The sequence below is a fragment of the Silene latifolia genome, chromosome Y, assembly GCF_048544455.1.
Source record: "Silene latifolia isolate original U9 population chromosome Y, ASM4854445v1, whole genome shotgun sequence".
Classification (NCBI taxonomy): Eukaryota; Viridiplantae; Streptophyta; class Magnoliopsida; order Caryophyllales; family Caryophyllaceae; genus Silene; species Silene latifolia.
Genome location: NC_133538.1, coordinates 66,464,133 through 66,536,221, shown reverse-complemented (window position 1 = coordinate 66,536,221; position 72,089 = coordinate 66,464,133). Strand labels below are relative to the sequence as shown.

Below are 72,089 nucleotides of genomic sequence, written 5' to 3'. Positions count from 1 at the left end.
TGTTACTCTTATGTTGTCACGGTTTTCTAATTTTCTCACAATGTTACTTTTTTTTTCTACCACGTGTTACTCAGATGTTATTCTGCTGCTATTCCGGTGTTATTCTGGTGTGATTGTGTTGTTACTCCGGTGTTATTGTGATATTATTCTGGTGTTATTGTACTGTTACTCCGGCGTTATTCCGGTGTTATTGTAGTGTTATTAATGTGTTACTGTAGCGTTATTGTAGTGTTATTGTGGTGTTATTGTCAGATTAGCTTCGTCATTTTTATTTTACATTCAATGATTTGTGAATTATTGATTCTAGAAAAAGGATTCGGTTGTAATTTGACATGTGAAATATGAGATCCATACATGTATCCGGCATTTTACTCACAACATCAACTGCAAAATAAAAAATGGAACAATTATTTTTTGATGATTCACCCGACTAAACATTGGTAACAATCATGAATTTCAGAGTTGTTGATTCCAAGGAAGAATGTCCAAAAAAAGAAAATTTAAAAATGGCATGAGCATCGGAAAACCAAGTGAAGGCAGAACCGAAAAGGTAGTTACATAGTCATCAGCTTCATCCTTCAAGTATAGTATAAACCAAGATACGACGACAGTAAAGTATCGACATAAAAGCTACACGCAGATTAGGGAGAAGTAAATCTTGATTCGGCAAATCAGAACACAAGCCTATAACATTGCCTCATCCCTATCTGAAATTGAGCAGTTACATATTTCATTTGTAAGACACATTTCTACATAAAGAAATGACATTTATAAATAATCACCCAAAATCATCAACTCTAAACTGAGGGAGCGCATGAACATCGCGTAGAAATTTGCATCATGTCAGGCAAACGAACAAATAGACAAAGGCAGATAATAAAGAAATCGAAAATTCACCGGGAGACTAAAGGCCCACATTTAAATGAGCTTGCAGTCCTTGCACAATGCAATGATGCATCGTTTCATAGTTAAGATTAACAACCAAAATAATTGGACATATTTAATCGGAGCTTCAACATGAACAAGACATTGATAAAGTTACACCAACAAAACAACAACAAACAATTTGAGGCAAAACATGAACAAAGAATAGTATTATCGTCACAGCAAAAAACCGAAGTCTAATACGAGAAGCAAAAGAGACAGGTATAGTAACAAACAAACATTCCCAGCGTTCTCACCATTATTAACACCTTAAATTCGACTCAGAATCGATTTCATCATCATCAGAACCCGTTATTAATAAGGTCGATAGAACAAGGCAGCTGCCAAGGCTCAAGCTTAAATTTTGTCTTTCTACCACTCTATAACCTTACTTAAGGTTTTTATTACATCATCAATGGCGGAAGCTCCATCAACGGCGGCGCCGATCAACTTCGCCGCATTCCTTACTCTGAAGCTCTCCACCACCGGTCTTCTCCGGTCACTTCATTATCTCTCCACCGAGATCGCCGCCGTAAAAGCCGCCATGTTTAAGCGAAGCTCTATCTCAATTATTCAAAACCAATTATACTTCTTCATGGATATGAACAATTTCTAGGGTTTGGTTTATATTGTAGACAATTTTGACTGAAATCATCAATTAAATCTTCAATTACTTCTATAAAAGCGTGATTTATCTGTTGCTTGACCATTCAAAAAGACAAATTTTTTGAGCAATAATAGATGAAAGGGAATAGAAATTGATGAATTGATTGTTAATTTTAGAATTGAGAAGCTGCTACTTTTTTTTCCCCAAATGCTAGGGTTGTCTGATGTATTTTTTTGGCTCGAATGGAGGAGTAAAGAGGACGAATGATATTTTTAATGTCGGGCTTTGTTTGTTTTTTTATTTCATCTTAGTCCGTTGTTTTCCCTTTAATCTAGTGATCCATATTTTAAAGCACAAACTCACAACTCACCGTAAGAACCAAACTCACGAGATCCTATATATATATATATATATATATATATATATATATATATATATATATATATATATATATATATATATATATATATATATATATATATATATATATATATATATATATATATATATATATATATATATATATATATATATATATATATATAGCGGAGATCCGGTGAATCCATGGTTTTAAATGAGTCCGTCCTACCATTGTACACCGTCAGATCTAATACCAATCGACGCGTCAGATTGAGCCACGTCAACCCAAGAGATTTGAACAAAACCCCTCTGACCGTCCTTTGCTTTCTCTCTCCAATCTCTTTTCGTAAAAATGTAAAAGTCATCCCAAAATCAACTAAAAAGGAATTACAGAGAAGATTGTTGAGAAAATTTACAATTGCGATTCTTCATCATTTTGTTATTCCGATTCAGATTCAAATTATTGCGCTCCTTCCGATTCTTCTCTTAAATACAATTTTTATCTTCCGTTTGGTCATCAACAACTTGCACAATCTCAGTGATTTTGAAGGAACGTGTCTCGGTATTTGTAATTGGTTAGCTAGTTAGTATCTTCCGATCCAAATGATGTTTGGAAGAATTCAACCCGAACTTCCGCAAGAATAATGTTTGTTTTTCCCTATTTTATATAGATGTCGTTTTGTTCTTAAAATCAATTTAACTATTGTGATTCTTGCTAATTTGACCATTGCTATGTGTTTTTCTATTTATGAATTGATGTTTATCATGTTTATTGGAAATTTAGTGAAATTTGATTCGAAAAGTGGTGATGATGTTACAGCGATGAGAAAAGAGCGTCGATTTTCTATTAATGAATTGATAGTGTGTCAATTTTCTATTAATGAATTGATGTTTATCAAGGAAATTCATTGATTTTGGATGTATGTTTCCTGACGTTTTTGTTTTATTGATATCTGGATGGATTGGTGCGGTGATGACGGTACTCATGTGATAAAATAATTTACTCTAAAACATTACAAACAAGTGTTGCTTCATAGGAAGACATTGTTACTCTATAGATTAAACACGGTTACTTTATCTCTAGAAGTGTTTTATTCTATACATTAAATAGTGTTATTCTAACAACTAATTAGTGTTACGCTGTTGGCTTAATATTATTGAATTAATGATCTTGAATCATTGACAAAAAATTATCATTTGTTGTAGGGTGTTTTGAGGTGAATATTGAGGAGTCGTTTTTTTCTACTTGAACAATTGAATGGGTCAGTGCCTATCATCCTGGAATAGTTTACATCTAATGTGTATGCGTAAACTTGGAACTATATAAATCGTATATCTTGCGTTGCAATTGTAAAGCATGTTTATACTTGTAGTGTTTTTCCCTTGAGTCAATATGTGTAATGTAGTCTATTAGCTCAATTGGTAGAGCATCGTGTAATAACACGAATGATGTGGGTTCAAATCCCGCATAGGCTATCTTGTAAAATTAGTTTCAGTCATAAACGACGCACAACCAAACCCCGTCGAGAAGTTTAAGTCCTGGACATGTTTCATGTAGGATTATAACGTCATTCTGAAGTTTACAGGCTTCATTACCAGTGCGTGCAACACAAGTCACTGCATGTCCATTCCTGTCATGATTACAATAGCACTCAAAATCATTCAACACTGCTCAATTGCTTTAATTCTAATTGTTTGTGCATGTTATTCTAATTATATAGGCATGTTATTCTAATATTTAGGGTGTGTTATCCTAATATGAATTACTCGTACGTTTGTTCCATAAATAAATAAGTAGTGTTTTATATCAAAACAACTAAGTTTGAAAATTAGAACAAATTATGTCCTGCATACGATCTTTATTTCTCGTCTATATGGGAGTCGAACCCACACCTTATGCCGTAGCACAATGCTCTACCATTTTGAGCTAATAGATGTCATAGTTTATATAAAGAATTTGGAATGACAACGGTTTGACAAATGGTACAAACTAGAAAGTGGACCAAATATAAAGAGATTTGGAGCTATTTGCATTCTTATCTGGAGCAGCAGCAGTATAAGTATGTGAAATTCAAGAACTGTGAAACTTCGAATTATGCGAATGATTATTACGATGAAAATTATATAGTAGAGATGATGCGTGTATTTTATATAAGGTTTTTACCTCATTTTTACACGCATTTCTGTACTATTTATGTAGCATCTAGCTACAAATACCCCCGAATATTCTACTTTGGTTCGTTTTATATAATTTGCAGGAATTAACCAAAGAGGAGCTCAATCGAGCCTTAATTCGTCCCATTTGCATGCATTTACGGAGAACGAGGAGCCGGAGCTGGGAAATCTAACACTTGGAAGACGCGTGAGCTAGTTTCGGGAAGTACATTGATGTCTTACGTGCCAAGATAGCTCGATCGAGTAGATTTTCTACTCGATCGAATGCTTTATATATTGGAGTTTCTCGATCGAGCAGTTCAAGCTTACACAAGAGAAGACATTGCAAGGAGTACTCGATCGAGCGGTTTATTGCCACTCGATCGAGGGGTTTTATGCATAGTCGCTCGATCGAGTGGTTTAATTCCACTCGATCGAGTGGTTTATCCTGCTTTAGTTTATTTTCCGCCTAATTTTGTATGGGCTTTTGTAATTAGTCCATAGGTTAGGTTTAGGAGGATTTTCGGATGTTAAGAGAAGGGGAGGCGACATTACTCTGATTCTGTCCCACTCACTTTTACTCTATCACTTTCTACTGTTCTTGGATTTTTTAGTTTTCTTTCGACACTTTTGCTACTGAGATTCGGATTTGTACTGGTACTATTATTTCTCTTTAGTCACTTAATCTTAATTATTGCTTCAATTCCTTCTCTCCTTTATTGTTATCATAATTGCTTTAATTCGATCTTTATTAGTTTGTTATAATGTTTAGTGTTAATTATTTATATGTTGTTATTGTTAATTCGATGATGATGCGTAGCTAATTCCCTTCTGCTAAGACTAAAGGGGATCTATAATTATGAAGGGATAGTAATCGATTTATTGGGTTAATGCTGGTATAATCTTTGTTGTTAACTGCTGCATTTATCTGTATCTGACTAATTGAGTCGACTCAATTAGGTATTTATATCATAGTGACCCTTGACCTGGACTGAAAGGTTGGAAAAGGCGAGACTAGTAGCGAACAATAGGGCATTATAGTTAGGGCGAAAGTTAAGCTATTTGTGCTTTAGGGCGAATTGAGACCGAAAGGAGATATTCACTGCTCCTCAGACCGTACTTGCATTGACCTGAGACCTAGATTACTTGACCGAATAATTATGGTGAACCGTCTGTCTTAGCTGTTTTCTCTTCTTGGTTAATCTTATTTCTCTTATTCATATTTCTCTTCCTTGCTCTCATTAGTTTAGAACAATCAATTAAAACCCCCCAATTTGGTTAACGAGACGAACTTAGACAAAGCTGACATTTTCCCATCTCCCTGTGGAGATCGACCCGACTTCCCTAGCTTTATTAGTTAGAGCCAGTTGGTATTTTTGATAGGTATACGACTGCCCTGTCAAATTTTGGCGCCGTTGCCGGGGAGGTGGCGCAATTTTGTTGCTTTATTTAATTTTGTTTCTCGTCTCGAGGAATTTATTTCTTGAGACTGATCTCATTTCTGCAAAGTTTTTGATTAGTTTTGCAGGTTAATTGTTTGCTTTGTAAAGTCTATTTGCCAGAATGCCTAAATTAGCCAGCCATTCAGAGCCTAATGTGGAGATTACAGAAGCTATATGCGAGAGTGTACAGGTTTGTTCGATTACTGAGCATGTAGAGCTATGTGGTAGATGCGGCATGAAAGGGCATGACCCTATTGGGTGCCTGGCAAGTATAGAGCGCGTCCTTGCTTATCAGAAATACAAGCAAGGAGTTCCTTTTTCTCAGTTGTATGAAGAAATAAAGAATGTCTCTACTCTTTCTACGCCAGCGCCGCAACCGGTTTCCCCTTCTGCAAATGAGGAAATTGCCGAACTGAAATCCTTTATGTTGAGCATATCACAACAATTTGATGAGAAGTGCAGCAGGAAAGAAATTGTCATAGCGGAATTGAGAGAACAAGTCGCGCAGTTAACACTCGTGAAAGACCAAGCCAAGCTTCTACCGATATGCAATCCAGCCAATGCAACGAATCTCCAAGTTAGCCTTACTCATGAGGGACCAAAAGTACCAGAAGACGGGGTTTTGATAGCTGAAGATACCACGGAGGATGATATAGATGAGTTTTTAGACGAAATACTTGCTGCGTGTGGTTCAGACACTCGATCGAGTGAAAAATCTACTCGATCGAGTGAATCAATTCATCCCATCACTCGATCGAGTGATAATTATGGTCGATCGAGAAGTGCGCAAATTGAAGATGGTCGATCGAGTGATATTCTAACTCGATCGAGTAAGTTTGCTGAAGAAATCACTCGATCGAGTGATAAAAATGCTCGATCGAGGAAGGCAGAAAAAGAGAATGGTCGATCGAGTGAGGAAAATGGTCGATCGAGTATTTCCCAATGTGAAACCACTCGATCGAGTGGTAAAAGTACTCGATCGAGTACCAGAAGCGGCGGAGATCCTATTTTACTATCTAATCCCGCTACCGTGTCATCTTCCCCTGCTGTGGAGACGTCACGCATTGATAAAGGTAAAGAAAAGGTTGCGGGTCCACTCATTGCTACCAGAGTGCCCTTCCCACGTCGTCTGAAAGACACAAAGATCGAGCGACAGTACGGTAAGTTTGTGGACGTTGTGAAGAACCTCCAGGTAACTGTCCCTTTTACCGAACTTGTTACTCAGGTACCTACTTACGCTAAGTTTATGAAAGATATTGTGACGCGTAAGAGAGATTTAAGCGAATTTGAGACGGTTTCATTTATGGAGGAGTCTAGCAATTTACTTTTAAATAAGGCTCCACCTAAAATGAAAGACCCGTGCAGCTTTTCTATTACCTGTATTATAGGTAATGTGGTCATTGATAAGGCTCTTTGTGATTTAGGAGCCAGCGTCAGTGTCATGCCCCTTTCTGTCTGCAAGAAACTGAACATGAGTCATCTTAAAGTGACTAACATTACCCTACAGATGGCTGATAGATCTGTTAGGAAGCCTTTACATGTCTTAGAGGACGTGCCTGTAAAAATAGGCAATCTCTTTATACCAGTTGATTTCATTGTTTTAGATATAGCTGAGGACACCCGTACCTCGATTATCTTAGGAAGACCTTTCCTTTGTACAGCTGGGGCCGTTATTGATGTCAAACAAGGGTGTTTGACTCTTGCAGTAGGGGATGACACGATCACTTTCAGTTTGTCTAGTACTTTGGCTCGGCCAATGATAGAGGATACTTGTTATTCGGTTGATATTATTGACGAGTCTATTTATGACTTCTGGTCGGGTTCTTTTATGAAGGACCCACTAGAAGCTCTTATGCTTTTTGATGAGTGTGCAGATAACCCAGATGACGATGATGCTGCTGTGTTGGATTTGCTTGTTGATGATTTAGATGAGCGTGGACTCACCGACGCTGAGGGAGAGCAAGTGGAACAGATGATGAGCACTCTTTGCTCCATTGAGGTAAAGGTACAGGAACTTAAGCCTCTTCCTTCTCATCTAAAATATGTTTTTTAGACGATACTGAGCAATATCCAGTCATTGTTAGTGTTAAGCTTGATAATGATCGGCTGACTTCTTTGTTAGTTGTGCTTAAGAAAAACAGGAAAGCAATGGGTTATTCACTGGACGATATCAAGGGGATTAGTCTCGATATTTATATGCACGGGATAGAGCTGAAGGAGGATCACAAACCTTGCAGACAGGGTCAGCGCAAACTGAACCAGAAGATGCAGGATGTTGTGATGGCTGAGGTAAAGAAGCTGCTCGACGCAGGTATTATTTATTCTGTTGGTCACTCTAAATGGGTGAGTCCAGTGCAGGTGGTCCCGAAGAAAGGAGGGACAACTGTAGTTAAGAATGATAAGAATGAGTTAATACCTACTCGAGTAGGGACTGGTTGGCGGATGTGTATATATTACAGACAGCTTAATGCCGCCACCAAGAAAGATCACTTTCCCCTTCCTTTTATTGATAAAATGGTAGAAAGGTTAGCTTCTCATAAGTTTTTCTGCTATTTAGATGGGTATTCAGGGTTCTTTCAGATCCCCATTCACCCAGACGATCAAGCTAAGACTACATTTACTTGTCCTCAGGGCGTGTTTGCTTATCGCAGGATGCCTTTTGGTTTATGTAATGCCCCTACCACCTTCCAAAGGTGCAGGATGGGGATATTTTCATAGTATATTGAGTCTATTATGGAAGTTTTCATGGACGATTTCAGTGTTTATGGAAGTGATTTTTCTAACTGTCTGTCTAACCTTGATAAAGTGTTGCGGCGCATTGAGGTTAATCTTGTCTTTGAATCGGGAGAAGTGCCACTTTATGGTCAACGAGGGAGTTGTCTTAGGGCACTTAGTTTCTGATAGGGGAATAGAGGTTGATAAAGCAAAGGTGGAAGTGATTCTGCAATTACCACCTCCTGTTAATGTTAAGGGGGTGAGGAGTTTCCTTGGTCACGCCGGCTTTTATCGCCGGTTTATCAAGGACTTCCAAAAATTGCTAAACCACTTACACAGCTGCTACTTAAGGATGCCCCTTTTGTGTTTACTGATGAGTGTCTTTCTGCTTTTCACAGGTTAAAGCAGGCTTTAGTCTCTGCGCCGATCATACAGCCTCCCGACTGGGACTTGCCGTTTGAGATAATGTGTGATGCCAGCGACTATGCACTAGGAGCGGTGCTAGGCCAAAGGAAAGACAAAGCTTTGAATGCAATCTACTATGCGAGCCGAACTCTGGATGAGGCTCAAGTGAAGTACACTACCACTGAAAAAGAACTGCTATCTGTAATTTATGCCTTCGAGAAATTTCGTTCTTATTTAGTTAGGTCAGAAGTTACTGTTTTTACTGACCATGCAGCTTTGAGGCATCTCCTTGCTAAGAATGAGGCTAAATCACGGCTATTGAGATGGATACTCCTTCTCCAGGAGTTTGATTTGCATATTAAGGATAAGAAAGGACCTGAGAACGTTGTAGCTGATCATCAGTCGCGACTAATGCGACAGGAAGGGGAAGATTCTCTACCTATTGATGACTCTTTCCCTGATGATACTTTAATTGTTGTTATATCGTCTATTGTTAACCAAGAGCCTTGGTATGCAGATATAGCTAACTTCGTTGTCAGTGGCGAGCTGCCGCCTGACCTTTCTCATCAGCAGAGGAAGCGTTTTCTGTATAACGCTAAGCGATTTCGGGATGATCCTTATTTGTTTAAGGAATGTGCGGACGGTCTCTCTGATGTTTATTCCGCATGGGAGGCCAAAGTAGTCCTGGAAGGCTGTCACTCCTCTTCCTATGGTGGTCACCACGGTCCATCTCGCACCGTGGCTAAGGTACTTGATCAGTTTCTTGGCCTTCTTTGTTTGCTGATGCTAAGTCTTTTGTTTCAGCTTCTGATGCTTGCCAACGATCAGGTAACATTTCAAAGAGACATGAGATGCCACAAAATGGCATCTTAGAGGTTGAGGTTTTCGATGTCTGGGGCATTGATTTCCAAGGACCGTTCCCGTCTAGTAAAGGTAACAGGTACATTTTAGTGGTTGTAGATTATGTGTACAAATGGGTTGAGGCCATTGCCTCACCTCATTGTGATGCCAAGACCGTGATAAAAATGTTCAAAAAGGTCATATTTCCCCGATTTGGTGTCCCTAGGGTCGTCATTAGTGATGGGGGAATGCACTTTAAAGAAAAGAAACTAACTTCTATTCTGTCTAAAGTTGGTGTCCAACACCGGCGTGGGTTGGGGTATCATCCCCAAACTAGTGGTCAGGTTGAGGTCTCTAACCGCGAGTTGAAAAAGATCTTGTCTAAAGTAGTTTCTAAATCACGGAAGGACTGGAGTCTTAAGTTAGAGGACACATTATGGGCCTCCAGAACTGCCTTTAAGACACCGATTGGTGCATCCCCTTATAAGCTAGTTTATGGGAAATCATGTCACTTACCTGTTGAATTGGAATGTAAGGCTTGGTGGGCAATTCGTGAGCTTAACTTTGATCCTAAGTTGTGTGGTCAGAATCTTCTTTTGCAACTTGAAGAGTTGGAAGAATTTAGGCTTAATGCTTATGATAGCTCGCGCATTTACAAAGAAAAGACGAAGAGATGGCATGACAAGAGAATTTTACCTCGGGAGTTTCATGTTGGGCAAAAGGTGCTGCTGTTTAATGCCCGATTGAGATTATTTCCTGGCAAGCTGAAGTCCAGGTGGAGTGGTCCTTACACGGTGACAGCAGTTACCAAATTTGGATCCGTGGAGCTCGAAGACTCTGAAGGTAGTAGGTTCAAGTTGAATGGGAAATATATGAAGCATTACCACGAGGCAAATGAAGCGGACAATCGTGTTGAAGTCTTGTACTTCGACGAGCTTGACGCGCCAGTTAATTGATGCCAGAAAGGTCGTGCGGGACCTCTTAAACCAGCGCTCTCCGGGAGGCAGGCCGGACTGTTTTATTGCACTTTTGTTGAACATTTTATTTTTCTTTAGCTTTTTGTTGAACTTTAGACGCTGTTTTACGAACTCTTTATGCTCTCCTTGCTTTTAAACGCGTATTTTGCAGGTCCAGTCACTCGATCGAGTAGTTTTTCTACTCGATCGAGCTCTTTTGGGATTTTATTCACTCGATCGAGTGATATTTTTACTCGATCGACCAGAAGCAAAATCACGTTTACTCGATCGAGTAATTTTCTACTCGATCGAGACCTTCCATTTACCATTTTATTCGATCGAGCATTCCAAGCTACTCGATCGAGTGGCTCCGTCTTCCAGCAGCTATTTTATGTCTATTGAGCTACTTCTTGACTTTTTTTGACCTCCCATGTTCATGGTCGGTTTGGGGAGGTCCCTCCTTATGACGTTTTGTAAGTTTTCCGACTCCACTTCTCCTTTTCTCTTCAGTTTGCATTTCTTTCCCTATTTTTGGTACAATGAGGGCATTGTACGGTTTGGTTTGGGGAGGTATGCATCCATATCTATGTCTGTCTGCATGTTTTTCTTGCATTTCCGTTTGCACGTTTAATTATTTTCGCATGCATTGTTGTTTTAATTAATTTAAAAAATCACATAAAAATCATAAAATTCAAAAAAAAAATCATGTTTAATTTGAGTCGGAACATTTGAACTTTGACGCTACATTGAATCCTTACTTGAGCCTTGCATATTCTTGACATTTAGTTGGCATGATTATGTGCATGATCTACGAGTTTTTGTTTCTCTCTTATCTGAACGAATAGACTTGATTCTTATATCGGTAAGCTACATTACATTCTGAGGTTAGAGCTTATTAGACTGGTGACATTCATGACCAGTTTCATTTAGGATGTGAGTAGTACTCCCTTTAAGGCATGTAACATCAATTTGCATAAGCATGAGTCTAGTCTTCTTAATACCTGTATGCATTCGGTCTGTGGATGGTGACACATGTTAGGAGAGGCAGTTCCCTTTATTTCATTCTACCCATGAGCCCTACATAGCCAAATTGCCTTTTTGTCCTTTTAGCTATTGTCTATAATTTTTCCTACCCTAGCCGAGCTAGTGACGAGTAGCTGTTTGGAATGTTTTACTGCAGTTTGGTTATTTTTATCTGATTTTCAGCAGTTGGTGGAAGAATTGAAGGGAATGAAAGGAAAATGATGAATGAAAAAAAAATGAAATGAAAAAAAAAAAGAGAACGAAAAAAGATAAGAAAAAGAAGAAAAAGAAAGAAAAATCATGTGTGGAAAAAATGAGAAATTGTATAATGATTTTCACTCCCATGTTTTATTTATATCTTATGGGGAGTTGACGAGTTTTTGGTGTTTCGTGAGTAAAGTGCATGGAATTTGCACCGTTTCATTTTGTTATATTGAGTACGAAGTTGGGATGCAGTTCAAATTTGGATTCGTTGTTGCTAGCCTAGCTATTAACCCCACATATCCAAATTCATCTTAGCCCCTTCTTACCCATTACCTTACTTACCCAAATGTAAGTCCTCGGCATGTGTCTTGGTCTCTTAGTATGGTTGGAATGCATATGTATGGTTGTAGAGACTTTATTCATGTTAACTGCATGCATATTCTTATAGGTCGAGTTAGGTGAGTGTATTTACTTCTTTCTATCTTTTGAGTCTTGCAAGGTCGACAGTTCAGTAAGTTTGAAACATTGATTTAACTCCTTTGCACTTCTCACTTGTAACTTTGTCGTTTGTTGCATTAAACTGGTTTTAGTGGTTGATTTGTAGGTGATATGTTGGGTTCGTTCCACTGTTCATTCTTAGTTGCATTCATATTTTGCTTGGGGACAAGCAAAGGTTTGGTTTGGGGAGATTTGATGCGTGTATTTTATATTAGGTTTTTACCTCATTTTTACACGCATTTCTGAACTATTTATGTAGCATCTAGCTACAAATACCCCCGAATATTCTACTTTGGTTCGTTTTGTGTAATTTGCAGGAATTAACCAAAGAGGAGCTAAATCGAGCCTTAATTCGTCCCATTTGCATGCATTTACGGAGAACGAGGAGCCGGAGCTTGGAAATCTAACACTTGGAAGACACGTGAGCTAGTTTCGGGAAGTACTTTGATGTCTTACGTGCCAAAATAGCTCGATCGAGTAGATTTTCTACTCGATCAAATGCTTTATATATTTAAGTTGCTCGATCGAGCAGTTCAAGCTTACACAAGAGAAGACATTGCAAGGACTATTCGATCGAGTGGTTTATTGCCACTCGATCGAGGGGTATTATGCATAGTCGCTCGATCGAGTGGTTTAATTCCACTCGATCGAGTGGTTTATCCTGCTTTAGTTTATTTTCCGCCTAATTTTGCATAGGCTTTTGTAATTAGTCCATAGGTTAGGTTTAGGAGGATTTTCGGATGTTAAGAGAAGGGGAGACGACGTTACTCTGATTCTTTCCCACTCACTTTTACTCTATCACTTTCTACTGTTCTTGGATTTTTTAGTTTTCTTTCGACACTTTTGCTACTGAGATTCGGATTTGTACTGGTACTATTATTCCTCTTTAATCCCTTAATCTTAATTATTGCTTCAATTCCTTCTCTTCTTTATTGTTATCATAATTGCTTTAATTCGATCTTTATTAGTTTGTTATAATGTTTAGTGTTAATTATCTATATGTTGTTATTGTTAATTCGATGATGATGCGTAGCTAATTCTCTTCTTCTAAGACTAAAGGGGATCTACAATTATGAAGGGATAGTAATCGATTTATTGGGTTAATGCTGGTATAATCTTTGTTGTTAACTGCTGCATTTATCTGTATCTGACTAATTGAGTCGACGCAATTAGGCATTTATATCATAAGGACCCTTGACCTGGACCGAAAGGTTGGAAAAGGAGAAACTAGTAGCGAACAATAGGGCATTATAGTTAGGGCGAAAGCTAAGCTATTTGTGCTTTAGGGCGAATTGAGACCGAAAGGAGATATTCACTGCTCCTCAGACCGTACCTGCATTGACCTGAGACCTAGATTACTTGACCGAATAATTATGGTGACCAAAATCTCATATCATGCAGATATTCTACTAACTTCTTACTTTCCTTAATTTCTCGAAACTCATTATTACTCATGTTGTCCTGAAGCTCCCATATAACCATTAACTAACATCCTCATGATAATATCACACATTTCGATGATTCCTTACCTTTATATCACATAACTCCGGTGAAAATTTTCCTTGGCTTACTTTTTACTCTCCTCATGCTTTTCTTTTTACCCTCGACTAAAGCAATTGACCATTCAACTCCTTATTACTTCTTCCTAACGTTTTAGTGCTCCGATCACCTTCTCATTGCTCCAAAATTCCAATCCCATTATTTCTTATCGATATTATCTCACTCTTCCTTACCATGTGTCCCCTCTCATCACTCCACTCACTCACACTTGTCGTTAATTTGTCCATAAAAATCAACATTTAAAGTTCAAACAATTATATCTCTAGAAATCATTTTTTTTTTATCGTTAATTGCCCAAGGAAATCACACATTAGTTTCGTCTCTCGATAACACAAATTTCCAAACTCAGTCACTATCTGCAAATCCACGTCGCGACATGTCTCTATTAAGTTCACTATAAACCACTCTTCTCAATTCCTCTAAAACGACCTTTCATTACATATATTCTTACTCAACACTATATCTAACCATCTCCCTCCATAATTCGTTATACATCTCAGGTTGCTACTATCCACATCCTTTCTTTCAATCTTTTCATTCTCACGTTCTTTAAACTTACATCACTCTTTGCCCACATTCACTTACTCTTACATCACTCAATTTCGCGAATAATTCACTCACCACGCCTCACAAAAACTTGCACCATGCCTCAATCAGCTCATCAATATTCTTTTTCTTTTTCCACTTCTCAGCACAACCACATATAGCTCATCTCCTCCCACCAAACTCATACTCACCATAAGGTGCCACTCACCACCCCATAAGATTGGGTAACTTACGAATCAAGACCAACTTACATGTAAAACAATGCAATAAGAAGTAAAATAACAACTTTGAATTAAACATAATATGCACGAATGTCAAAAGATAAGCATGTGACCCAAAACAGAGGTCACTAGATCGAGTACAGGCCACTCGATCGAGTAAGGGACTTACTCGATCGAGTAGGTGAAGATCAGAAGCACGTAAAACAAATCACCAGGACTACTCGATCGAGTAGCTAAGGTACTCGATCGAGTGCCCCCTTACTCGATCGAGTATCCTAGTTACTCGATCGAGTACCTCAATTCTCAGCACTGTCCAGTTTTCGTAAAACAGTCATAACTCACTCATTACTTAGTCGTTTTGGGCGTGTGACCTATCGTTAGAATCGTAAAAAGACAAGCTATCACCTGCAATTGGAATCACATCAAAATTATTTATGCATCTCAAGTTATAACAGTTTAAAGACAACCTCTTTATAATCGAAAAACACTACTACTTGATTTTACTTCCAAACAACTTAAACAACAACCAAGCAAACAAAACCAGTCCAAAACTCATAAAACCAGTATTCATAATCATATGTTACTATTTTCAAAAATCAAGCAACAAGATCCATCATGCACATATATTATTTAGCTCATTAGTCATGTACTAACCGCATACTTTAAATTTTCTAACTTTTCGTAACACAACATTCTCACACATTACAAATCATATTTCCATGTTACTAATACAACAACATTACTAATACACTTCGTCACTTAAACATATTCATAATCACAAAATTCATATTCTCATGCAATTGCTACCCCATCTTTTCCAATCAATTCATCCATTTCCAACACATTACTCATCATTCTCATACACTTTTCTAACAATTCTAACCAACATTGTAAACCAACTACCATGCAACATGCTTTCAATCAACAACATACGAAATCACATCATCACCATCTTTTCTACACATTCCCCACTCTCAACATACATACATCCACTGATTCATGCCACACATCACTACATAGGTACACAATACACAAGGTAGACACATAGCGATCCCGACTCATATCCCATAGTGACCGGTTCAAAATTGCAGGGCGAGTTCGCGACTTTAGGACGGCTCCCAAGTCTTTGCATTAGCTCCTACAACCTTTACCCCGGGTTCATTTTAGTTGACTCCCTATGTTCATTAGGTTCATTGGTTAGAGGTTTCAGGATCGTCGCTCTGATACCATTTGTAACACCCCCATACTCCAAGTGCCTTACCAGGACCACTCAGGTATAAGGATGCCACCATCTCGGTTACCCGAGGCATGATATTCATAAGACAATAACGAAACAACTTTAAAAGTAAATAAAGTTTAAAGTGATTACATAGCAATTCCAAACTGATAAAAAGAAATACAAGATTCTCGGACGGTCTCATCGCTAAAACTATCAAAGCTACAAAACATCGTCCTCGACACGGCGGAAGACTTCTAATCGCCACGTGATGACTCATCCCGGCTATCCCATACGCGTCATACCATACCGCTCAATAATCGCTCACCACCCCGAATGGATTACCACAGCTTTTAAAACATTTAAACGGGGTCGATTAATCACACAACTCAATATATCAACAATAAGATAAACAGACAACTTAACCGTCACACACACACAATCACGCCAATCCCAACAATCTCAATCATGATCGTCCACTTGACCCCCCCCGCGTGGGGGACCGCAGCCGTCCCCACCAAATCCCCGCTCCACATAGTGAGCGATAACCCTGTCCATTAATGTGCACATCCCCTCTCGTGGCGGGTTCCACGGAAGGCGAAACTAGGGCGTGAAGCCACTCCCGCAAGTGACCTCACTCAGTCGAGGCCACGCCTCGCGAACCATAGACAACGATCACAATCACAATCACAATACAATTACTATATCAAACAATCAATCTCAACACATCAACAATCATCCCATTATGGGACTAATACGAGTAGGAAATCCTACCGAACAAAGAACACAATCGACGGTCTCAACAAACAGATCACAAATCCTTTTCTACGAATCCTCCTCCTAACATATAATCACATAATTACTAACAATCACAAAACTAACACAAAACCCCAATCCCAAAATTAGGGTTTAACGAAACTTGACGAAATACTATAAAATTGGTATGTAGATCTTACCCTCGACGCAAGGATCACAAAGGTATAAAGAACGATGGAATCCGACCTCTCAAGCTCCGGGATTTGTCAACAACACGGATGAATGCGAAGAACGTAACTTGAATCTCCCTTTTAATGTTATTAGGTTTGTAAAAGTGTATTATGAAAGTGACGGAAAGATTTATATATTAATCCGTGTTATTAACAAAACCCGTCGAATTATCACTCGCTAACCGAGCTACTCGATCGAGTAGCTAAGGTACTCGATCGAGTGCCCCCTTACTCGATCGAGTATCCTAGTTACTCGATCGAGTACCCAACAGGTCAGAAACTATTTTAAAACGCAACTCACCCTTACTCGGCAGAGTAAGGCCTACTCGATAGAGTACCCAAAGACTCATAAATACGGAGTATTACAGTCTTCCCTCCTTAAAAAGAACTTCGTCCCCGAAGTTCAACCCATACTCTAAAAGCAAACATACTAACTCGATCAAGACACAACAACGTGACTAAGAACTCAAAACGAAACTCCAACCCAAACATAAACTCGTAACACCAACTCCACTAACTATTCCTACCTCCACAACATGACTCACGATATCCTATCAACTCCATTATATCTCTCTCAACACTAACTCCATACACTACCAACTAGCTCCGTAATATATTATCCAGAGCAAATCCAATATCAAAATACCCATAACATCAAACGGAATGTTACATGTTATACCAGTCATCGCACGATACTCCGACTCCCCTGTAGACTTAGCCATCGTTACTTGTTTCTTGGATCGCCATGAAATTGGTGCGCCTCCCAAGGAAACAAAATATCCACTCAAAGACTTCCTTGTTAATGGACAAGACGCATAACTCGCGTCACAATATCCCTGCAGTTGTAAATCCAAATTAGCATTTATGACGATTCCCTTACATGGATTTCCTTTTAAATAGCGAACAATTCTCATTGCACCATCCCAGTGTTCCTTTCGAGGTTCATGAACGAATTGAGATAGTATGTGGACAGCATATACGAGGTCTGGTCGTGTTATCGTTAAGTAAACCAGCCTCCCCACAATCCTGCGATACTTCATCACGTCTTTCTAGTGTTCTCCCTTTGCAAGTGCTAGATTATGGTGTTGCTGAATTGGCGTGTAAACGGGCTTTGCGTGCTCCATTCCGGCCTCCTTAATAATGTCTATAGCGTACTTTCTCTAATTAAGGAACAAACCCTTCGAGCTTTGTGCCACTTCGATCCCAAGAAAATACTTAAGACGACCTAAGTCTTTTATTCCAAACCGTGTGTCAAGTTTTTGTTTGAAAACACGGCAAGCTTCAGCGTTGTTACTTACGACCACCATGTCATCAACTTATACAAGAACACCAATGAAAACTCCTCCTTTATTCTGAGTAAATAGTGAATAATCTGCCCACGATTGCACAAACCCGAGTCCACGCAAAAAGGTAGTTAGCTTCGAGAACCAATTCCGTGAGGCTTGCTTCAACCCATATAAAGACTTTTGTCATTTACATACCATGCTCTTGTCCTGTCTTTCGAACCCTTGCGGAATGCGCATGTAGACTTCTTCCTCTAAATCTCCATGTAAAAATGCGTTATTCACGTATAATTGCTCAATAATCCACTTCTTCGCCGTCGCCACGGCTAGCAAACATCGAACGCTCGTCATCTTAGCAACTGGGGCGTATGTCTCATGATAATCAATCCCCTCTACTTGGGTGAACCCTTGTGCTACAAGTCTCGCTTTGTATCTTTCAATCGTACCGTCTGCTTTGTACTTTATTTTGTACACCCATTTGCAACCGATGGGTTTCTTATCATGTGGAATTGAAACAATTTTCCAAGTTCCATTCTTTTCTAAAGCATCTACTTCTTTACTCATAGCATCACGCCACTTCGGGTCCCGGGCTGCCTCATAGTAGTTTCGAGGCTCTTGAATCTCATCAATGGTCGCCAAGAAGTTCCTGTGTATCTTAGAAAAACAATTTGTATTAACGTAATTGACTAAAGGATAGCGGGTACCTCGCCTTTTGGACTCGGATTGGACGGTCTGATCAATGTTCTTCGTAGGGTTTATTATCCAGGTTGACTTGCAAACGTAATCCTTGCGCCAATAGGGCTCGAATTTCTGTCGAGCTCCCCTGCCAAGTATCTCAGGTTGTCCATTTGCTGCCGTCTGATCTTCCCCTGCACATTCACCAATTTCCCCTGTTTCCGTACTACGTTCCCCTGTTTCTGCATTTTCTTTATTTTGTTTTGGAGTCCTTGGTGATTCGCTTTCAAGACTTTCACTCCCCCTACTTTCCTGAGTGTGTATGTCGGTATGCTCGTGATTGTCCCAGTTTACTCCACTGTTCCCAAGATAATTGACATTCGATAATTCTTCTGGGTTGTCGTGGTTTGATGTCTCAGTGAAGTAGGGTAATTGGCTTTCGAAAAATTGAACATCCCTTGATTCAAACAATTTATTTTCAGTTAAATCAAAAACTTTCCACCCCTTTTTGCTATGTGGGTAGCCCAGAAACACACATCGCTTCCCACGTTCCGTAAATTTATCTCGATTTCTATCCTTATTATGCACATAACAAAGGCATCCAAATACTTTAATATTATCGAAATAGGGTTTCTCACCATACAGTAATTCATGGGGTGTTCGACCATTTAATAGAGGTGTTGGGGTTCGATTGATTAGGTACGCTGCTGTCAATACGCACTCACCCCAGAATTTAATTGGTAAATGTGCTTGAAATCTCAACGCTCTTGCCTTCTCGAGAATGTGTCGGTGTTTTCTTTCAACCCGACAATTTTGTTGTGGGGTACCGACATTACTTGTTCTAAAAACTATACCATTATTCGAATAATACGATTTCATGTCATCGGACAAAAACTCCGCTCCGTTATCACTCTGGATGATTTTAGCACAAGTGTTAAATTGAGTTTTAATCATCTGAAGAAAATTCCTTAATTTGTCCCCTGCCTCACTTTTATCTCGCATCAACTGTACCCAAACGTGTCTACTATAGTCGTCGACAATAGTTAAGAAAAAATGACATCCGGATAAACTAGCGGTGCTATAACCACCCCAAATATCGCAGTGAAGTAAGCCAAACAATGTTTCACACCGTTTATTATTAAGCGTAAAAGGAGTTCGAGTTTGTTTAGCCTTACAACAAGCATCACAAGCTTCATCGGAATTCCAAAATAACTTCCTACCAACTAAATCCGAGAATTGAGATAGAACATTGCCTGAAGGATGTCCCAATCTCGCATGCCAAATTTTTGATTCTTTGGATGTAGTGACAGCGTGAGCTTCACTCTTCTTTCCTCCTCTGAAATAATAAACCCCATTGCGTGATTCAAACCGTCCAATCTCCGTCCTCGTTAGCCGGTCCTGCATAACGCAAAAGTCGCGGTGAAACGTTAATACACAATCGTCCTCACGGGTTAATTGTTCAACTGAGATAAGGTCGCATTGCAAAGATGGTACGTAAAGCACATCTTTCAATATGAATTTTTTATTCAACACAACTTCTCCATGATCTGTGGAATCAACAGTACGCCCGTCTGGCAATCCTACAATAGATTTCTCTATCTTTCGAATGTTTGTCAAACATTCTCGTCTTCCCGTCATGTGGTGTGAACATCCACTGTCAATGATCCATTCAAAATCAATTTCAGCGTACATACCTGTGAGCTTATCATTGCCTTCGGGACTAGATGCAATCATGATCCGAATACGTTCTATTTCCTCGTTATTGAAAGGTAAACTCCCTGTGTCTGTGGTATTTGAGTTTAAAGAAGTGCCAACAGCATTTGCTTGGTATGCCCCGCGGCCTCCATATCTTCCTCCTCCACGGCCAAAATTTCCTCTTCCTCCGCTTGCTCCTCGTCTTCCTCTGCCTCGTCCACGAGCTTTCACAGCCTCATAGCCATGCTTGTCGTAGCAGACATCCTCTGTATGCCAATCCTTACCACACGCAGTGCAATGTGGAATCTTCTCCTCTTTCACGCCAACACCTCCTCGACCTGTCCCATATGTCTTCACGGCCATTGCCGCTTCCACCGTCTCTTCTTTCGTCTTCACCATATTAGCATGTGTCTCTTCTCTTAATACAAGGCCATATGCCCGATTAAGTGAAATAATGGGATCTTCCATCAGAATGTTAGTACGAATGTGTCCATACTTTTTGTCATCGAGTCCCATCAAGAATTGATGAACTCTTTCATCTTCTCGTTCCATTGCAAAAGCAGCAGCAGACCCACAAGTACATGGTGGGACTTTTGAATAGTTCGCAAGCTCATCCCAAATAACTTTGAGTCGTGTGTAATATTCCGTCACTGACCCATTCTTCTGCTTACATTCACCAAGTTCACCTTTCAATTGGTGGACTCGTGGTGCGTTTCCAGCCGTATAACGTCCCCGTAATTCATCCCAAATTTCTTTTACGCCTCCTGAGAAAGAAATACTCGGGTGTAATTTTTCTTCAATGGAACTCCTCAGCCATCCTCTAACCATGGCATTACACTGCCTCCATGCTACGAATTCAATGTTATCTTCTCCTTCATCCCCATGCGGTTTTTCGACCTTTCCATCGATGAATCCTAACTTATTTTTCGCATCTAGTCCGTTCCTAAAAGCATCGGCCCATAAATCATAATTGGTGCCATTGAATTTGGACGGAACTAGTGACATGTTGGGACTCTCGGAGGGATGAAGATAAAGCTGAGATGCCATAGATATGACATGTTTTTCATTTTCCCAGTCTTCTTGTTTGTATCCTGTCCTCCTGTCATTATGAGATTTTTTGTTTTGTTTTTTTGTGTTTTAGAAAACAGATTGGATCACTGCTCTGATAACCATATTAAAATTGATACAGGAAGAAGTATTTGGGAAATTCTTAATTGATTTCTCGTTCTGAACATGTACAATATATATACAACTTCCATTCCTTAAACTAAGGAATTAAACACCTAATAAAAGACTACTCCTACAGCTTCCAAACGTTTAACCTAAGGAATAGGAAACAAAGCAATACATATTAATACAACTATACATTAAACGTATCTTTTCAATAAACATGGCAGATTGTTAATTATTGACATAAATTTTAATTTTATAGATTAGAATTATAATTGTGATTTTTAATAAGGCAAAAGTTAAAAAACGCCCCGGGGGCATTCGTTTAGCTACATTAATTTATGTATATACCCCTATTATACCAAATAAAATATTCCTTAATTGTGCCGTCAATCACGTACTCTTGTTCCTTATTCTTCTCAACTTCCCCTTTATAATACAGTATCTCTTCCTCTACCAACCAGCCTATACTACGGAGTATAATTCTTCACTACATACTATAATTCTCGATTTCTCGGTCCATTAAACCATCTTGGTCGCGGTGATCAACCCTAACCCACTACCTCGGACGTCCTCCTTCCCCAACCACCAAAACCCTCTTTTAACCTCATCCCTGAAACGGGTTCACTATTACCCTCATAGGGTGTCTAGTAGCTCGGAATCCGCCGGCGTAAAAAACTGAACACTAAACCCCGATTTTCCGGGTAAATTTTCGAGTGTGAGAGAAGGAAGCGACTTAATTTAATGACTGGTTTGGGTGGTCAGGATAGGTGAGGGTGTGGTGGTAGTCTCGCTGGATTAAATGGGTGGGGCGGAAGGTGGTATGGTTGTGTTAATGGTGATTGGAAGTTAAGTATTATAATGGTGATATGTTATAGTATGAGTTTTTAGTTAGAGAGATTTGCGGGACAATTAAAGAATCAGTCATTATTTTTCATCTTAAAATGATATTCATGTCTGAATATTATTAGGCTTATCAATTGCCCCGGGGGCACTCGTTATCAATATCCTAATGTTAATTTGACAATTATGTTCATTAGATTATTTATTTGTTGTATAGAACAATTCTGCACGCATGAGTATACCGCTAGACTTGTAATTATAGATATGAAATATTTTATTGCGAATCTCTCACTATTTCGGTTCTTATGGTGAGTTGTGAGTTGGGGGAATCTCAACCACTAGATTATATTAGAGATGAGTGGCCAAGATCAAATCTTACATGTCATATAAAACCATTGTCATTTACTTATTTTCTTTTTTTTCCAATGTTACTTTTTTTTTTTTACTTTAATTTTTTTTTTCTTTTTTTTTTTTTTACCTCGTGTTATTATGCTTTTTTTTTACCACTTTGATTTTTGTTTTCTCTTATGTTTTTCTTTAATTACTCATTATGTTACCTTTTTTTCTTTTTCTTTTTGTACCGGATTTTTTTTTACTTGAAATTTTTTTTACTCTTATTTTTTTTTACCTCGTGTTATTATGCTATTATTGTGCTTTTTTTTTTACCTGGATTTTTTTTACGACTTTGATTTTTTCTCTCTTTTTTTTTACCACATGTTATTGTGTTGTTTTTGTTATTCCGCTGTTATTGTGATGTTATTCTGCTATTACTTTGATTTTTTTTACGATTTTGATGTTTTTTTCTCTTTTTTTTACCATATGTTATTGTGCTGTTATTGTTATTCCGCTGTTATTGTGATGTTATTCTGCTGTTACTGTGAATTTTTTTACGACTTTGATTTTTTTTCTTTTTTTTTTTACCACGTGTTATTGTGGTGTTATTCTACTGTTATTCTACTGTTATTCTGCTGTTATTGTGCTGTTATTATTGTTATTTTTTTTAAAAAAATTATCATTTTGTTACCTTTTTTTTTCTTTACGTGTTCTTACTCCAGTATTATTGTGCTGTTATTCTGCTATTATTGTTGTGTTATTGTTATTTTTTTAAAAAAAAAAATCTCGACAAGTAACCTCATATTATGATAACTTTCTTTTGACACTCAATCGACAAGTAACTTAATTTTGTTCCTGGATGAGTCGTTGGCGATACTGGCAATAATATCAAGCCACCCTGATGGAAAAGCAGCCACAGGATCGGCAGATGCATTGCCAGTCTTAGTAGAAGTGATTGGAAATGGATCCCTCAGAAACAAAGAGAATGCAGCTGTTGTTTTGGTGCATCTTTGTTCTTGAGATAGTAGCTACCTTGCAGTAGCCCAAGAGCTTGGAATTACAGCTTATTTGCTTGAAATGGCCCAAACTGGCACTGAAAGAGGCAGAATAAAAGCTCAACAATTACTTGAGCGGATAAACCGGTACACCGAACAGCAGAAGCGGGTCTTGGTGACAGTATGGGATCTTCCACCTTACCTGCAGTTTAATAATGAGATGCGTTTCTCTGTCCCTTCGATGAAATAGAAAGAAAACCAAAAAAATAGAAAAAAAAAATCGCCACTACAAAATGTCAACTACCTCCCGTCAAACTAATGGAAAACAGTCAAACACTCCATAGAGATAATTAGAATTAATAAACAATGAAAATGGCGGCAGAGGAACACACACTGAAGAATGCGAGTTTTTAATAATCAATTTCTTCCTCCCCTTAAAAAAGGTCAAATTAATGAATGAAGATCAACAACTCAACAAGCATCAGATCGATCAAATGTAGACAATTGGACAAATCAACAAAGAAATCGAAATTACTCCGCAATTAAGACAACGATTGAAGAACCGCCGACTCACACATCACCAATTCGACTACCACAACCAAGCTGCTCCACCACAAGTCGACGGACCGTAATCCAAGCTGGTGCATCACCACCGCTATCAATCACCGCCGGCCACCACATACCCAGAACCATCCGCCCGACCATCTGCTTCTACCCACGACCTCCGAGTATCTATCTGACTCCCCGCCACCGTTCACAACATCTGACCACGTGGGTGATGGCTATCGGAACTCGGAAGTGAATTTGGCCGCCCTTCGCAACACTTGATTTCCCTTCCTGATCGAATTATATATCTTCATATGATTGAGAAATTTCAAGGGTTTGATTGTTATTGTAGACTAAAATTGATCGAGATCTTCAATTAATTCAATAATTTGATGCCTTTGTGATTATTTCTTCAAAATTTAAGAGTAAAATGGAAATATGGCATGATTGTAGAAAATAAAACGCAAAAGGGAGATGACGAAACCGAATTTTTATCAGGGAATGGAGTGAGTAACAGATTAGAAAATAGAGGACGAAGGCTGTGATAAGTGTGTTTATTAGGAGGGAATGAATAAGACAAACGCGTTTTTTTAATGTCAGGCTTTGCCGTTTTTATTTTTATGAATCTGAGCCATTTATTTTCTTTTATTCAATGGTTGAGATTTTCCAAACTCACATCTCACCGTAAGAACCCAACTCACGAGATTGGATTTGGTGATTTTGGTTCTTATGGTGAGTTGTGAGTTGGGGGAATCTCAACCACTAGATTATATTAGAGATGAGTGGCCAAGATCAAATCTTACATGTCGTATAAAACCATTGTCATTTACTTATTTTCTTTTTTTTCCAATGTTACTTTTTTTTTTTACTTTAATTTTTTTTTCTTTTTTTTTTACCTCGTGTTATTATGCTTTTTTTTTTACCACTTTGATTTTTGTTTTCTCTTATGTTTTTCTTTAATTACTCATTATGTTACCTTTTTTTCTTTTTCTTTTTGTACCGGATTTTTTTTACTTGAAATTTTTTTTACTCTTATTTTTTTTTACCTCGTGTTATTATGCTATTATTGTGCTTTTTTTTTACCTGGATTTTTTTTACGACTTTGATTTTTTCTCTCTTTTTTTTTACCACATGTTATTGTGTTGTTTTTGTTATTCCGCTGTTATTGTGATGTTATTCTGCTATTACTTTGATTTTTTTACGATTTTGATGTTTTTTCTCTTTTTTTAACCATATGTTATTGTCTTTGTTATTGTTATTCCGCTTTTTATTGTGATGTTATTCTCATTGTTTCTGTGAATTTTTTTACGACTTTGATTTTTTTTCTTTTTTTTTTTACCACGTGTTATTGTGGTGTTATTCTACTGTTATTCTACTGTTATTCTGCTGTTATTGTGCTGTTATTATTGTTATTTTTTTAAAAAAAATTATCATTTTGTTACCTTTTTTTTATTTACGTGTTCTTACTCCAAAGATTATTGTCTTTGTTATTCTGCTATTATTGTTGTGTTATTGTTATTTTTTAAAAAAAAATCTCGACAAGTAACCTCATATTATGATAACTTTCTTTTGACAACAATCGACAAGTAACTTAATTTTGTTCCTGGATGAGTCGTTAGCGTCGGCAATAATATCAAGCCACCCTGATGGAAAAGCGACCACAGGATCGGCGGATGCATTGCCAGTCTTAGTAGAAGTGATTGGAAATGGATCCCTCAGAAACAAAGAGAATGCAGCTGTTGTTTTGGTGCATCTTTGTTCTTGAGATAGTAGCTACCTTGCAGTAGCCCAAGAGCTTGGAATTACAGCTTATTTGCTTGAAATGGCCCAAACTGGCACTGAAAGGGGCAGAATAAAAGCTCAACAATTACTTGAGCGGATAAACCGGTACACCGAACAGCAGAAGCAGGTCTTGGTGACAGTATGGGATCTTCCACCTTACCTGCAGTTTAATAATGAGATGCGTTTCTCTGTCCCTTCGATGAAATAGAAAGAAAACCAAAAAAATAGAAAAAAAAAATCGCCACTACAAAATGTCAACTACCTCCCGTCAAACTAATGGAAAACAGTCAAACACTCCATAGAGATAATTAGAATTAATAAACAATGAAAATGGCGGCAGAGGAACACACACTGAAGAATGCGAGTTTTTAATAATCAATTTCTTCCTCCCCTTAAAAAAGGTCAAATTAATGAATGGAGATCAACAACTCAACAAGCATCAGATCGATCAAATGTAGACAATTGGACAAATCAACAAAGAAATCGAAATTACTCCGCAATTAAGACAACGATTGAAGAACCGCCGACTCAGACATCACCAATTCGACTACCACAACCAAGCTGCTCCACCACAAGTCGACGGACCGTAATCCAAGCTGGTGCATCACCACCGCTATCAATCACCGCCGGCCACCACTTACCCAGAACCATCCGCCCGACCATCTGCTTCTACCCACGACCTCCGAGTATCTATCTGACTCCCCGCCACCGTTCACAACATCTGACCACGTGGGTGATGGCTATCGGAACTCGGAAGTGAATTTGGCCGCCCTTCGCAACACTTGATTTCCCTTCCTGATCGAATTATATATCTTCATATGATTGAGAAATTTCAAGGGTTTGATTGTTATTGTAGACTAAAATTGATCGAGATCTTCAATTAATTCAATAATTTGATGCCTTTGTGATTATTTCTTCAAAATTTAAGAGTAAAATGGAAATATGGCATGATTGTAGAAAATAAAACGCAAAAGGGAGATGACGAAACCGAATTTTTATCAGGGAATGGAGTGAGTAACAGATTAGAAAATAGAGGACGAAGGCTGTGATAAGTGTGTTTATTAGGAGGGAATGAATAAGACAAACGCGTTTTTTTAATGTCAGGCTTTGCCGTTTTTGTTTTTATGAATCTGAGCCATTTATTTTCTTTTATTCAATGGTTGAGATTTTCCAAACTCACATCTCACCGTAAGAACCCAACTCACGAGATTGGATTTGGTGATTTTGGTTCTTATGGTGAGTTGTGAGTTGGGGGAATCTCAACCACTAGATTATATTAGAGATGAGTGGCCAAGATCAAATCTTACATGTCGTATAAAACCATTGTCATTTACTTATTTTCTTTTTTTTCCAATGTTACTTTTTTTTTTTACTTTAATTTTTTTTTTCTTTTTTTTTACCTCGTGTTATTATGCTTTTTTTTTTACCACTTTGATTTTTGTTTTCTCTTATGTTTTTCTTTAATTACTCATTATGTTACCTTTTTTTCTTTTTCTTTTTGTACCGGATTTTTTTTACTTGAAATTTTTTTTACTCTTATTTTTTTTACCTCGTGTTATTATGCTATTATTGTGCATTTTTTTTACCTGGATTTTTTTTACGACTTTGATTTTTTCTCTCTTTTTTTTTACCACATGTTATTGTGTTGTTTTTGTTATTCCGCTGTTATTGTGATGTTATTCTGCTATTACTTTGATTTTTTTTACGATTTTGATGTTTTTTTCTCTTGTTTTTAACCATATGTTATTGTGCTGTTATTGTTATTCCGCTGTTATTGTGATGTTATTCTGCTGTTGCTGTGAATTTTTTTACGACTTTGATTCTTTTTTTTTTACCACGTGTTATTGTGGTGTTATTCTACTGTTATTCTGCTGTTATTGTGCTGTTATTATTGTTATTTTTTTAAAAAAAATTATCATTTTGTTACCTTTTTTTTTCTTTACGTGTTCTTACTCCAGTATTATTGTGCTGTTATTCTGCTATTATTGTTGTGTTATTGTTATTTTTTAAAAAAAAAAATCTCGACAAATAACCTCATATTATGATAACTTTCTTTTGACAGTCAATCGACAAGTAACTTAATTTTGTTCCTGGATGAGTCGTTGGCGATACTGGCAATAATATCAAGCCACCCTGATGGAAAAGCAGCCACAGGATCGGCAGATGCATTGCCAGTCTTAGTAGAAGTGATTGGAAATGGATCCCTCAGAAACAAAGAGAATGCAGCTGCTGTTTTGGTGCATCTTTGTTCTTGAGATAGTAGCTACCTTGCAGTAGCCCAAGAGCTTGGAATTACAAACTTATTTGCTTGAAATGCCCCAAAACTGCACCACTGAAAGAGGCGAGAATAAAAGCTCAACAATTACTTGAGCGGATAAACCGTACACCGAACAATGACGGTCTTGGTGACAGTATGGGATCTTCCACCTTACCTGCAGTTTAATAATGAGATGCGTTTCTCTGTCCCTTCGATGAAATAGAAAGAAAACCAAAAAAATAGGAAAAAAAAATCGCCACTACAAAATGTCAACTACCTCCCGTCAAACTAATGGAAAACAGTCAAACACTCCATAGAGATAATTAGAATTAATAAACAATGAAAATGGCGGCAGAGGAACACACACTGAAGAATGCGAGTTTTTAATAATCAATTTCTTCCTCCCCTTAAAAAAAGTCAAATTAATGAATGGAGATCAACAACTCAACAAGCATCAGATCGATCAAATGTAGACAATTGGACAAATCAACAAAGAAATCGAAATTACTCCGCAATTAAGACAACGATTGAAGAACCGCCGACTCACACATCACCAATTCGACTACCACAACCAAGCTGCTCCACCACAAGTCGACGGACCGTAATCCAAGCTGGTGCATCACCACCACTATCAATCACCGCCGGCCACCACTTACCCAGAACCATCCGCCCGACCATCTGCTTCTACCCACGACCTCCGAGTATCTATCTGACTCCCCGCCACCGTTCACAACATCTTACCACGTGGGTGATGGCTATCGAAACTCGGAAGTGAATTTGGCCGCCCTTCGCAACACTTGATTTCCCTTCCTGATCGAATTATATATCTTCATATGATTGAGAAATTTCAAGGGTTTGATTGTTATTGTAGACTAAAATTGATCGAGATCTTCAATTAATTCAATAATTTGATGCCTTTGTGATTATTTCTTCAAAATTTAAGAGTAAAATGGAAATATGGCATGATTGTAGATAATAAAACGCAAAAGGGAGATGACGAAACCGAATTTTTATCAGGGAATGGAGTGAGTAACAGATTAGAAAATAGAGGACGAAGGCTGTGATAAGTGTGTTTATTAGGAGGGAATGAATAAGACAAACGCGTTTTTTTAATGTCAGGCTTTGCCGTTTTTGTTTTTATGAATCTGAGCCATTTATTTTCTTTTATTCAATGGTTGAGATTTTCCAAACTCACAACTCACCGTAAGAACCCAACTCACGAGATTGGATTTGGTGATTTTGGTTCTTATGGTGAGTTGTGAGTTGGGGGAATCTCAACCACTAGATTACATTAGAGATGAGTGACCAAGATCAAATCTTACATGTCATATAAAACCATTGTCATTTACTTATTTTCTTTTGTTTCCAATGTTACTTTTTTTTTTTTTACTTTAATTTTTTTTTTCTTTTTTTTTTACCTCGTGTTATTATGCTTTTTTTTTACCACTTTGATTTTTGTTTTCTCTTATGTTTTTCTTTAATTACTCATTATGTTACCTTTTTTTCTTTTTCTTTTTGTACCGGATTTTTTTTACTTGAAATTTTTTTTACTCTTATTTTTTTTACCTCGTGTTATTATGCTATTATTGTGCTTTTTTTTTACCTGGATTTTTTTTACGACTTTGATTTTTTCTCTCTTTTTTATTACCACATGTTATTGTGTTGTTTTTGTTATTCCGCTGTTATTGTGATGTTATTCTGCTATTACTTTGATTTTTTTTACGATTTTGATGTTTTTTTCTCTTGTTTTTAACCATATGTTATTGTGCTGTTATTGTTATTCCGCTGTTATTGTGATGTTATTCTGCTGTTACTGTGAATTTTTTTACGACTTTGATTTTTTTTCTTTTTTTTTTACCACGTGTTATTGTGGTGTTATTCTACTGTTATTCTACTGTTATTCTGCTGTTATTGTGCTGTTATTATTGTTATTTTTTAAAAAAATTATCATTTTGTTACCTTTTTTTTTCTTTACGTGTTCTTACTCCAGTATTATTGTGCTGTTATTCTGCTATTATTGTTGTGTTATTGTTATTTTTTTAAAAAAAAAAATCTCGACAAGTAACCTCATATTATGATAACTTTCTTTTGACACTCAATCGACAAGTAACTTAATTTTGTTCCTGGATGAGTCGTTGGCGATACTGGCAATAATATCAAGCCACCACGATGGAAAAGCGACCACGGGATCGGCGGATGCATTGCCGATCTTAGTAGAAGTGATTGGAAATGGATCCCTCGAAACAAAGAGAATGCACATTCTTGTTTTGGTGCATCTTTGTTCTTGAGATAGTAGCTACCTTACGGCGGCCAAGAGCTTGGAATTACGACTTATTTGCTTGAAATGGCCCAAACGCACCGAAAGAGGCGGAATAAAAGCTCAACAATTACTTGAGCGGATAAACCGGTACACCGAGCAATGAAGCAGGTCTTGGTGACGATGGGATCTTCCACCTTACCTGCAGTTTAATAATGAGATGCGTTTCTCTGTCCCTTCGATGAAATAGAAAGAAAACCAAAAAAATAGAAAAAAAAAATCGCCACTACAAAATGTCAACTACCTCCCGTCAAACTAATGGAAAACAGTCAAACACTCCATGGAGATAATTAGAATTAATAAACAATGAAAATGGCGGCAGAGGAACACACACTGAAGAATGCGAGTTTTTAATAATCAATTTCTTCCTCCCCTTAAAAAAGGTCAAATTAATGAATGGAGATCAACAACTCAACAAGCATCAGATCGATCAAATGTAGACAATTGGACAAATCAACAAAGAAATCGAAATTACTCCGCAATTAAGACAACGATTGAAGAACCGCCGACTCACACATCACCAATTCGACTACCACAACCAAGCTGCTCCACCACAAGTCGACGGACCGTAATCCAAGCTGGTGCATCACCACCGCTATCAATCACCGCCACCACTTACCCGAACCATCCGCCCACCATCCGCTTCTACCCACGACCTCCGAGTATCTATCGACTCCCGCCACCGTTCACAACATCTGACCACGTGGGTGATGGCTATCGGAACTCGGAAGTGAATTTGGCCACCCTCGCAACACTTGATTTCCCTTCCTGATCGAATTATATATCTTCATATGATTGAGAAATTTCAAGGGTTTGATTGTTATTGTAGACTAAAATTGATCGAGATCTTCAATTAATTCAATAATTTGATGCCTTTGTGATTATTTCTTCAAAATTTAAGAGTAAAATGGAAATATGGCATGATTGTAGAAAATAAAACGCAAAAGGGAGATGACGAAACCGAATTTTTATCGGGGAATGGAGTGAGTAAGTTAGAAAATAGAGGACGAAGGTTTGATAAGTGTGTTTATTAGGAGGGAATGAATAAGACAAACGCGTTTTTTTAATGTCGAGGCTTTGCTTTTGTTTTTATGAATCTGAGCCATTTATTTTCTTTTATTCAATGGTTGAGATTTTCCAAACTCACAACTCACCGTAAGAACCCAACTCACGAGATTGGATTTGGTGATTTTGGTTCTTATGGTGAGTTGTGAGTTGGGGGAATCTCAACCACTAGATTATATTAGAGATGAGTGACCAAGATCAAATCTTACATGTCATATAAAACCATTGTCATTTACTTATTTTCTTTTGTTTCCAATGTTACTTTTTTTTTTTTTACTTTAATTTTTTTTTTCTTTTTTTTTACCCCGTGTTATTATGCTTTTTTTTTTACCACTTTGATTTTTGTTTTCTCTTATGTTTTTCTTTAATTACTCATTATGTTACCTTTTTTTTCTTTTTCTTTTTGTACCGGATTTTTTTTACTTGAAATTTTTTTTACTCTTATTTTTTTTACCTCGTGTTATTATGCTATTATTGTGCTTTTTTTTTACCTGGATTTTTTTTACGACTTTGATTTTTTCTCTCTTTTTTATTACCACATGTTATTGTGTTGTTTTTGTTATTCCGCTGTTATTGTGATGTTATTCTGCTATTACTTTGATTTTTTTTACGATTTTGATGTTTTTTTCTCTTGTTTTTAACCATATGTTATTGTGCTGTTATTGTTATTCCGCTGTTATTGTGATGTTATTCTGCTGTTGCTGTGAATTTTTTTACGACTTTGATTCTTTTTTTTTACCACGTGTTATTGTGGTGTTATTCTACTGTTATTCTACTGTTATTCTGCTGTTATTGTGCTGTTATTATTGTTATTTTTTTAAAAAAAATTATCATTTTGTTACCTTTTTTTTTCTTTACGTGTTCTTACTCCAGTATTATTGTGCTGTTATTCTGCTATTATTGTTGTGTTATTGTTATTTTTTTAAAAAAAAAAAAATCTCGACAAGTAACCTCATATTATGATAACTTTCTTTTGACACTCAATCGACAAGTAACTTAATTTTGTTCCTGGATGAGTCGTTGGCGATACTGGCAATAATATCAAGCCACCCTGATGGAAAAGCAGCCACAGGATCGGCAGATGCATTGCCAGTCTTAGTAGAAGTGATTGGAAATGGATCCCTCAGAAACAAAGAGAATGCAGCTGCTGTTTTGGTGCATCTTTGTTCTTGAGATAGTAGCTACCTTGCAGCAGCCCAAGAGCTTGGAATTACAGCTTATTTGCTTGAAATGGCCCAAACTGGCACTGAAAGAGGCAGAATAAAAGCTCAACAATTACTTGAGCGGATAAACCGGTACACCGAACAGCAGAAGCAGGTCTTGGTGACAGTATGGGATCTTCCACCTTACCTGCAGTTTAATAATGAGATGCGTTTCTCTGTCCCTTCGATGAAATAGAAAGAAAACCAAAAAAATAGAAAAAAAAAATCGCCACTACAAAATGTCAACTACCTCCCAAACTATGGAAAACAAATCAAACACTCCATAGAGATAATTAGAATTAATAAACAATGAAAATGGCGGCAGAGGAACACACACTGAAGAATGCGAGTTTTTAATAATCAATTTCTTCCTCCCCTTAAAAAAGGTCAAATTAATGAATGGAGATCAACAACTCAACAAGCATCAGATCGATCAAATGTAGACAATTGGACAAATCAACAAAGAAATCGAAATTACTCCGCAATTAAGACAACGATTGAAGAACCGCCGACTCACACATCACCAATTCGACTACCACAACCAAGCTGCTCCACCACAAGTCGACGGACCGTAATCCAAGCTGGTGCATCACCACCGCTATCAATCACCGCCGGCCACCACTTACCCAGAACCATCCGCCCGACCATCTGCTTCTACCCACGACCTCCGAGTATCTATCTGACTCCCCGCCACCGTTCACAACATCTGACCACGTGGGTGATGGCTATCGGAACTCGGAAGTGAATTTGGCCACCCTCGCAACACTTGATTTCCCTTCCTGATCGAATTATATATCTTCATATGATTGAGAAATTTCAAGGGTTTGATTGTTATTGTAGACTAAAATTGATCGAGATCTTCAATTAATTCAATAATTTGATGCCTTTGTGATTATTTCTTCAAAATTTAAGAGTAAAATGGAAATATGGCATGATTGTAGAAAATAAAACGCAAAAGGGAGATGACGAAACCGAATTTTTATCAAGGAATGGAGTGAGTAACAGATTAGAAAATAGAGGACGAAGGCTGTGATAAGTGTGTTTATTAGGAGGGAATGAATAAGACAAACGCGTTTTTTTAATGTCAGGCTTTGCCATTTTTGTTTTTATGAATCTGAGCCATTTATTTTCTTTTATTCAATGGTTGAGATTTTCCAAACTCACAACTCACCGTAAGAACCCAACTCACGAGATTGGATTTGGTGATTTTGGTTCTTATGATGAGTTGTGAGTTGGGGGAATCTCAACCACTAGATTATATTAGAGATGAGTGGCCAAGATCAAATCTTACATGTCATATAAAACCATTGTCATTTACTTATTTTCTTTTTTTTTCAATGTTACTTTTTTTTTTTACTTTAATTTTTTTTTTCTTTTTTTTTACCTCGTGTTATTATGCTTTTTTTTTACCACTTTGATTTTTGTTTTCTCTTATGTTTTTCTTTAATTACTCATTATGTTACCTTTTTTTCTTTTTCTTTTTGTACCGGATTTTTTTTACTTGAAATTTTTTTTACTCTTATTTTTTTTTACCTCGTGTTATTATGCTATTATTGTGCTTTTTTTTTACCTGGATTTTTTTTACGACTTTGATTTTTTCTCTCTTTTTTATTACCACATGTTATTGTGTTGTTTTTGTTATTCCGCTGTTATTGTGATGTTATTCTGCTATTACTTTGATTTTTTTTACGATTTTGATGTTTTTTTCTCTTGTTTTTAACCATATGTTATTGTGCTGTTATTGTTATTCCGCTGTTATTGTGATGTTATTCTGCTGTTGCTGTGAATTTTTTTACGACTTTGATTCTTTTTTTTTACCACGTGTTATTGTGGTGTTATTCTACTGTTATTCTCTTCCGTTATTCTCATATTGTGTCTTTATTATTATTATTTTTTTTAAAAAAAATTATCATTTTGTTACCTTTTTTTTTCTTTACGTGTTCTTACTCCAGTATTATTGTGCTGTTATTCTGCTATTATTGTTGTGTTATTGTTATTTTTTTAAAAAAAAAAAAATCTCGACAAGTAACCTCATATTATGATAACTTTCTTTTGACACTCAATCGACAAGTAACTTAATTTTGTTCCTGGATGAGTCGTTGGCGATACTGGCAATAATATCAAGCCACCCTGATGGAAAAGCAGCCACAGGATCGGCAGATGAATTGCCAGTCTTAGTAGAAGTGATTGGAAATGGATCCCTCAGAAACAAAGAGAATGCAGCTGCTGTTTTGGTGCATCTTTGTTCTTGAGATAGTAGCTACCTTGCAGCAGCCAAGAGCTTGGAATTACACTTATTTGCTTGAAATGGCCCAAATCGGCACCGAAAGAGGCGAATAAAAGCTCAACAATTACTTGAGCGGATAAACCGTACCGAACAGCGACGGTGTCTTGGTGACAGTATGGGATCTTCCACCTTACCTGCAGTTTAATAATGAGATGCGTTTCTCTGTCCCTTCGATGAAATAGAAAGAAAACCAAAAAAATAGAAAAAAAAAATCGCCACTACAAAATGTCAACTACCTCCCGTCAAACTAATGGAAAACAGTCAAACACTCCATAGAGATAATTAGAATTAATAAACAATGAAAATGGCGGCAGAGGAACACACACTGAAGAATGCGAGTTTTTAATAATCAATTTCTTCCTCCCCTTAAAAAAGGTCAAATTAATGAATGGAGATCAACAACTCAACAAGCATCAGATCGATCAAATGTAGACAATTGGACAAATCAACAAAGAAATCGAAATTACTCCGCAATTAAGACAACGATTGAAGAACCGCCGACTCACACATCACCAATTCGACTACCACAACCAAGCTGCTCCACCACAAGTCGACGGACCGTAATCCAAGCTGGTGCATCACCACCGCTATCAATCACCGCCGGCCACCACTTACCCCAACCATCCGCCCGACCATCTGCTTCTACCCACGACCTCCGAGTATCTATCTGACTCCCCGCCACCGTTCACAACATCTGACCACGTGGGTGATGGCTATCGGAACTCGGAAGTGAATTTGGCCACCCTCGCAACACTTGATTTCCCTTCCTGATCGAATTATATATCTTCATATGATTGAGAAATTTCAAGGGTTTGATTGTTATTGTAGACTAAAATTGATCGAGATCTTCAATTAATTCAATAATTTGATGCCTTTGTGATTATTTCTTCAAAATTTAAGAGTAAAATGGAAATATGGCATGATTGTAGAAAATAAAACGCAAAAGGGAGATGACGAAACCGAATTTTTATCAGGGAATGGAGTGAGTAACAGATTAGAAAATAGAGGACGAAGGCTGTGATAAGTGTGTTTATTAGGAGGGAATGAATAAGACAAACGCGTTTTTTTAATGTCAGGCTTTGCCGTTTTTGTTTTTATGAATCTGAGCCATTTATTTTCTTTTATTCAATGGTTAAGATTTTCCAAATTCACAACTCACCGTAAGAACCCAACTCACGAGATCCCGCCTCTATATATATATATATATATATATATATATATATATATATATATATATATATATATATATATATATATTTTTGTGTGTGTGTGTGTGTGTGTGTGTTTGTGTGTGTGTGTGTGTGTGTGTGTGTGTGAAATTTATCTATATTATTGGACCTGATATTTCATATATCTAGTCAACAATTTTTGAAAAAGGACATCATATAATTTTAGCGTGAAGTTCCAAAAAGATTTAATTTACAATTATGGGGAGATATGTCCATATAATGACTTTGGCCTGAAGTTCAAAGTTTTAAAGATATATACTAATTTAACACCGGGTCAACAATACAATACGTTCATATTGTATAAGTGTAATTGGCCAGAAATCCACATGTAAATGCTAGTGACTAGAAGTTCACAGCTGCATTGAGTTTAAAGCGGTTTTTATGAAAAAAACAAATTTATTTGCTAGTTGATTCTTGTTCACCTGAAGTTAAACAGTATAATGAAATATGAATTTTGATCCATTCTTTATGTGAATATGACATTTCATAAAGACACTGTCTATAGCAAATGTGGAGAACATGGCATAATCTTAAGCTTAATATTGCGGCCTAAGTTGAGGCTAAGCCAAGTAAAGAGACCTAAATTGAGCCCAATGTATGATGTGACCTTATTTAAGCAAAAAAAAAATATATAACTGAAAGAAAATAATATTTCATGTAAGAAAATATCTCATGAAAAGTCATGTAAGACTCATATACGCTAGAAGTTTGATATGGGAAGAAAAATATTACGTACGAGTTGAAATTTTGATATTCATACTATGGTGTGAAGTTCATAATGTGTATAACTTTTGAAATTGTGACATGTAGTTCACATTTTTCATAGATGATTACTTCCGAGCAGTGAATATTATTTGAGTTACAATGACCAAAAGTCCATAGTATTTATATATTTTGAAATTGTGACCTCTAGTTCACATTATATATAAATTCTCACTTTTCTTTTAGTAAATATTATTCGAGTCTCAAAATTAAGAATAAACTTAAAATTTATACAGGGATGAATCCAATGTATATGATACTTTTGAAAAGTTGAGAATTCATATCAAACCATTCTGTAAAGTGAGTTAGATATCATATTTGATCACTATAAAATTATTTTATCTTTCCTACAATAATGTAGTCCTGTCGACACATTATCATGTATGTGGCTTAAAACAATATACGGGAAATATCGTTCCACATGTGACTAAGCAAAGTAATGAGATATTATAATCGCGAGTTTCGTCCTATGGGTTAATTGGCACCATTATATTCATCTGGACCATCTATTATTATTCAGATATCTGTGTCACTTCGGGAACACTCCAATAGAGAAATCTATTTCACACCAACTGCTTCATCTTGCTATTTATCATCTATTTCATTTTCATAGTGGAACCGTTAATTCATCTTGACTTTTATTGAATTACACTTCAGGTGTACATGTAATAATCTGGTAAAAATATTTTTTTGTTATTCAAATTCAAAACCTTTACTCAATGACTTTAATGTATAACATTATCTGAACTTCTGGTTCAGTAAGGGATCATTCCATATTTGTTTTTACCAGCTTTTAACTCGCTTTTCTCCCCTTAAGGTGGTAAAAATTATAACCAAAATATAGTCCAAAACTTATCAAAACCACCTTAGACATCAATTTCTCATATCATCGATGAGATTTTACATGGGCATGTTTGTACAATAACAAAATATTTTGGGGAGTAACATATAATGTAGTTGGGTTTTATATGTGCTGAATCACAATGCCCAATTCAAAAGATAAACGATTGCATATAATAATCAAAATGTGATTTTTAATCTCAGAAAATTCAATGTGTAGCTATAAGCCACTTCAATATAGCGTTAATCCATACATGAACATCTAAGTTCTTTATTCAACTCCGAGTAGTATTTAGATCTCCAACATCACATATTCACATATACTCAATCTCAGTAGTGGCTTGCCTTTAATAAAATTTATACACTAAAGAATTTCAACACTTATCTTTTCTTTATGATAAACTTCAGGTTTATGAAAACGGGCCATAATATGAACCCGGATGGCCTAAATTCTCACCTCTTACCATTTTATGTCGATTTTTTTTAGTTTGCCTGAAATCCGTGGCAATCTTTCATAAGCATTGGTCGTGTTTTTAAAATTTCACTTGTCACACACCACATTTTTAGTTGACTATATTTCTCACGCTAATCTTCAAGTTAGCAATATTCGTATCATATAAAATCAAATGAAAAATTTATAACCGGCCAGATAAACGATGTGACATAGGACATGGCAGGTGTCTCGTATATGTTGTCAAGACTCATCAAGATTCCTTCGGGGAAGAATTATAATCATCAGCATATAAATGACGACATACACGTTCGTATCATATCGTTTCAATATGTTGTATAGCAAAATAATACATATGATTGATCACAATTCAGCTTGCGAATTTAGTAATTCCCATCAGAGGTCATAACGATTCAACAACTTTAAAATTAGTTGTCGTGTCAAATCATTTAGTTCACAATATACTGAGCGTACGTACCCTTTCATTTCAAGATTGAAGTGATTTTTTATCAAATCACTTCCGGTGGGAATATTTATTTTAAGATAAACACGTCATTTATGAATATATTCACGACCACTTAACCACAACTAATGGTATAATTTTCGTTCAATCAAACCTATTATGTGCTTCCTTTCACTTCAGGGAATAATATATACTCATTAATGAAATTTCTTATGCAATATCATATTCACTGCACGGAATAATACTTGTTATAAGGTGGACGTAGCCAGTTATTTTACTGGTGAACCACATAAATCTTTGTGTCAACTTTATTTACATTCATTATTTATTGTTCTTATCACCTTATCAATTAACTATTTGGGTAACGGGATGCCTCCGTTACAACAATTGGCACCAGAGCTAAGGTTATGATTTGAGATCTGCTTCCGCGTTAGTTGTCTTTTAGGCGTTATTTGGGTTTCTTGATTTTCGGGTGAAAAGATGTCTGCTATGAAGGTTTTGAATGTTGAGAAGTTCACTGGGAGAAATAGTTTTGGGCTATGGCAGTTAAAGATGAGAGCTTTGCTTATACAGCAAGGCGTATGGTCTATTATCTCAAAGGCAAATTTAATTAGCAGGTAGCTCGTCTGATGCAGCAAAGACAGATGTAGAGGTAGTCTTGGAGGAGAAGGCTCGTTCTTTAATTCTGTTATGTTTATCTGATCATGTTATGGTTGAGGTTTCCGATGAGGAAACTACTATAGGTTTGTGGTTGAAGTTGGAATCTTTGTATATGACAAAGACTCTAACCAACAAGTTGCTTCTTAAGCAGCGTTTGTTTGGTCTTCGTATACAAGAAAGTACTTCTCTCAAGGACCATCTAGACCGTCTTAACTCTATTTTACTTGACTTGCGTAATTTAGATGTTAATGTAGATGATGAGGATGCAGCCTTAATCTTGTTAGTTTATTTGCCAAATTCATTTGAGACTTTTGTGGAGTCGTTTGTTGTTGGCAAAGATTCTTTGACCCTAGAGGAAGTGAGGTTAGTGCTTCACACTAGGGATTTGCGCCGAGTAGCGTCAGGTGGTGTTGTAGATAGTAGTTCTATGGGGCTTGTTGTTAATTCGGAGGGTTCTAGTAAAGGTAAAGCCAAGTCTAAGGGTTCTCGCAAGAATGTCTACAATTACTGCGAGAAACCCGGTCATTGAAAAAATCAGTGTCCTAATTTGAAAGGATGCTGGTGTTTCTACTGTTGCACAAAAGGTTGCCAAATATGATTCTGAGGAAGATTATGCTCTCGTTGTTGATGTTGTTCCACGTTCTTCGGATAGTTGGACTTTGGATACGGGATGCGTTTATCATCCTCTCTTCAGCCTCGGTACCAAGAACTAAATCATAGATGCTAAGAGCACGATCATAAGCCTGCTGGAAACAAGTCGAAGGAATACCAGACATAGTAGTCCAGAGCTTAGGAGCTAGATTCTTCTCATAGCGACGAGTCCTCGACACCTCGTCTATAGCAACAGAAGTAACAAATCGTGACAGCTTCACGAACTTGTTAGTGTACTCCTCTACAGTCATGGAACCCTGCTGCAAACAAAGGAACTTTTGCTCCTTCTGCAAACGCATATCCGCAGGATAAAACCTCTTCTTAAGAGCCTCAGAGAAAGTAGTCCAACCATACCCTGGTTGACCCTCTAGACTAGCTTTTGCAAGAGCCCACTAGCAGTCCAACCATACCAGAGAAAGCAGTCCAACAAGATATCATCCAAACAGCAAACATCTGAATAACCTGAGAATGGGGAGTCGACAATCGGTCGGGAGTAAGTAGATGTTCTCCCAGTCATTACAACAATTGAATATAACCAACAATCAATAACAATTGAAATGCAAAACATGCGAGATCATCTATAGTCATGAAAATCCAACTCAAACTTACCACTCATGATATTCTTAACACTAGACGAATAAGACTATATGAACTTAGACCATATGCAACCACTAGACCATGGACACTTACGAACCAAAGTCGACACGATCCACAACACATAAGGCACAAAGCTAGTAACAAAGCATAGCGAATAGAGCGAACGCCGCTAGAACATTTAACTGATGATCTAGCAGATGGAACGTTTAACTGACAAACCATCGGTTGTGAAATATTTAACTGATACTCCACGGTACTATATAAAGTGTATCACCACTGCCTATATGCCTAAGACCTGGCCGGACCTCTCGGTGCATTAACTGTACATCGAACGACACTCGGGACCCAGAACGTTTAACTGATGAATCTGGCCACACCCGCACATAGACCAAATAAACCTCCGAAGAGCAGCTCTAATTCATTTCGATAGTATTTACAATAGTAGAAAAGACACCTATTGCGTCACTCGGTTTACGTCGTTTCTACAAAAACTAACGCAAAAAGTACTCACTTTTGGCGGGAATGCAATTTCGCCCAATAGGTAAGCTTAATGCGTCGGTTTTTGAAAGAAACTGACGTATATAATGCGTCGGTTCTCAGCAAAACCGATGTATTTGATCAAATACATCAGTTATATTACTAAACCGACTTATTTGATATTTCGTTTTTGCATCAATTGTACCTAAAACTGATGCAAATGATATTAATTAAAGAAAAAAAAACAACTCCTATACACTCACTACCCAGTACCCATGACTTTCTCATCCCAAAAATCTAAAGCAACAGTCCTTTCTTCCCCCTCACACTCAGTCGTCGTTGCTTTCTCTTCTCCTTTTCTTCTTCTTTCTCTTCTCCTTTTTCTCCCTTCCCTTCTCCTTCTTTCATTCGGTCTTTTTTTACAGCGACCACCACTGCCATGTGTCGCCATCGCGTCACCACAAACACCGGCGTCTCTCCTTCAGGTTCTCCCTACTCCTTTAATTATTCTATTTCAATTGTTGCTGAATTAGTTTGATTTCTTAATTAATTTGTTCAATTAGTTAAGGTTTCAATAGAGGTAATAGTTAAAGTAAAATTATGGTATTTGTTGCTGAAATTTAGGGTTTTCTTTTTTCAATGTTAATTTGAGTTACTAATTGAGTGTTCTAATAACAAATCATTGCTCCATTTCTGTTAAGCTTTTGATTGAATAGTAGGTCAATGTCGTATCGTAATTGTGGTGGACCTGGTCGTTGTTGTTACTTTGGTAATACAAGGTTACTCATGTAAGCAGTGATTTTTTTCTCATGGCTTGTTAAATTTATATTACTTTGATGTCGTTTTTGCTACTATGGATGAAGTGATCTGTACCTGCATAGTAGGCGAGGCATCATGTATTTGTCTAAAGACGCCAGTTAATTTAGTTCGAATTGTACGAGGTATATTTTGCCCATAGCTTTTGCTTAATTTGATTGTTCTATTGTTTAGGTTTCTATTTTTGATGTCAAATTTATCAGTTTACAAAATTAGGGTTCCTGTTGATTTGGGGATTTTTAGATTGTCTGAGTTTTACCAATTTACCACAACTGATATACATCAAAATGGGACTAAGGGTAGCTTAGTCATTTACCCTTTTTGTTTCTTATTTCCCAAGTCATTAGTAGCCTATATTAAGGCATTAGTTACCTTGTAATAATTAATCAATGAATTTTATGAATGAACTTGTGAGATTTATCTCATTTGTTATAATGGAATCTAGGTGATTAATTCACCACAATTCTATTATTGGGGTAGCCTATCGATTCTCGTAATCGAACAGCTGCATTTTTATCTTTTTAATTTCCGTCTTAATTTAGATCGTATCATTTGGTTATCAGAGCCAACTTTCCTCCCGCCTGTGTCATATTCATCACAAAAAAAAAAAATAATAATAATAATCTTCTGGTCGACATTTATGGCTCTTTCCGGCGACGTTGCTTCTCTCAAGGTGGAAATCCACAAATTGGCAGTGGCTATCGAAGAGCTCGCCTTAAGAAAGTATGCTCAAGGGGAAATCGATATTAGTAAGTTACCATGGTTCACTCCTAAGTATGTTCCTGGTGACTCAATCAAAGTATCAAGTAGTCGCTTCCCTACCGCTACTGCCAACAGTGAGGTGACAGCGTCTCCAATTGCAAGTTTTCCGAATGCCAGCAATAAATCACTCGGTGCGCATCAAACGTTTGATGAAATTCCAGAACCAAATACAAGCCTAAATCAAGCTCAAATGGTGCATGAAACGAACCCGTCTATTTTGTCAAAAGAAGCGACAATATCTTGTGCCCACCAGGTGTTCGACAAATTTCTTGAACCAATTTCTCACGTAAATCAAGTCCCAATGCTGAGAAACAATGGCGACAATACTCAGAATCACCTAATTGCTGGAAGCTCAGCCATGCCTTGCGTCAAACTTGCAGAAAATGAAGCTCTGCCGACTTTGAACTTCAATGCACCTAATGAGTTGTCGAGTGCACACAACATGTTCGACAAATTGCCAGTTCCAATCTTCATTTTAGAGATGGCTCAAGTGGCAAAAACTACACAAGAAAATGAAGAAATGGCAGACGCGCACCAACTGTTCGATGCAATGCCCGAACCAACCGAACAAGCTAATGCGGACCGAATCATATGTCAACCTGCTGTGATCAACAATAAAACTACTCCAATCTAGGATGACCATTTTACTCACAAACAACAACTATTTGCACCACTGGATGCATTGGATGCCTCTTATTTCAATGATTTGGTATGGAATATGATATCTGAACCAGATTGTCGCTATTGGTTTGTTTTCGATCCTGGTGTTTTGCTCATGCACATAAACAGAGATGATATAAGTGCTCATGCTAAGCTTTTTGAAATGATAAATGAATGGAATGCAAATGTTAACTATAAAGAAGTTCATAGCTGGGGTAAGTTATATGTCACCTTAACTTGGAGGGAAGGTCTTGAAAATTCAATTTGGTCATCTACTATAAATTATATCCGTGATGTTGGAGTTGTTACTATCAAAGCTAAGATGTCATTTGTGACACCCTTTTATCCTACAACGGTAACACTGATTTTTGATTTAGCTCTTAATTTTAATGTGTTCACTGTTTCTCCTATTAAAGTTGGCTGCTATGTGAAGCTTACCATACAATGGCACAAGCATATGCTCAAGACGCATACCATTTTTCCTCTCTGCCAGTCTGAGGTTAAGGGTATGTATTTTTGTGCTGGGGAAACCGAAGAAATGCATCTTTCCATCCTCACCCTTCAGGACAAGGGTAATTTTAGGGGTGAGGAGAATCATAATGAGTAGTATACTTGGGAATTGGCAAATAAGAGTGCCGTGCTCCTTACCTTTGTTTTTGATCCAGGTAGTTCTGCGTTACATGTAGGTCAATTGTTGATGGAGCTCTTAAATGGTTTGTTCATTAAGAAGTTGCTCTTACTTAGTTGTAAGTCCCAACTAGTTCTTACCCTCACCCTTGAGGACAACAATGATTTTAAGGATGTAGGAAATGACACGAGCTTAGCTCTATGGTGGAGAACGTCTAGTTTGATATACGCCAGGAACCATCTCATAATTACTCGCACCATTCTTATGACTATGACATTTACCTCTTTCATATTTGACCTGGGTGGACCTTATGATAAATTTTGGGTTGTGGCCTTCGTCAGCTTTCTTAGAGTTGCTACAAGTAAGGAGTGCACTACTGTTTGGAATTTTGACCCTGGCGAAAATACCGACTTGCTAGGAGCAATGAGTTTTATGAGTGTTTCCTCCAAGACAGACTTATTTGGTATATATAAGAGCTGGATGAATCTTATGTTTTCCGTCTATGAAAATGCAATTGTTCAAAGTAGTGAAGGGAGTATAAGCCTGTGGTTGCATAATGGTTCTTTCATTGTTCACGTGGAGAAGATATCCAAAGCTCTTAAACATGTCTCTCTTAAATATGTGACAGAGCTTTATCTTCCCCTTTCTTTAATAATTGACTCTCCAAGCAACTATGGGAATTACTTTGTTCTGCTGTTAAGATATTGCTTAAAAAGTCCCAGCGAGACCATCTTCATATTTGATCCTGGTGGAAATGGCGATGTGTCAGGATGTACCACAATTGCTTTAGTTGGTGGTATTGGTTTGAGATTGAATTTCTCTGCCAAGCGCGTATTTTTTATGCCTTCAAATGGTGACTTAAGGTTGTCAATGCATTTTTATGTGCAGCAAGATTGGAACTTCATTTTGGAGTATTTATTAATGAATAAGGATCGTCCTAGTTCATGCTCTACTATCTATTCATGGTGGAAGGTGCATTTTAATGATCTTGACGCAGTATATGAAGGCATCTTGCCTGGTAGGAGATCAGTGGATATCAAAAGAATGACCCTTATTGACTTTTTGAGGAAAGGGGAAGTTTGTACAAGGTTGGGTGTCACTACCTCCTTTATTTTTTACCCAGGGGGTTACGATATTGGACCGTGGATGATGGACAGATCTCGAACATATCAGCGTGACGTCAAGAAACCGAAGGCCAAGAGATATGAGAACCATCAGGCCTATATCTTTGATCCAGGAGGGTCATTGCATTGCGGAGGTTTGTAATGATGCCATGATGACAAAATTACAGCCTTGAATGCCTCATGTTATGCCTTGTTTCAACTGTCATTTGTCTTAGATCCTTGAGGACAAGGATCGTTTCAAGGGGCGGGTATTGATATACATCAAAATGGGACTAAGGGTAGCTTAGTCATTTACCCTTTTTGTTTCTTATTTCCCAAGTCATTAGTAGCCTATATTAAGGCATTAGTTACCTTGTAATAATTAATCAATGAATTTTATGAATGAACTTGTGAGATTTATCTTATTTGTTATAATGGAATCTAGGTGATTAATTCACCAGAATTCTATTATTGGGGTAGCCTATCGATTCTCGTAATCGAACAGCTGCATTTTTATCTTTTTAATTTCCGTCTTAATTTAGATCGTATCAACAACCTTATGAAATTCTACTGTATACCCTGAATTACATTAGCAAATACCTTGACCTTATTGATCGTCTTCGTGACCTTGGTTTGTTAGTTGATATATTAATTCATTTTTTAACTAAGCCAATTACCCACTAACTCATTCATTTGAGAGAGTAAGGACCATAGTTATGAATTTACTCCTCATTTTAGGCCCTTGGTTCCTATTCATATTCCAGCTAGACAGGTTCTTAATCCCTAATCCCCCTTCTTTCTTCGACATGCATATTTGGGCAGATAATGTAGTCCAGCTACATTATCTTCCATATAAAGCCTTCATTTGAAGAGACTGGGACACTGCCTGCTAAGGTGGTATTCAGCGAGCTAAGTAGGACTAAGGGTTTTTTTTTAAAGCGATTGTTTTTCCCCGCCTAAAATTGTTCAGCCATTATGAGCTAACATAGTAAATATTGATTTGAAGATGATGTCACAAGAGAGGTCGAACTAGCTCATATGAAATTTAAAAGATCGTCTTCAGGCTTCGGCTTCAGCTATACATTGAGGGTGATGTAAGTTCATGATCATAGTTTAAAGCTGTAGCGTACCATTTTTTTCAAACCACCAAACATTGAAAGGGGTAGATGAAGCATCATGATAGTGCATCTTTGGATATACAAATAGGTTGATATTTTCTGCTAGCTTTCTTTTATTGACACTGTATTCATCTTGTACTTGCTAGGACCTTAATGTTCCTCGATTAACCAACTTAAGTGTTAACATGTTTCTTGTGAAGTGTTTGAACAGAATTTCCAGAATGTTTAACCATTGCTTTTGCTTGATTTTTCTATGTGCTAGTTCTAAGGATGTAATATGGATCCTTAATTTATTGAATGTTTAACCATTGCTTTTCCTTGATTTTGTTATGTGCTAGGCTGCCTTGGTGTTTACAGCTAATCCCCTTGTGTCACATAGAGGCATGTATATATTTAACAACCAATCTAACCTTAAAACTGGACAGAGTGACATTAGTAACAAGGGCAACAGTGGTTTGTATAACTGTAAGTTTTTTACTCTTCTTTTTCTCTTAGATGGCCTTATTTAGGGTTCACTATTGTAAATGTTTCTGTAACATTGTTGTGTGTAATCGTTGATCAAGTGTCGTTGAGACTTGAAAGGCCTTTTATCTACTTTTTTATGTCAGTGTGGCTAAAGATCTAAGGAATCTACACCTGAGGCTCTGCTTACTCGTGGGTCCAGTTACAAAGAGAGACGGAGTATATGTGTTTTTTAATCGTAGCCATAAGCATAATGGTACTATGTTTTATTGTTACTCTTTTTATAGATTGTCAACTAATTTTTAAACTATCTAGCCAAACTTATCATTTTATATTAATATCACTATTAATGATATTAAAGGATTTTATGTAGCATCGACCACAAGCGATTTACTCCGAAATTGATCGAGTTATCTTTGATGTTAAGTAAGGTGACAGTTAAATTTTGTTTTTGATTTATATTGATAGTTTAATACTCGTCCTGTGAAATGTACACCATTTTGGTATTAGTGTGATTTTCTCAACCTTAGACATGTTCAATTAATTTACATTGCAGGTTTAAGTGCCAGAAACTCTTAGACATTGAGATTGCTCAAAATTGGTGGGCTTTGATGAGTTAACGATAAGTTAAGTACTAAACTCTCACATTTTTCTTTGGTTAAGATTTTCAACTATCAAAGTTTCTGATTGGTGGATATGGTGGCTGGAATGGCGGTTTCAGGGGAAGAAATGAGGGGTGTCGTGATGGTGTCGTTGTTGTGTTGTTCTCTTCATTGTTGGTAGTCTCGTTGGTGTTGCTGGTGGTTGTCGGAGGGGCTGGTGTCGACTAGATTGGGGGGGACATGGTGGGGTGGTTAGCATGGCTGACCATGGGCGGTGGTGGCCATGGTGGATGGGTTGTCGTGTGGTTGTTGTTGTTGTGATCGTCGTATTGTTGTTGTTGTTTGAGGGTCGTGGTGGCTGTCGGCCATGGTCCACCGTGGTTGGTGGTGGTGGCCACAGTGGCGACAGTAGGTGGTGGGTAGCGGGTTTGACCGAGTGTAGTGAGTCGGGTTTTGGGTAATTGTATAAGACGGGTTTATTTAGTTTATACGTATTTGTATACGTATTAGAGTAGTATATTTATACGTATTGATATACGTATTAGATTGATATATTTATATGTATTTGTATTATTATCGTATTTTAGGAAACGGGTTTTGTGAGACAGTTTTATGAGACGTTCCTAACTTGTGTGACGGATTGCTTATACGGATTTGCTGTGAGGTAGGTTTAGCCTACTCAGTTTCAATGACATGGTGGTTTGATTGGTTACTTGTTTTGGAGATGAAAGACGGTTGGGAGACCGTCTTACGCTTATGTCGCCTCTTGGAGCTTCCCACTCCAAGAGGGATGTGCACATTAATGGCTTAAGTCACGGAGGGACTCGTGTGGTTGAGACATGACTTCTGGCAGGGGATCCGGTTGGCTTCTGGACCCGGTACGTCAGGCCGTGTCCCAGTACCTATTTGTGGTTATCGGTATGTCTGGGTGTGTCCCGGTACCAATGTGGTTGTCGGTATGTCTGGGCGTGTCCCGGTACCATAGTGATGGTTGTTGATGGTGGTTCATTCATATCATAGTCATGTTATATGTTCACACACTCGAGTCGAGTCACACTTTATTTATTTATTGAAGCTGACATTTTTTGTGTCTTGTGTAATTGTCACCTATCTCTTTTGGGGTGGCCTGTGTCGATCCATATGCTATCCTTTGGTCATATGGGGGAACGGGTTAAGTACAGGTTGTTTGGATAGCACCCGGATGCAGGACTAGCTTGATGAGTCATGAGAAGAGTCTAATTGGCTAGAAGAGTATAGATGTCACGAGTTTTGAAACCCTACATCGAAAAACGAGATGGAAACGCTTTAATTATCTTGGCCGGATAGTTGGGGTGTTACATTATACAACGTAATTATTATACACAATCAATGTCATTAAATTAGGATAAAATATTAGCAGTATATCATTTTTTTGATTTACGGTGCTCTTATTTACCCATAAAATGTCATGTCATATTTGGTGAAATTATGTGATGCCATGTCAACAATGACTTAGAGGATTAATATATAATATGATATGATAAAAATATTAGAAAAGATATTGAAAAGGCAAATGAGTACTTACTAAAATACTCGAAATTTATTCCAAATTTTTCGACTTTACAGCTATAATATGCTGAGGAGACGATCGTATCGACACAACATATGTATCGCGGGTGTTTGGTAAACGGCATATTGACCAATTTTTAACATATTTAGGGGGCGTTTGGTTGGAGGTCTATAAGAAAGGGAATGGGAAACAAAGTTATTGATTTTCTTTGTTGGTGTTTGTTTGACACAAACAAAGAGACTGAAATTCTCTTCCTTACCCCTCAATCCATCTAATTCCTTACCCCCACCTCCCCAAGGTATGAGATTTCATTACTCTTGTTACCCTTCAACCACCTTATTTACCTACCACCACACTTGCGACTCCCACCACACCCGTCACCGCAAGACGCCATCGCCACCACCACCACAGCCACCCAACATAAATCACCACCACAACACCACCGCCACAACCACCACAGCCACCCCCACTGGCACCACCACCACCACCACGGCGCCACCGCTACCATCAGTCCATCACCACCACAATTACCCACCTAAACCACCACCACCCCACATAAACCACCACCATGACGCCACCACCACAGCCACCCCACTGCCGCCACCACCACCACCACCACGGCGCCATTACTACCACTACCACAACCACCCCACCTAAACCACCACCCGCACACCAAAACAAACCACAATCCATCACACTTCATTTTCTTGATGTAACCAAACAACTAGTTACGTTTTAGGTAATCCCTTACCTTTCCTCCTCTTACCCTTTCTAATTTCCTTTCCCTTTCCCTTTCTCTAACCAAACGCCCCCTCAAAGGTGTTAGCATGTTTAACCAGTCAATATTCTAATTTTAATGTTTGGTAAACAGCGTATTTAGGGTCAATATGTTGTTTTACAATATGTTGCTTACCCCAGCATATTGGTTAACATATTCTAAACTAGGAAATTTTACTACATTTTACAAAGAAAACTAACAATCTACTAATCGTAATCTGTCAGTTACCAAACACTTAAATTAATTCTACTAATTATAATATGTTAGTCAAACATTCTGCTAAAATCTGTCATTTATAATTTGTCCTTACAATCTACTTATGCTGAAATTAATCCGCTTATTTATTAAACAGGGTCATCATGTTTCAGTAACACAAAACTTATTATGGAGAATGAAGAAATAATAGCTAGGCATGACATAGACAACAGAGCTATAGAGCACATCAAATAGATGAGGAAGATGACAAACTGACCACATAACATACTAACACATAGTAGGACGAACATGGGCCGAGAAATTGGGCCACCATTATCAGTAGAGCTGGCAAGTCTGACCCGACCCGAGTGTCCCGATCCGAACCCGAGCAAACCCGACCCGAACCGACCCGAGAATATTGCGACCCGAAACCGAAACTTACCCGACCCGATTATGACCCGTAACCCGACATGACTTGATGACCAGTGACCCGAAACCGACCCAACCCGACTCGATGACGACACGTAACCCGACTTGACCTGATGATCAGTGACCTGAACCCGACCCGATATTGACCCGATTAAATTGAAAAACCGACAATTATTAAGCTTAATATTGATCAAAATGAAAGTGATTTTATAATTAGATTGTTATGTTTGACTTAATAATGAAGTAATTAAACCAAATAATGCTTAAAAAAGTTTTAATGGTCAAAAATTGAAGTAATGTGATAAAGTAACCGGACCCGATAATGACCCGACTCCGACCCGACCCGATTTAACCCGAACCCGATATGACCTGACCCGGCTTGACCCGACCCAAACCCAACCCGACTGATCCGATTGCAACCTCTAATTATCAGTTGTTAATTTTGATCAATGACACGTATGTAGTTATGTGTTTTGTGATATTCCATGGATTTTGGGAAGATTCCTTGTTACATTCAAAATGTGCATTCGTTATTTCTCCAGATATTATCAGGTATTGCTATGCTCAAAGTCATAACTTATAATTATAAAATGGCTGAAAATGTCAACTAAAAAAAAAGAAGAAGAAATTTCTTCTAGAGAGATTCTACCTTAATCCACCCTTCACAGATAAATTTTGTGAGAATAAGATGGATGACTAATTTGAACTTAAAACTTCGGGGCCAACATAGAGACTCTGATAACACAGGAGGAAACCTTCTTAACAAAAACGTTATTATGGTAATTGATTATTTAACATCCTAATATTAATAATGGCTTATTTTCGGGTATACCTTATAAAATTACCCATTCGCTCCCCTTGAAATTTTTCCGCATCCCGTAAGTTCAAATCCTGCCTTCGCCACTACTAGAATGACCATTTAATTAGAAAGCTGGCTAAGCAAACAAAAAGATAAAGAAAAAGAAAACGATTGATAAAATTTTGACATTAAACGGAAATTCTCCTAATCAATGGCACTAGTCACTACCTATCATTAAATTTTGTTAATGACCACACCATAAAGTCATTGCTTAAGCGCGTCAAAAGTTTTACCCTAATCATGAATCTACATAGTATAAAAGTCAAGTTCTTTCTTGGCTTTTGATTGGCTGGTAAGTTTTTACATGTAGGCACCGCCATGTCTCCTATACTATTTAATTACCTTTTCTCCTCATGCAAATCAATATCAATATCTATCTATATTATTAAAGGAAGCTTTTTTCGAGCAATTCTAGAGTCTCCAACATTATTGAAACACCTAAAGTTAATAAATCTATCTAATTAAATCAATTGGAAAAAAAAAACAAAAAAAAAATCTCTATAGACAACCAACCGTACTGTACATCAATCACCTAAGGTTATTAAATTATTCAATTTATATCTTAATTGGGAAAAAAATAAAAAATATTACAAACACCTAAACGTACAGTGCAATGACACCAACTATATCCAATCAAATTGTAGTACCAAACTCTTCCGTACACCATTGCACTTCTATTCCCTTCACAAGACATTAAAAAAAATAAACCCTACAGCCATTGCAATCCTATTCCTATCATAAAACTGAGAAAAAGTTTATCCGTATAGTCAAAAAGCTATCCGTACAGCCAACTAAATTATTCAAAATAAATCTTAATTGGGAAAAATCAAATAAAAAAGTTTATCCGTATAGTCGAAAAGCTGTCCGTACAGCCATTGCAATTCTCTTCCTATCATAAAACCTTCACTTTTGAGCTTATTCCCAATTCCAAACAGTTTCCTGTATAACATAAAATTAGTTTCATGTTAGGACAATTATACACACTATATATACAGCTCCTTTTGTATTTCAAATTCCACACATCAACTATCCCATCTGAACTACCTACAACAATGGCACCATCCAAATCCAGGTTTATCTCGCTTTTCTAATACTCATCATTACATCGATATTAAGTCATTGACATTAATTTCTTTTCTTTTCTCTGTTTCAGTTCTTACTCAACTATCAACGAACTGAACGAACGTAAGACAAGCGGAAAAATCAAAGCCCGTGTATCTCGACTTTGGGAAGTAACTAATCCTTATGTCGCTGGCCAGCTAATCTGCATAGACATGGTTCTTATAGACGAAGAGGTATGCTGAATACACTCTTTACGTAATATTAATTCATGATATATTATTGCTATACTAACTTCACCAGAACCACTACTTAAATCGTTAATGTTTACTTCCACAGGGCGGTTACGTGCATGCAACCATATACGGCAATTCTCACTGAGGGCGACGTTTATGTGATGAACCACTTTGCTATTGAACCGAACAAATCACCGTATCGTGTTGTTAGTGATAGCAAGATTATGTTAAAGTTTCAGTTTAGCACTTACATTAAAAAGATTACATCCGAAAGTTGCTCAATCCCAAGACAAAGGTATTCCCTAGCATACTTTCAGAAATCAAGTACTTTCTTTGTGTCTCTATATTATTAATATAAACTATTCTCTTTAAAAAGATGTATACGGCGTTTTGGTGAACGAATCTGTGGATAAGGATTCAACCGCTATCGAAATCCGAGACAAGAGGTATCAAACAATCTCATTCTTAGCATTGAATTAAATTCTTTATTACAAATCAATTAACTCTACTATAATGATTTATGCAGTGAGAAAATTATCAAGCTTAAGTTATGGAGACAATTTAGCGTTGACTACAACGAACAAATGAAAGAACACCATGGTCAGTGTAACATTATTACAGTCGTGACTTCTACTTTAGTTAAAGGCTACAATATCGGTAAGCACTTCTCTTTGCCATCTTATCGGTATTACTCTCTTGATTTTTAAAGATAGTTTGCTTATCTCATTCTTATTCAATGCACAATAAATATACTCACAGCATCTATGAAGCTTGACACTTCCTCATCAAGCAAGGTTTATGTTAATCTTGACTTTCCAGAAGTCAATGAACTGAAAAGCCTATTAAGGTAACCACCAATAACACATACAATGTTGCTGATTTTATAGTTAGCATACTTTGACCTTTGTTATGTATTTGTTTTCCTTTATAGTGAGAAAAAGGAAGAAATATTTGTGATCAGTGTTTTAAGTCAAAGCAGCAACATCCTGAACAAAGATCTCAACAATTATCAATCATTGCAAGTTACCATATGAAAAGGTACTCTATCAGTTAAGTGTATTGTCCTCCCTAATTATCTTGATTTACGGCAAGAAAAATAAACAAAGATTATACACGCAGAATGAAATTTGTTACTGTCGGGCCACAGTAAAGGAAGTTATGGGAGAATTACCTTGGTACAATCCTTCATGTCCTGATTGCAATAGGAAGCCTAAGATAGTGAATAAAGGGTTCTTCTGCGAGTACTGCAATAAATCTGTAGAAGGTCCATTGACAGTGTAAGTATGCTTATATTCCATCCATAGTACAGCTCTATATCTCAAACTAATTCACTTAAATCGTGTAGTTATCGACTGGAGTTATTAGTCGAAGATGCAACTGGTTCAACTATTCTTACCATGTTCAATGCCGAGGCTAAAAGGATGGTTGGTCAAGATGCAAACACATTATTTGACTCCCATCCAGAACAGGTACATCATTTTCACTACTTTATACGTTCCTCTCATCAAGAAAACCGGTTTGTTATATAATCAACTCCTGAAAATTATTGTGTTGTACAGGATCCCTCATCTGAGGACTATGATTTCATCCCAAGCTTACCTCGAAATACTTTTGAAGGAAAAAGATTTACGTTCAAAGTAAAGATTGATAAATTCAATCATCAGAATAGAAAGAATAACAAACAGACATTTGCCGTCATGAAAGTATTAGACAGCAACTCATTTGAGGAATCAAAGATGGAAAAAACTTCCCAGACACCTACCCGCAAACGGCAACTTGAATATATCTCATCCGATAATGAAGGGTCAAGCTCCTCAACAACCACGATTAACCGTAGAAACCTCAAGGTACAGTAAACAGTGATGTATAACCAGTTTATTTGTACACCTATTAACAAAAGTCAAGGACAGACCCTAAAGCATGTAGGAATTTATTTGCCAAGGCCCGTATTTAGTCATGGACAATTATATGTAGCAGCCTCTAGGACGACCTCCCCAGAAGGTCTAAAATTCTTCACCAACGATTCAACACAAGAGTACAAAGGACACACGAGGAACATCGTCTATAAAGAAGTATTTAACAATCTACACTCACTATCCTGAAGGGTCCATTCTATGCAGGTTTATTGTTTTTTGGACAGTTGTATAGACTTCTGGATACCGAAGTCATGTTACAGCTTCAAGCATATAAAGTCTGCACACTACTGAAGTACATTTTTTAGACAATAATCTTTCCATTATTTACCTATAATATTTAAAACCGTAAGTCCGACATTTAGTAAAATATTTATACAAGCAATTGCAGTAATAAGATTATTTGGGCAAAAAATCAATCTACGTGTAATCTTATAGAAAGGATGTACAAGTTAAGCAAACATAAAAGCTCTAATTTTGAGAACATACATAGAACACAATATTATCTCTATTACACAGATATGCATACTATGACCCAAACAAGAAAAAACAAAAAAACAGTACAGACCATAACTTTAGAGTACGTTATCGTGATTTGCGAAAAAGAGAGATTGAATACCGTGGAACAAACATTTTCAGTAATATGCACTGGTGAGACAAACTGAGAATAAAGAGAAGGCACATATAAAAAAAAATTTAGAGAGAAAAAACTAATACTTATGTCAAAGTGATACCCAAATTGTAGAGCAAGCATCAGATTTTTTCTTTTATGCACAATTTTAAAGTACCTCAAATGATGTTTAAGTTGTGCAATCATCACAATACCCCTAATTATAGAAAAACAAGTGGAAAAATTATAGAAAAACAAGTAGTTTTCCACGACACAGAGAATCAATTGCAAGTAACTAACGACTAATATCATAGATTTTCCGTCAAAATCGAACAAGCAGCTTTAATTTCATAGTTCATACATCATCCACACAGGTTCTTAACAACTTCTATTATGCCGTCTTGATCATGCAGCTGAAGAAGCCAACTATGTGGCTTTAGCTTACTTAATTTACGTCATCAAAGTAGAGTTCTAATGCAAGAGTCGAACATGATAAACCGGAACATACAACCATAAGCCAGCTCATTAAGATTACACATAGAAGAACAATAGACCCAAACAAGAAGAAAAAGTAGAATTGGAAGTTAATGAAGGGGGACATAACTGAGTTGGACGAGCCTATAAGGGAAGATACGAAACCAGCAAGTCAGGAACGAGGGTAGGTAACATCGGCTTCATCAAATCGCCAATTCTTATGACGTTGTTGTTGAACAACGGAGCACCGGCAGCAAATACAAACCCCTATACAGCAAACCCGATTGATGAAACCCTATACAGCAACCCCGAAGAATTTAAAATTCCTAATTTGGGGTTTTGCAAGTCGAATCGAGAGTTAAATACAACAGTTATATCAAATTAAAAGATAGATTCAAACAATCGTACAGATGCAAACAAACTTACATAGCAGATAGATGTTGGAGTAATCAAAATCGGAAAGGAAAAAATGGAGGATGAGGATTCAATAATAGGCTACTGAAAGTGGGAGGTAGGATGTAAATAGATCATAGTTTGGGGAGGAGATTGACGGAGATTAATCTGCGATTTCGGTGTTGTATTGGGGTTGATGGGTGGGGATGCGTAATTCGGCAGGTTGAAGACGGAGGTGAGTTGAGTGGGATAGCCTGCTGGGTATTACACGTCCAAAAGAAAAGGGTACTCATCAAAAGAAAACAAAAAAAAAGGTGTAAAATTAAGTGGATGTAATGAGTTTTAATTTGTTTTACGACTATTGGCACTTCCATAGTACAAGGTACATTTATTAATAGAAAAATCATTGAACTTTAGCTAATTGATTAACAATATTTATACAAAAGTTTTTCATTAAGTTGGTCAAATGGGATTTCTTGTGAAACTGTTAAATATCAATTATAAAAGAATGAGGCAATTTAACGAATTAATGACCATCTATCACACCTGTATTACTCCGTCTAATTCCGATAATACAAGATAATCTGCTACTTATACGCAAGTTTCATGAGAGTATTTGCTCGGATCAAATTTTTTCATTCATACAAGAGCACCAAACAACAGGCCCGTGCACCGCACGGGCATTAAATCTAGTATATAACTAAAGGAGGCTTTTTTTCTAATTATACTATTAGCATTAGAATTAGGAGAAAATTAATTATTTACAATTTTTCTATTATAATTAGGAATATAATTTTCCTATTAGAAATGAGAATTAATTAATTATTTTACAATTTTCCTATTAGAAATAGGAAATAAATTAATAATTTATTAAGGTTTTTTTCCTAATTATACTATTAGAATTAGGAGATAATAGTTATTTAAAATATTTCTATTATAATTAGGAATATGATTTTCCATTAGAAATGAGAATTAATTAATTATTTTACAATTAATTAGTAGAAACATGAAATAAATTAATTATCTACATTTTATTAATATTAAAAAATTATTCATTAGTATTTGGTCACTTTTTATTAAATTAGAAGGGGAAAAAACTTTTGATATATTTATAATATCCAATTTTATAACAACTTCCGATTAAAAAATGAGGTATTATGAGGCTAAAAGGCCCTAGGCCGAACTGGATTATGACAAATGTGCATACATAATATGTACTACATGGAATTTACTCATGTAAAGAGTAAAATAAACGCTGAAATATGCCTCTACGTCTTTTGTTATTGCTAATATCATATTTAATTATAATAATACGAAGTTTATTTTTCAAATGTCATATGTATGTCTCCTACTAATTTTAAAGTTATTTCCCTCACAATACACTTCAACTTCTATTGATAATTTATTATTATATTATTTACATTCATTTGTCATTATATAAAAGTATCTTAATCAAAATTTAAATAAGATATTCACAAATTATTGATAAGTACAAAGTTTGATATCTATTTTTCAAGGAGTAGTAAAAGATAAAGAAAGTTGCTGCTAATTTGCGAATCGAAATATCATATTATGACAAATGAGTAAATGTTTTGAAAAACTTTATTGTGCGATTGTTTTACAATTTAAAGTAAAAATGGTACCACGAGTAATAAAATAGATTTGAATAAGGCTTGAAGGTAAATTAGATACACTTATTATATAAATATGTATAAGGTTAAAATTCAATTCACGCAATGATCAACATTAAAAAAAAGTCATGAAAAACACATAAAAGGGTCAAAATAGCCCATTTATTATTTAAATAGTGTAAAAACTCTCAAAATGTTAAAAAAAAATGTTCAATCTGTCGTTATCAAACAAAACCTAAGTTTCTGCTTTTTTTTTTTATCATGTTCAACTTAATCTTTACCGGATGTAAAATGAGAAAGTTCAGAAAGTAGCAGTTAGTTTCCTGTTAATTAGACGGACTTTTCAAGAGAGAGATGAAAACTTTGCATTTTAGACCGTTTTATGTGTGAACCGAAGGGATTAAGTAGTGGGCTAAATGTTGTTTCGAGTGGGAATGAGGTTGATAATAAATAGGTAACATGAATAATAACAAGAAACCTCAAAAGATCATACTGATAAATTTAATCTTGACTCCATCAATCCAAATTAAAGTAAAATCTTAATTCTAACAACATTATCGAGAGCAAGGGTTAGTTTCCATTGGATTGTGGATTTTTCTAGAAGTAGGGGTTTAGTTTTTCACTTGGTTGGATAAATTTGAGAGAAGTTTCGAAGACAAGGATCGATCTTTAAAGGGATGAGATTGTTTTAGATCATGTGTGTGAATAGCAATGTTGTCAGGATCGAGATCCTACTTTGGATCGAAGAGGGGTGGTAGGATCGGATCGCAGGATCGAATCGTAGGATCGTAAGATCCTACAAATAGCTTGAATAAACAAGTTTATGTAAACTATTTGGTATAATTTGTGATGTATAATGTTAAAAAGTTTATTTAATGACAAGAAAGTCTTAATAATCATATCAATATATTACATATACCTTTAATTTAGAGTTATAAGTATAGAAGAACAACCAACTCACAAATTTGTTGCACAAATAAGCATTTTACGATCCTGAACGATCCTACCATCGATCCTACACGATTCTGTACGATCCTATCCGATCCTACCCGATCCTGACCGATCCTATACCGATCCTACCACCAAAACGATCCTACGACGATTTGAATCGTTTTCCATTTTTTGGATCGTAGGATCGTACGATCCTACGATCCGGATCGCGATTTTAACAACAATGGTGAATAGGGAAGACAAATAGGGGTATGGGTGAAGGATTTTGTTTCAAATGAGAAGATGGGGGGCAATACTATTGTTATAGGGGGTGCAATAAGCAGCCCCAGCCATGTAGTATTGCATTTGAATTTGGTTCACTTTCAAAGATACGTCTATAGTTTGACAGGGAGATATAACATTTAACTATCTGTAAATGTTTTTACGTAACTACTATTTGACCCAACAATGATTAAATTATGGTTGTTAATTTAAAGAAGGAGATTCGTTGCATCATTGAGTTGATTATGCAAAGTAAATATTATTGTTTTCCTTGACCAATTGAAAAACAAACAGGTATTAATGAACAAGATCTAAAAACTCTCAGTCCCAAGTATCATATATATAAACTTCATATTGGTTTTATTTTCCTAAAAAAACAACATTGTCGAGAGCAAGGGTTAGTTTCCATTGGATGGTGGATTTTTCTAGAAGTAGGGGTTTAGTTTTTCACTTGGTTGGATAAATTTGAGATAAATTTTGGAGACAAGGATCGATCTTTTAAGGGATGCGATTGTTTTAGATACTGTGCGTGGATAGGGAAGAAAAATAGGGTTCTACGTGAAAGATTTTGTTATAAATGAGAAGATAAGGGCCAAGACTATTACAATAGAGAAAGGGAGGGGGGGGGGGGCGTCATAAGCATCCACAGCCATGTAGTATTGTGTCAGAATTTAGTTCACATTCTTATATAGTTTGACCGGGAGATATAACATTCTAACCACCTCTAAATGTTTTTACTTTACAATTTGATCCAGTAATGATTAAATTATGGTTCTTATTCGAAAGAAGAGATTTGTTGCATCACTGAGTTGATTATGCAGAATAGATATTATTGTTTTCCTTGACCAATTGAAAAACAAACAGGTAAATGAACAAATTTTAAAAACTATCAGTCCAAGTATCATATATATAAACTTCGTATTGGTTTTATTTTCCTAAAAATTGTATTTTATTAATCAAAGACTCTTTTATTCTTATGTCAATATTATGTTAACGGGAATTATTTGTTGGTCAAGCGGCATACATAAAATCTTAGACATGAACGATGTACTATATGTCTATATTCCATTTTATTGTGAAATTTATCACACCTTATTTTAATATCCGTGCAACGCACGAGCAAGAAAACTAGTTCCTTTTATTTCTATCTTTTATTCCTATTTTAATTGTTTATGTTAAAACATAAGTTAAAATGTCACAATTTACATAAATGTTGTAATTAACAATTTTACATACTTCAACGGGTTTAACATGTCAAATACCTTTAATATAATTCCAATAAAATACGGTTGTATGATATTTAAATCGAACATTTATCAAATATTCGAATCTCCAAATATGGACTATTTATATTGTCACGGTATTGAACACTTAATCACGCTCAATTATATATATTCATGTATCTAATAATAGCGTCTGCTATTACGACCCGTGCATTTTTTGCACGGGAATAAAACTAGTAACTATTGAAGTTTAGAATAAACCGGCAATAGACAATTTTCCGTAGCTGTTTACTGTTACTAGTCTTACTACAAAGTTTCTAACGTCTACATGCTTGGTTTATTTTTTTCGTGTCAGATGAGGCATAAAAACATTACAATATATAGAAAACGGGATTCAAACCTAGGACCTACGGAGACACGGAGTATATGTTAACACAGTGTAGCTTTATCTACAAACTCATGCTACATGAACGTAAACATCTACCAGTACGAGGTATATATGTTAATGGACTAATGGCACATCAAGCATAATCATGGCACAAAACTTCAAGATAACTAAAACAAGCATATATATATGTTTTTTGGTACTACTAAAACAAACATATAAGACCTATATATCATTATATGTCCATAAAAATAAAATAAAAAAATACGGAATAAGTAAGATGAAAATACTAGATTACTAGTTTTTTTGCCCGTGCGTTGCACGGATATTAAAATAATGTGTGATAAATTTCATAATAAAATGGAATATAGACATATAGTACATCGTTCATGACTAAGAATTTATGTATGCCGCATGACCAACAAAAAATTTCCCGTTAAAATAATACTGACATAGGAATAAAAGAGTGTTTGATTAATAAAATACTTTTTTTTTAGGAAAATAAAACCAATATGAAGTTTATATATATGATACTTGGACTGATAGTTTTTAAAATTTGTTCATTAATACCTGTTTGTTTTTCAATTGGTCAAGGAAAATAATAATATCTACTATGTATAATCAACTCAATGATGCAACAAATTTCCTTCTTTCGAAAAACAACCATAATTTAATCTTGCTGGATCAAATTGTAATTATGTAAAATCATTTAGAGGTAGTTAGAATGTTATATCTTCCGGTCAAACTATAGTAGTACGTTTGAATGTGAACCAAATTCCGACACAATATTACATGGCTATGGCTGCTTATGCCCCCCCCCCCCCCTTCTCTCTATAGCAATAGTCTTGGCCCCCATCTTCTAATTTGAAACAAAATCTTTCACGCAGATCTCTATTTTTATTCCCTATTCACACACATGATCTAATACAATCTCATCCCTTGAAAGATCGATCCTTATCTCCGCAACTTATCTCAAATTTATCCAACTAAGTGAAAAACTAAACCCCTACTTCTAGAAAAATCCACAATCCAATGGAAACTAACCCTTGCTCTCGACAATGTTGTTAGAATTAAGATTTTACTTTAATTTGGATTGATGGGGTCAAGATTAAGTTTATCAGTATGATTTTTTGAGGTTTCTTTTTATTATTCATGTTACCTATATGTTTTAATGCAAGCGATATTTTGCTGATAAATAACATTATTTATTATCACTGTTCTAGTTAAACTCATCACCCTTCACAAATGCACCCTCCCTCCACCCCACTAATTTACCCGCAAAATAAAACATCAACCACTGTGATTAGTTCTTACTACTTGAAACAACCTCCAATCCACTACGACTATCACTACCTTTCTGCCACGTTTTACATCTAAGAAGTCATAAATCACATTCAGCTCCATGAAACACCAATCTTTACTCTAGATGATATGTATCCTCGTCTCCCCTTATCGAAAACAATTTATTTCTCCTTCAACAAAGAAAAGTTTAAGAAGCAATCTTCCCTCTTATCTCTCTCCCTTTCCCTTCCTAGTCTTTTTCTCGTCCCCTCCCCTACCTCCATTTCAGATACTCAAACAAAGTGTTTGGGTACTATGTTTGTAAACTGAATAAGTTTGAATATTTTATATATACACACGAACTTTGCTATTTATTTCATTTTGCATAAATAAATCTTACTACCTCCATCTTATTTTTATTGTCCTTTTTTCTTCAAATTTTATTATTTCATAATTATTATCCCCTTTCTAGATCTAGTAAGGAAAAACTTTAGTCAACCAACTCGTCACAATCATCCTCATTCCCACTCGAAACAACCTTTAGCCCACTACTTAATCCCTTCAGTTCACGCATAAAACGATCTAAAATGTAAAGCTTTCATCTCTCTCTTGAAAAGTCGATCTAACTAACATAAAACTAACCGCTACTTTCTGAACTTCATCATTTTTATATCTCGTAAAGATCAAGTTGAAAATGACAAAAAAATGCAGAAACTTAGGTTTTCTTTGATAATGACATATTGAACATTTTTTTTAGCATTTTGAGAGTTTTTACACTATTTAAATAACAGATATGCTATTTTGAGTGTTGAATCGACATATTGAAATAATGGATTGAGTTTTTTTTTTATTTCTGAGAAAATTAAAGATTAAACTTTATCTTTATCATATTTATAATTAATATTCTTCACTTAAAATATATTAATTTAAGCAAGTTCAAATAAGTTAGCTAAAAGTTATAAATCACAAATTGTACGAAGCAGTATAATAATTTTTTTTATTAATATGAAATAAATGTCATAAACTTCATGAAAATATTAATGCGGTAGAGAACTATAGAAGAGTTGGCAAGTACGTGACCCCCTTTTAGGTTTAAATTTTTTCATTTATTTTTAATTTTTTGCCTAAAGGTGGTTAAAACATCGTATTATGCATGACGATGCATGACGAATATGTCTCACCCTTCCCCAATTCGTATCTCTCCCTAAATTATAGTGATGTTGTGCTCAATTTACACAAAAAAAAAATTATAGCATCAACAATAATTAGTTTGCTCCATATAATTGAATAGTACAATTTTTTATGCATGTAAATTTGTCAGAAGAAAAACTTGAGAGAGACGGTCTTCACTGTGTTAGGGAAAGACTACTCTTACTCTTTTATGTGTTTATCATGACTTTTTTTTAATGTTGATCTTTGCTTGAATTGAATCTTAACCTTATACATATTTCTATAATAAGTGTATCTAATTTACCTTCAAGCCTCATTCAAATCTATTTTATTACTCGTGGTACCATTTTTACTTTAAATTGTAAAACAATTGCACAATAAAGTTTTTCAAAACATTTACTCATTTGTCATAATATGATATTTCGATTCGCATATTAGCAGCAACTTTCTTTATCTTTTAATACTCCTTGAAAAATAGATATCAAACTTTGTACTTATCAATAATTTGTGAATATTTTATTTAAATTTTGATTAATATACTTTTATATAATGACAAATGAATGTAAATAATATAATAATAAATTAACAATAGAAGTTGAACTGTATTGTGAGGGAAATAACTTTAAAATTAGTAGGAGAAATACATATGACATTTGAAAAATAAACTTCGTATTATGTATAACTAAATATGACATTAGCAATAACAAAAGACGTAGGGCATATTTCAGCGTTCACTTTACTCTTTACATGAGTAAATTCCATGTAGTACGTATTATGCATGCACATTTGTCACAACCCAGTTCGGCCTAGGGCCTTTTAGCCTCACAATACCTCATTTTTTTAATCGGAAGTTGTCATAAAATTGAATATTATAAATATATCAAAGGTTTTTTTCCTTCTAATTTAATAAAAAGTGAACAGATACTAATGAATAATTTTTTTAGTATTAATAAATTGTAGATAATTAATTTATTTCGTGTTTCTAATAATAAAATTGTAAAATAATTAATTAATTCTCATTTGTAGTAGGAAAATCGTATTCCTAATTATAATGAAAAATTTTAAATAATTATTATCTCCTAATTCTAATAGTATAATTAGGAAAAAAAGCCTTAATAAATTGTTAATTTATTTCCTATTTCTAATAGGAAAATTGTAAAATAATTAATTAATTCTCATTTATAATAGGAAAATTATATTCCTAATTATAATATAAAAATTGTAAATAATTAATTATCTCCTAATTGTAATGCTAATAGTATAATATCTCCTAATTCTAATGCTAATAGTATAATTAGAAAAAAAAAGCCTCCTTTAGTTATATATATTGATTGATTGATTGATTAGTAATAATATTACGTAAGATATTAATAGGAATAGTAATTAATAATAACAATTGACCTCCAACATTTGAGCGAGAGATCTCGGCGTGGAGGTATCATTGGCATCAACCTCAGTAGTAATTACCTTGGTTTCCAATACTATTTCTCTATCCGTCGTCTCCGCCGCCTTCTCCACCGGTACTGGAGCTTCTCCCTCCGCCGTCGCCGGTTTGTTTGCACAATTTCCCATTACTTAGTTACTAGTAGTATAATATATGCAACACAATATAGTATGTATATATAAACTCCCTTTTTTCCCCTAAGAAATTAAGAGAATTTTAGAAGAATAAAAGGAGTTTGTTTGGCTGTTCCCACAATTATTCTGCAGCGCAAACAATGGTTGTATAAATAAATAATATAGCCAAATTAGACAGCTAGTCCAACTTTTTAACTTTTTTTTTATTAGGGCATCAACAATAGAGGTTTGTCAACAAAGGTTTGTGTACTTTAGAGGTTTGATAATTGCTAATGCCCTTAAGATTTTAAATTGTGTTGTTAACTTGTAGTTATCTGTATAATTGGCCAGGGTGTATTCGAAAATTAGACAAGGACACTAGTATCTAATAATAGCGTCTGCTATTACGACCCGTGCATTTTTTGCCGCTACCCCAAAGTGGAAAAAATTGATTTATAGGTTGTTTCGCTACCCCAAACTCACGCTAAAGAATGTAAAATATGAGGCATTAGTTGAACATTAAAACTGATGAGGCTCAACGGTAAAACATGTTGTACTGCAAGCATTAGATTCAATGTTCGAGACTTGCTATAGGCATAATCTTAATTATTTTTTTCCTCACCTTTGATTAATTAGTTATTTATTGCATTTTTTCTAAGGAGTATGAACTTTGTTTACTATTTTATCTAATAATTATGTTTGTTATAATGGTTAATCTTTTTACCGAAGATGTCTTACTCTAGTGGTTAAGACGGAGATATTGAGGACAATAGGTCCCAGGTTCGAATCCCCCTCCCCTCTATTGTAATGCGACTAAGTGCGCGCTTCGATTGACAAAAAAAAACATAAAAAAAATAAAGTAAAGGTAATTATGACTTACAAAATGAGTTTAAGCTGGTATCGACTGTTCATTTTGCTTGTTTATTGTTCATTTGTTTTTGAATTTTTATATGTTTTTAACACATTTTTTCGTTACTTCCATTTTTACTCAAAAACCGCTTAATATTTTCGCCACCCCAAATTTTTAGTCCTAGATTCGCCTCTGTGATTGACCACGTTCGGTATTTCCTTTTTTTCGGTCCACTTCACTGTATTTGACCAAATTCACCATCATATATTTGGGGTTAAATGCGATTAATTAGGCTGAATCAATCAATCAATACATATATATAAAGCAGAAACTTTTCGAGCGATATTAGACAGTCCAACTTTTTTAGAAATCCTCACAAGAGTAGATTTCGAAAAAAATTAAATAAATAAAGTTATCCTAATAAAAGTAGATTTCTTAGTATTTAAAACAAATTTTAATAAAATTATCCTAATATAAGTAGATCAAATATATTTTAATAAAATTATCCTAATATAAATATAAAACTATCAAACAGATAATAGAAATTCATAATAATAGTTCAAGTTATCGTATTTATTTTCCCCCACTTACGGTCTCATACATTTTTATTTTGTATTCTCGCATCAAAATTCAAGAAGCTGGCGGATAAAAGATGAATTTATTTTATTAAAGTGTTATGTTAAGATGATGTAGTGTAATCTTACGTAGTTACACGAAATATAAGTTACGATTTTATCAAAAATGTAATCATTAAATAATCATTGGAGTGTGTGTATAGAAATCATAAACATAAATGCCTCCATATACATTCAAGTTATCAATACATAAAACATTTCACTAATCTATATATGTTACTATATTTGTTTAACTAATTTACTTTCTATAAGAATGTGGAGATCATTAGATGGAGGAATGAAACCGAGAAAAACTGAAGTAGAATTTGAGGGTTTAAACAACTCAAAGCTTTTGTGTAACAATGGAACAACTCATAGTGTTATTCATATGATGAATCAATGATCGGTTCTAGACTCACGCATTAGTAGGTGCTAAATACTCAAAATACACTATGTAACTAATTATATGGTATATTAATGTCATACACATTATTTATATACTATATCTCATATTTCATTATAAAAATTAACTAAAACCTAAAAAACAAGCTTCGGAGCCGATCAGTTAACCGATTAAATAAAAACTGTTTTTTAAACTAACCGGAAAGATAGTTTTTTTTTATATAATATGGCATAAAAGGACATAGTAAGTACTCCATATTTAATATTATAAATTGAAGTATTAAAAAAAAATACATGTAGCTTATTTCTCACATGCTTCGCTTATTTTGGTAAATAATTTATCCACCAAATACTTACAACAAAGAAGATAAATGAAATTTTGGTCAGATAAATTTAAACTTATTTTTTTTCGAAACAGAGTCTAAATATGAGATTTTTAATTTCATGATCTCTCGACCTTCATAATACCAAATTAATTTCTTTTTCTATTTCTTTTTTATTGCCCATGTTTACTTACTTTTGAACCTATTGTTCAAAGTAAATCTCATGTTCCATTTTTAATTTTATAAACTTGATTAATAAAATAAATAGCTATTGGTTCAGAATTAATATTAGCAATTAGACATTGTAACACAAAGTACGTATATATCATAATCATGAGAAATAGAATAAATAAACAATTGGTTCAAAATAAGCGTTCCATATAAGAAAATTGTTAACTCTACAATAAGAAAAAAATAAATTTGATCAAAAGGAAAATCTATCATAATTGTCCATCCAATTATATATCTTTTGTCTTGGATGCAGCGAATATAAATAAAGTTTCAGACTCAAACTAAATTTTAAGTCATGTCAACCATGGGTGTTAGCTAGGCATGGGTAAATAAAATATGAGAAATATTTGAAAACTATAGAGTAAGCGATAATATAACATTTATATGGAACAAACTAATTCAAGATCTACACAAGTTGATCTATGGTTTTGAAATTTTTTACTTGTGACAACTAAAGGCATATAATTTTTCTAATTAATATGAGTATGATAAAGCCTACCTTCATCCTGTGTCCTCGCCTGTATGACAACCTTGTTTTTAGGAGTCGCTTTTTTTCCTATTATTCGAGACTTGGTAGAGTATTTTAGTCCCGTTAGACTTTGGGAGCAATTCATTATCTTTTAGAAATTTCACACTAAATGTACGCCATCCTCTTCGCAATGATCCTATGTATTGTTTTTGCAGAGTCGTCAATACATTAGTTTGACCATGATATTTGACATATTATTGGTCAAAGTTATAAACGACGTTTGACTCTTGAGAAGCAATGGGAAAGATGTTCATTAAGAAGAGAAGGGAGTATATATGATGAATTTTTTAACATAACTCATAATGGTATATTATACCAAGTGTGGTATGTCGGTTCTGTTGTTGAGGAACATCAACTCTGTAAGAGGTCTATCTAAAGAGACATTGTCTTATTATCAATCGCCTTGGGAAATTCGAAATAGAAAGGAAGATAATTACGGATTCCAAATTTGGCAAAAGGTACTAAACCGAGCATATAGGAATGACTTCCTCGAACACAAATATTCCTTTCGTTCTTAAGCGGAGACAATATACATTGATGCTATGCTACGCTAGACAATAAACAAGAGTCGGGGACAATCACTTAATCATGTTGGAATTTATGTGCTGAAACCAGTTTTTAGTAATGACCACCTTTACGTAGAAGCGTCAAGAATAACTTCATCCAAGGGATTAATGTTCTCATCGTGATAGAGACCAAATGTATTAAAGCCAAACGAAGGACATTATTTACAAAGAAGTTTTCACAAATTTATCAAATTATGTGTCGTATTATATATTTTGTATGACGCTTATAAGGACAAGTAGTTTTAATTGTAAATAGCTATTTCTGTTAAAAACCGATGAAACGTGAGATTATAAGAATAATAACTCTACAACCCAATTATATCTGTGAATGTTATACAACTGATATAGTCAATACCAAATGCCAACATTTTTGTTGCGTTTTTGTGAGGGGAACTGATGATTAATCACTTCTCATCTAAATCAACTCCCGAAATTTTGTTTGCTCTCATTTTCAGTATGGTTTGACTTTTTGTTAAAAATTTAATAGTTTTCTATTACCAGATCATGGTAAGGTAAACCAACGTTTCAGCGTTGCCATAAAATACTAACTTGGTAACTCAACGATTTTAAATGATGTCATAAAACTAATAAATGATGTTGCCCCGTGCATTCTATGCAATAGAATCACAGGTATTTTTTATTGTTGCTTAGAGACCAATAATTCTGTTAGAATTCAGTTTGGATTTGATGTTGCGAGAAGTTTATAAGAAGCAAATACTCTTAATTGTAGATATATAATCAAGGTAAAATTATGTTTAAGAGATCTAACATTATCTTTGAACACACTATATATAATTATGATAATTGTTGTTTTACGTAATATCATTCAGTTTTACGTAGTTGTTGTAGGTTAAAACAATTTACAAGACTCATAAAAGTCTGTCTCCGTTATTAAGGATTAATTTGGTGAGCTGCACCATGTTTACAAAGCGAGCGTTTTTTATTGAATTAAAAACCAATTGTGCCCGCGACAATGAAAAAGCAAAGTACATATTATAACTAAATCACTTGATGTTATAAGTACTATTGAATGTCAATTTTTTTTACGGTAAAAGCACTAATAATTCATCAATCAACTATACCAACCATGATTTTTTTTTCATCAATGATTCAACATAGTTGGACTTTTTGGTTAACTTAAAAATATATTTTTACAGATAATTCTAATAAGAGCCCCGTGCATCACACGGGCTTTCCAACTAGTAGAAGGAGTAATTTTTAAACTTTTTATTTTATATTAGAGTTAATGAGTTGGTTTAATTACATGCAAAGTACAAGATTGTCATATAAGCGAAGTAAATCTTTGGGGATTTGTACTCCGTATGTAATAGATTGTAAATCATTAGGGAGAATGTATCTAAGAACAATTTCTTGTCATATCAAATAAAAATATAGCAACTTTTGATTGATTAATTGTTGTTTCTAAATTTTTAAGCAATAGTAAGAGTTAAGACGATCTGCTACGTCTCGTCATAAAAATATTTGACCAATTATCCTTATACAGTTTAGTGATCATATTAAATACTATAGGGTATGTCCTCTGTATTCAACTCAATATTACTATTAATGTATTTACTCATTAATCTATATAAAATTATAAAACAGAAACTAGAACACATCATCCTATCAACGTGTCATGCTCTCATTAATTATTTTCCCATCCAAAGAAGTGTCTAACCCTAAAATTATTCATCGAGTAGTTTTATCTTTTACTTAGCCGTCTAACCCTATACCTCTCTTCCTCATAATCCTATGAAATTTCTCTCATCAATTATTCTTCATTCTCTTTCCATGGCAAAATTCATTTTCATGGTGAAAATCAATCTTCTGTTGCCATTTTTTATTTGCTAGCCATTACAGATTCACATAAAAACGATCAAACAAATTTTTCCCATTTCCTGCCTTTTAAAAACATTCAACTCATGATTGGCTGATGGTCTTCTCTGATCTTATGAAATATCTCCACTGGTGACATGTCGTTTGCGAAGAAGACTTCTCCTTTCTTGCTATTAGGCCCCTCTTTGAATGATATCTCGATTATTGCGACGGCTCCTCCTGTTCGAATCTGGGTTTGAAACCAAACTTATCCTCTTGGTAATAATACTTCTCGCTTTATCCAAACATTGCAAATTAAAGATTTTAGGATTTCAAGTACCTAGGAGGGGGAGGGGGTTGAATTAGGTACTATTTAAAAATTTCAACTTAATCTTTATTGTTTTAAAGTAAGTTGACTAACAATATGAGCAACAAGTGGATACATCAAATAAATCGAGTAATTTGAAGTGTATCACGTTGTTGAAGAAAATTGCTGAAATGAAAAACAACAGTTGTTCTGACTGTTGCTTACAGTATTCAGGACCGTTATTAAAGGGAAACGCAAATGAAGTACAAGTAAAATAATTGCAGCGGAATCAAAATTAACGAGAGATCAACACAATAATTTTTTGAATTGGTTCGACCAACGCTCTAAGGGCCAACGTCCAATCTTCCTTTTATTGATTAGTTAAGTGATATATTCTGACTACTTAAAACCCTTACAATAAAAAGGACCAACAACCTACTCCGGTTGCGACAAGAGTTCAAAGACTACTCCGTCTAAGAACTCGACACTCTAACTTAGAATGTTGACAAGATCAAGTTTCCTCAAACTGATTCAAGAAGAATTAATAAGGATAACTGACACGTCTGTCGCGTACCTGTCAAAAATACCAACTGGCTCTAACTAATATAGCTAGGGAAGTCGGGTCGAATCCACAGAGAGATAGGAAATTGTCAGCTTAATCTAAGTTCGTCAAGGTAACCAAATTGGAGGGGGGGGGGGGGGAAGGAATTAATAGATAAGGAGAAACAGCTAAGACAGATGGTTCACCATAATCATTCAGTCAAGTAATCTAGGTCTCAAATTAATGCAAATACGATCTAAGGGGTAGCGAACGTCACCTTTCGGTCCTTAATTCACCCTAAAGCGTAAATAGCTTAGCTTTCGCCCTCACTACAATACCCTATTGCTCGCTACTAGTCTCGCCTTTTCCAACCTTTCGGTCCAGGTCAAGGGTCACTAAGATATAAATATCTAATCGCGTCGACTCAATCAGACAGATACAATTAATTGCAGCATTTAAACAACGAAGATTACACCCGCATTAACCCGATAAGTCGACTACTATTCCCTCATGATTATGGATCCCCTATAGTCTTAACAGGGGGAATTAGCTACTCATTACCGTCGAATTAAAAATAATGACAAATAGATAATTAAAACTAAACATGATGATAGAACTAATAGGAATTGAATCAAAGCAATTATGATAACAATTAAAAGAGGGAAGGAATTTAAGCAATAAATAAGATCAAAGATAAAAGTAAAATAATAATACCAATCGCAAAATCCAATTCCGAGTAGCAAAGTGTAAAGGAAGAACAAAAATCCAAGAACAGTAGTCTTAGGTAGAGTAAAACGAACGTCCGAAGAGAGCGAGTAACGTAGTCCCTCTGCTCTATCTTATACGAAAAATCCATCCTAAAACCTAATCTATGGACTAATTACAAAAGCCCACAAAATGATTAGGCGGAAATTAACTAAGGCAGGAAAAACCACTCGATCGAGTAGTGATACCCGTCGTTGTAGGTACCAAAAATAAGATTTATAATTTCCTATTAAGACTAACCTAAGCTAGTGGTAACAGGGTCGAACCACAAGGAGGCAGATATAAATTCTAGTTGATTTATGTTCAGTCTAAGGTAACAATTGTGGGGGTTGAGTTGAGATGGTCTATAGCTAAGAACAAATAAAGATAATAAACTAAAAAGGCGGTTTAACAGATAAAGAAGGGGTACTAGGATGATCGGTTCATTATAGCTTCGGCGGCAGCAAACTAAGTCGGTCTGAGTCAACACAGGTGAGGCGGGAAATAAAGAGATCCTCTCGGTCCACTCTTAACAAATAGCATCTTTCGATCTCGCTATAGGTCCCTAATATCACTAAAACTGACTCTCGTCCTGAAAAGTGACTAACGGTCTAAACTATACCTATCCTTCGATCTTAGCATAGTTTAGTCGATTCAATTGATGGTCTAACAGACTTCCCTATCTTTCGATCTATTGGGTCAGTCACGAAAGGATATCTAACTGGTCGCATGCATTCGATTCGTTAAATACAACATTAAAATCAATTAAAACGAAATAAGCTCACGAGGTCGGTCGATCGACCGGGTAAGGTGGTCGATCGACCA

At 35.8% G+C, this 72,089-nt stretch overlaps 1 long non-coding RNA gene across 2 annotated transcripts; it reads right to left on the bottom strand.

The window, feature by feature from the left end:
- Positions 1-51,716: 51,716 nt before the first annotated feature.
- Positions 51,717-56,250, bottom strand: LOC141627204 (uncharacterized). 2 transcript variants are annotated; one of them, XR_012536758.1, is made up of 4 exons: positions 55,917-56,250; positions 54,256-55,816; positions 53,665-53,748; positions 51,717-52,137 (listed from the first exon to the last, which is right to left on the bottom strand). It is a non-coding gene; the product is annotated as an uncharacterized LOC141627204 (long non-coding RNA). The 2 variants fall into 2 exon arrangements; XR_012536757.1 differs by having other exon boundaries at positions 55,621-55,816; positions 55,917-56,239.
- Between the last annotated feature and the right edge of the window lie 15,839 nt (positions 56,251-72,089).